Below are 62,917 nucleotides of genomic sequence, written 5' to 3'. Positions count from 1 at the left end.
GTCCATTCTTTTCTGGCCTGATGTGTTTCTGTTGAGAAATCATTTGATAATCTAATGGGAGATCCCTTGTATGTTACTTTCCGCCTCTCTCTTGCAGCCTGTAAGATTCTCTCTTTATCCTGAACATTTGCCATGGTAATTATGATGTGTCTTGGTGTGGGTCTTTTCAGGTTCACCTTGTTTGGGACTCTCTGGGCTTGTGTGACTTTTTTCTTCCCCACCTCAGGGAAGTTTTCTGATATTATTTCTTCGAATAGGTTTTCTAATCCATGTTCATCTTTCTGTTGTTCTGGCACCCCTATTATTCGTATGTTGCTTCGTTTCATGTTGTCCCAAAGTTCCCTTAGGCTCTCCTCCTGCCTTTTAATTTTTTTCTCCATTTGCAGTACAGTTTGAGTGTGTTTTGCTTCCTTGTCTTCTAATTCACTGATTCGGTCCTCCGCTTCTCCCAGTCTACTGTTGATACTTTCAATGGTGTTTTTTATTGCAGCTATGTCGCTCTTCATTTCTTCTTGGGACTTACTTAAGTTGTTGATTTTTTCACCTGTTTCTTCTAGCTTCTTGCATACGTAGTTGAGTTTTTCATCTGTTTCTTCTTGCTTCTTGAACATCCGGTGCATGTACTCTAGGAACCTTATTCTGAATTCTTTTTCCGTCATGTTGCATATCTCTGTCTCACTTAGCTGCTTTTCTGGCGAGTCCTCATTTTCTTTCCTTTGGGGGTTTCTTTGTCTACCCATGTTTGATCTCACTGACATTACTAGTTGTTGAATCGTTCAGTGGCTGGACCCTGGGTGGCAGTGGCTGCTCCCTGGGTGGCAGTGGCTCCTCGGTCTGTGGTTGCTCCTTGGGCGGTTGTGGTAGCAGCGGCTCCTCTGTTGATAGCAGGGCCTCTGATGGGTGCTGTTCACAGTTGTGGTGGCTCTTCTGGCTGGTGGGGGGAGGCTTCAGACGCAGCAACTGTTCCCCAGGCAGAGTGTGTGGTGATCAGGAGGCCGCTGTTGCTTGAATCTGTTGCGTTGATTTAGAGGCACAAAATACAACACAACAAGGCACAACGTACCAGGCACTGAACACTATTGTATTTACGATATTACTAACCCCAAATAAAGGTGGCCACCCGAGCTAAGAGAGTTGGGAGATAAGGGGGAAAGAAGAGAAAAAGGTAGAAGAGAAAAAAGAAAGAAAGAAAAAAAGGAGTGCAAAGATGAGATTGGAAAAGGGAGGGGGAAAAAGAGGAGGAGAAAAAAAAAAGAAGAAAGAAGAAAAAAAGTAAGAGAGAAAAGAAAGTGAAGTGTAAAAGGGGGAGAGACTATTTATGTGAGGAGAAAACTCCTATAGGTCCGCCACTAATACCAACAAATTGCAGCAACAGATTCCTGGAGATGAATACAAACTACAAACAACCAATAATATCAAGCGACGCAAGGGGACAGAGAAGCGCAGAAATAACCGGGGGGGGGGGGGGTAGAGGGAGGGGCAGGAAAATAAAAAGAATAAAGCAGTCTAACCTCACAAACACTCAAAAAAAAACAAAAAAAAACAAAAAACAAAAAAAATATACTCGTCAATCAGGCAAACAACGATAAAACAATAGAGAGAGAAAAGGAGAAGAAGAGAGAGGAAAAAAATGGATAGTGAAGGAAGATGAGGGAAAGGTGTATAAGGATTTAGAACAGGGGATTGGACATAGGATATTTAAGCAGGGTTAAATTTTGACAGAGGATAAAAAGAATAGGGAAGATCTAAAGCTGGAGTAGGGTAAGAGAAACAGGACAGCAAAAGGGAGAAAGTGGGGAAGATTGTTTAGCACAGAGGCAAATTGAGGTAGAGAAAAATGTTGCTAAAGGAACGATGAAAATAGAATGGAGAACATTAGTCCCAAAATAAAATAAAGACAAGATAAAATGACACTTTAAAAAATGGTAAAATGGTAGCGGTAATAATACTAGTTAAAAATAAAAATGTAGTAGCTGAAAGGGCAAAATCGGGTGATGGAGAAAAAAGAAAAATGAAAAAAAAAATGTTTTCTTAGTTAAAAGGAGAAAAAGTAATTTAAAAAAATAAAAATAAAAATGTGCAGTAATGCAGGTGCTTCAGATCTTCTACTCTTCTTATTGGCACGCCGGGAACTCAGGAGAATGTTGACTTTCCCTCTGATACACTGTTCCTCCTTGTTGTAAGCCACAGTCCTTATTGCCTTATCTGTATTTACAGAGGAGTCAGTTCGTGGCTCTGCCTCTGGGTGGCAGTGTGTCTGGGTTGACCTCCGAGGCTATAAGTTCTCTCCGACCAGGAGCTGCCTATTGTACCTGAACCAGCTCCGCCCAGAGGTGGTTCCCCCAGCGCCACTCCCAGTTCTGTTTCCCAGGCTCCCCAAAAACAATCTTCCCCTACAAGCTCTGCTAGTGACCCCAACTGGGCACTCACATGCACTGGGCTCAACAATCAAACCCACAGAAGTACGTGTCTAACTCATTTTGTGTCTTGTGCAGCACCTAAAGGAAATGGTTAACACTATTAATGTTCTCAACATTAGCAATGAGAAGGAACCATTAGTAAGGAACTCTAGTCTGGTCCTCATATACAGATCCTAAATTTAAAACCAAGAAGGCCTATCTCTGTCTGGAGTAACCAGTGCCACAAATAGGTGATTTTTTTACTCTTTATGAAATATAGGAGGAAGAGGTGAACTATGCTTAAAACATGGCCAAATACATGCACAGCCTAATTTATATTTAATAGAATATTCATAATTAATAGCCATTTTTGGTACCACACACATTTTATTCTAAACCTCTAAATATCTTGAAATAACATCAACGAGGAAAGTTTTCCTTCTTTCATTAGAGTGCATCCAGAGAGAACTGACTGAGATGATGAAGGCATGAAACCAAGCTTTAAGGGAATGCTCATTTAGCTAGAAGAAACTAAACCAAATGCCATATTTGAAGAACTATCATGCAAAAGAAAGAGGAAAAAATGTTTCTCTTTGTTATTTAATCTGGTGAAAATAGAGCTAATAAGTGAACCACAGCCTGGCCAGGGTTGCTCAGTAGTTGAGCATCGACCCATGAACCAGGGGTCAGGGTTCTATTTCCTGGGTCAGGGCTGGGTTTCAGGCTCGATCCCCAGCAGGGGGCGTGCAGGAGGCAGCTGAGCAATGATTCTCATCATTGATGTTTCTATCTCTCTCTCCCTCTCTCTTCCTTTCTCTGAAATTAATAACCACACAAAAAAAGTAAGTGAACCACATTACAGAGGCAGAGAAATGCAGGTGTGTGTGTGGTGATGGTGGTGGTGGTATGTGTATGAGAGAGAGAGAGTAAGAGAGACAGACAGAGACAGAGAGTGACTGGAACAGAGGCAGAAAGATAAAAAAGAGACTGAAGAGAGAGGAAAATAAAAAGAGAGAGAAGAGAGATTGAGAAAGATGGTCTTTTTTCAGACTTTCCATTAGTAAATTTTAAAAGTGACTCCTCCAGCTAGTGAGGGATCACAGTAGATGACATTTAAAGTCTCTTCCAGATTTCAAGATTCCATGTCTGGGTGTTGATTTTACTCAGAAGGGAGTGAATGATTGACAAACATAATGACTCAGCTCCAAATGGAATTTTATTATCAACTTTTTGTTGTCAAAGCTATTCAACCTCCAGCATCTTAAAAAACAAACAAACAAACAAACAAAAAACTATAGAAGCACACAGACAATAAGTCTCCTTAAGTGTCCGTCAATCGAACAGCAGCAGTATTCTCTTTTGCACCACAGATGCAAGTCTGATATTTTCCTTCAGCTGTCATTGCATATATGTTGACCAACACTCACACGAACTAATTTAAACCCAAATGACATGATCTGGATCTTGGGAATAGGTTCACATTACCTTCTGTGCTACACGTCAGGGCTTCCAGATCCCAGTGCCTGCATCTGTTATTGGCCCAACAGCCTGGTTTAGATATCTATTTTTTGTGTGCAGAGAAACCTCCTCTAGGGTTTGCATTGAGGGTGACTTCACCATCTTGAAGAATGAGATCTTTAGTACAACACAAATGATGGGTTACTCCTGGAAAATAAATCATGGCTTAGAGATTAGTAACCTCTTCAGTTTGGTATGGGCTATGAGTCTCCCTTATAGGTTAATCCTATGATCCCAGGGGTACCTACCCCCATTGGCAGTGATAACACATTTCCATAAGGAGACACTGGGCATGTCATGGGGCAATGAGTCATGTCCATGATCTGTCCACAAACTTTGTTTCTAGCCCATTTGCTTTGATGAGACTGACATTATTTTCTTCTTTGTTTAAAGATTTGGAGGTCAGAAACCGTTAGATGGTAAAATAGATTCTAAGTTTACAGACACCCAGAACCTATTTATCTATTGACTGCTATTCAGAGCAGAACAGGCACTTTGTAAGAAGACTGAAATTCCAACATTATAGAATATAATAAAGATGGGACATGACAGTCAACAACCCGTTAGCACTTCCAGATCTATCAGAGCCAATGGACCTACCTGTCATTCTCCAACGAACCAAGCCTTAATCTTTCTAAAATAAGCTCCTGTCAGTGCTTTAATCATCCATCAGCCACATTAGATTGTCTTCCCAGGGTCATTTTTCTCTAGGGGTATACATTCTAATGGGGAAGGCAGGACTCCTTCATCAGCAGGACCCAGTGGATTGTCATGTGTGGGTAATAGACACATACCATATATGAACATGGGTAGGTAACAAGTGTTTGATGCTTTTATCTCATGATTGTGTTGATGACTTAGAGCAGCAGTATTTTTCCCTCTTCATGTACTGAAAAAACATAGATAACCAGGTTGCAGTGAACTTTTAGGTTAACACAGAGCTAATAGACTGAGTAATGAGAATGTTGAAAACTACCTGAAAAGTTAGATGCTTATATCTCAGAAAAAACGGAGACAATATAACTCTGAAACATTAAATATTTTAGGTAATTAAGTCATAGAGGAAGAGATTATAGGATTGTATGAGAGTAGAACTGTATGAGAAGCTGGTTGTCTTTTATTAATTTATATTTTATTGGTTTTTTACAGAGAGGAAGGGAGAGGGATAGCGAGTTAGAAACATTGATGAGAGAGAAAGATCCATCAGCTGCCTACTCCATGCCCCCCACTGGGGATGTGCCCGCAACCAAGGTACATGCCCTTGACCGGAATTGAACCCGGGACCCTTCAGTCCGCAGGCCGACGCTCTATCCACTGAGCCAAACCGGTTTGGCATGTCTTTTATTAATTTAGAGCTGGAGGCCACCACTTAAAAAATGAACACTTCGAGCCCAAACTGGTGTGGCTCAGCGGATAGAGCGTTGGCCTGCAGACTGAAGCGGACTGAAGGGTCCCGGGTTCAATCCCTGTCAAGTGCATGTACCTGGGTTGTGGGCGCATCCCTAGTAGGGGGCGTGAATCGATGTTTCTCTCTCATCGATGTTTCTAACTCTCTCTCCCTCTCCCTTCCTCTCTGTGAAAAATCAATAAAATATGTTTTCAAAAAAATGAACACTTGGAGAGTAGGAAATCCTATGCCTTCCCAATCTTTTTAGATAACATCTATGGGAGAAGAAAATTATCCACAGCCCCGGTTGGTAAAATGCCATTTGGGTGATTCACTTGGGCTTAAACAGTTCCTTACTGTATTTAAGTTTATGTCAAAACTTGTAGTATTATTTAGAATTGTTCATTTAAATGGAATGATGAAATTATTGAAATGTTCAGTTGGTGTATGTTAAATATTTTACTTTCTATTTTAAATTATAAAATATTAAAATCACAGAGATAATGCACATAACAGACATTCATGGACCACTTCCACCCAGATTAAATAAATGCAGACATTTTACCACATTTTTTTCACATTTCTCATTTAAAGAAATAAAATATTATTCTCAAACCCCAGTAACCTCACAGGTTTCTTTCTCTCCAGAAGTTATCCTTATTTTCTAGACACGAATATCATTTTCATGTGTGTTTTTATACTTTTTTACATATGCAAATATCATAAATTTAAAATGTCTAATTTTAACCTTTGATTAATGTTATTACATTCTAATACTTTCCTGCAACTTACCTTTTCACTCATTAATGTTTAGACTTATACCTTTTGGTACCTGTGACTTCTCACCATTTATGTTAGTTGCTATCTAGTATTACAATTTACTTCTCCATTTCTCTAGGAAAGAATAGACACATACATGGGCTAAGGACCCACAGTGCGCATGTGCACTGGATCACTGGAGCACATGTCTATGAGCGGCATTGCCAGCCGCAGGGTATGTATGCATATCTTCCCCTTGACCAGATAGAGCTAAATGGCTCTCTAAATTCACAATCCCACTGAGCATGAACAAAAATATTACCTTCTTTTGCAAATTTATATCTTCTAGTTTTAAATTAGTATTTTTTGTAATTACTTGTGGAGTTGAGTATATTAGTTATTCTGATTTCCTTTTTAGGGAATTGTCTAATTTTTGCCCTTTTGAGGGGAAGCAGGGTGGGGAGATGATGTGTCCTTTTTGTATTTATATATAGAAGTTCTTTACATAGACTGGAAAAACCTATCCTTCATTTTCCAAGTGTGTTACCTGTAACTTTTTTCATTCACTGCTTTTCTTTTAAACTTTCATTAGTTGTCATTTGTCTAATAGAAGTTGTAAATTATAAATTGTAACATAGCTTTTACTTTATGATTTTTTCTTTTATTAATAAATCTTATTGATACTATAATACTAAAGTTACATTCTTCTATATTTCTCCCATAAGTTTTAAAGTTTTACACTTGATATTTTGGTTCATCATTTACTAGTTGTGTGACTCTGTGCAAGTCACTTTGACCTCTTCACTGAGTTTTTTTTAATTTGTGAAAAAGGATGGTAATATTACCTACCTCATGGTGTCACTATAAGGAGAAACAGAGTCAACATATATAAACACTTAAAACAGTACCTGGAACATAGGAAAGGCTACATAAGTGTTGGCTATTATTAATATTAGAAGAAATATTACAACAACAATAAAAGTACTTGTATGCTAAGGTCATTGTTGTGTTTAAAAGAAATACAGAAATATTGGATGATTATGGACTATTAGAAATATTTATAGTATGACATATATAAAAACACATAAATTAAGATAGTTGCAAATTTAAAGGTAAATTGAATAAATTAAACTTTGGAAAAACATTATAAAATTAGATTAAAATGAACAGATATAGACAAATGATACAAAAAAGTTTAAAGCAAATGGCTGGAAAGATAAACTACAAAAATGTTAACCTAAAGAATAATACTAACCTAAAGAAACTTGCCTACCAATAGTTATATCAAGCAAAATATAATTAAACCAAAATGTATTAGTAAGGAAAAAAAGGAATCCTATATAATAAAGAGGGAATATGCTAATTTGTGATGGTGTCGGAGTCACCACCATCAAAGGGTTGTGCACACACAGGAACTGGGGGTGGGGGTAGGGACTTCCGCCCCCAGCAGAGGCACTCCCAGGCCTGCCCAGCACTATGGTCCTGCCCAGCGCAGAGGTGAAGCTGCCTTTCAGACTATAACTTCAGCCATCAAAGATCAAACTCTACACCCCAAATGCTGTTTCTTGGATGGTCCAGGTGGCAGTGGAAAAACATATCTTTATAAAGTTTTTTTATATATATTTCTTTATTGATTTCAGAGAGGAAGGGAGAAGGAAGAGAGAGAAACATCAATGATGAGAGAGAATCATTGATCGGCTGCCTCCTGCACGCCCCCTACTGGGGATCGAGCCTGCAACCCAGGCATGTGCCCTTGGCCAGAATCAAACCCGGGACTCTTCAGTCCGCAGGCTGATGCTCTATCCACTGAGCCAAGCTGGCGAGGGCATAAAGTTTTAATACATTATATTAGAGGTCATGGTGGTACTGTTTTACCCACAGCATCAACAGGAATTGCTGCAAATTTACTTCTTGGTGGAAGAACTTATCATTCCCAATATAAATTACCAATTCCATTAAATGAAACTTCAATTTCTAGGCTCAATATAAAGAGTGAAGTTGCTAAAACTATTAAAAAGGGCAAACTTCTTATTCTTGATGAATGCACCATGGCATCCAGTCATGCTATAAAGGCCATAGACAGATTACTAAGAGAAATTATGAATTTGAATGTTGCATTTGGTGGGAAAGTTCTCCTTCTCGGAGGAAATGTCTCAGTATTGTACCACATGCTATACGATCGGCCATAGTTCAAAAGAATTTAAAGTACTGTAGTGTTTGGGGATGTTTCAGAAAGTTGTCTCTTAAAACAAATATGAGATCAGAGGATTCTGCTTATAGTGAATGTCTGGTAAAACTTGGAGATGGCAAACTTGATAGCAGTTTTCATTTAGGAATGGATTGAAATCCCCTGTGAAATGATTTGTAATGGATCTATTATTGAAGCTACCTTTGGAAATAGTATATCTATAGATAATATTAAAAGTATATCTGAACGTGCAATTCTTTGTCCAAAAAATGAGCACGTTCAAAAATTAAATGAAGAAATTTTGGATATGCTCGGAGATTTTCACACATATTTGAGTGATGATTCCATTGATTCAACAGATGATGCTGAAAAGGAAAATTTTCCCATCAAATTTCTTAATAGTATTACTCTTTCGGGAATGCCGTGTCATAAATTAAAATTGAAAGTGGTTGCAATCATTATGCTACTGAGAAATCTTAATAGTAAATGGGGTCTTGGTAATGGTACTAGATTTATTATAAAAAGATTATGACCTAACATTACTGAAGCTGAAGTATTAACAGGATCTGCAGAGGGAGAGGTTGTTCTGATTCCAAGAATTGATTTGTCCCCATCTGACACTGGCCTCCCATTTAAATTAATTCGACGACAGTTTCCCATGATGCCAGCATTTGCGATGACTATTAATAAATCACAAGGACAAACTCTAGACAGAGTAGGAATATTCCTACCTGAACCCGTTTTCACACATGGTCAGTTATATGTTGCTTTCCCTCCAGTTCGAAGAGCATGTGATGTTAAAGTTAAAGTTGTAAATACTTCATCACAAGGGAAATTAGTTAAGCACTCTGAAAGTGTTTTCACTCTTAATGTGGTGTACAGGGAGATATTAAAATAATTTTATTCACTTTATCAGTCATTGTTTGCATCACTGTTGTTTTTGTATCATGTTTTTGTTGTTTTTATATCATGCCTCTGTTGTTGTTATATCATTTTGTTACTGTTTATTTATTAATAAATTTATACATTATTATTATTTTTTAAATACATTTTATTGATTTATTACAGAGAGGAAGGGAGAGAGATAGAGAGTTAGAAACATCGATGAGAGAGAAACATCGATCAGCTGCCTCTTGCACACCCCCTACTGGGGATATGCTTGCAACCAAGGTACATGCCCTTGACTGGAATCGAACCTGGGACCCTTCAGTCTGCAGGCTGATGCTCTATCCACTGAGCCAAACCAGTTAGGGCTATATATTATTTTCATATACATTTTACTAATTTCCTTTCATCTCTGACACTTCTATTATAGAGAAAGGGCAAATAGCAATATTAAAATATTTCCTCTAATTAATTCCCTTTTAATGTACATGAATTTTGTGCACCGGGCCACTAGTACTATATAAAAAAGAAAGGAAAATCCACCAAAAAGATATCATAATCATGAACTCAACTCCTTAACCACTTAGCTTTAAAATATATACAACAAACCTTGAAAATATCATTAGGAGAAAACTAACAAAACTATAACAATAGTGTGAAATATTAACATGTTTCTATCAGAAACTGACAAAAAGCACAAAATCTCTAATAAGGCTTTTAGGAGGTTTAAACAGCAAATCAGCAAGACTACCTAATCCTCTGACTCTAGATAAGATAAATCTATACCTTCTAAATAGACAATGTTTATAGGTTTTGAGTATACAGTGTTTATAAAATTGGACCATGTTACAGTTTTAATATATTTCAGAAAATTGTAGTTACACAAATATATTTTCTGACCACAATATGAAGTATTTTTAAAAATATATAGGTTTAGAAACCCAAAAACATAGTCCTAAGTAACTTCAGTTTAAAGTGAAACAAAATATATTTAGAATTGAACCACCACAAAAGCATTACATAAAAAAAAAAGTGAGATCCACCTAAAGCAGTATGTAAAGGTAAATTTATAGTCTTAAATGCATTTTCTTTTAAAAAAAAATAGAAGAAACTTTGGAAATAAGTTAGCTAAACAGTCAACTCATAAACTAGGGTCAGAACATTATAAACCTGAATTATAAGGAAGAAAACAATAAGAAAAAAAAGCAGAAATTCATCAGTGAAAACAAAGGTAGAGAGAGGCAACAAACTAACCTTATCTCCCAAAACTTGTTCTAAATTAAGTGGAAGATTCCTTGTGAGAAGAATTTATTCCCCTAATTCATTTGACAAGTGTATCTTAATATGTGCTTTTCTCACTGTAGATAGTCAAGGAGCACCTGGAGTCTCCCCCATTGGTCAAGATGGCACAGGGGAAAGTTCTTACATGGAACATGCCAAAAGTTAAAAAGATGAATGGATAGGACTGAAGCACTCCCCAAACTAGCAAGATAATTGGATTTAAAAAAAAAAACCCTCCCTATCCTTGTAAGAACCTGGGGCTTGAGCAGAAGGGAGAGATGGTCTTTGAGATGGGAGTCCACCATTATCCCAGGTCACAGCACCTGAATAAACCTCTTTTCTTTTATACAAGCACCTGTCTCATGAGTTTTGCTTTTGTTGTGGTAGGCAGCTGAACCCATTGTTCAGTTACATTTTCTGTAATTTTTTACTTTTCTGACTTTACTGAGCCCTTGTTTGCACCCTCTTCACTCCCACAACCTTCCTGAAAAATTCCTGGTCTCTTCTGTAATCAAAGTTGCATTCAGTTCATACTGGCTCTTTTCCCTGTTTCAATTGTTATTACTAATCAATATCTGTCCTTATCACCTTAACCAGTGTCCAGAACCAATTCCTTTGCTTCTCCTTGGTGCCAAACCCAATCCAGATAAGCCCCCAGCACTTGCATCCTGTTCCCATCATTTCAAACAGTGGGCTGTGGTCTTGTCTCACCAGATGTGCTGACATATTGGAGCTCTTGCCCTCTTTGCCCAAAAGACACAGCTGCAGGACCTGTCTTGAGGTCCCCCATATCCAAATTTCACTTCACCTTATAAAGACTACCCTATGCATCATGTTTGGGAGTGACAGCTCTCTCCTAGATTTGTCAAAGATGAAATTTGTTTTCACATTCAAATCTCTGTGATTTTAATAATGACTTAGAAGAGGCTGGTAACACCATGCTTAATGTGCCATTTTAAAAGTAAAATTTAGGATTTATTTTTAAGATAAAATGTACTAATGGTACAGCATCAACATCAAATCTAAAAACTCAACAACCTTGGATTTATTGAAATCAAAATGTTGGCCAGTAATATCAAATCTTATAAGCATCAAATAGATCTAGCTCACCTCCTTCAGTTACCACTTGCAGATCAGGTGGTACCATATGTAACAGCCTGATTGTTTGAAATTTATTTTACAGAAAATATCATTAAGATTTGCAATAGGAGCACTTTTCTCAGGTGGGGTTACTTGCAGGATATTACTCTTTCAACTGTAACAGATTTAACATGGCTCATAGCAGAAAATGGATGGAACTAGAGAAAAGGCAGCTCTGTGACTCTCTCCCTAGTGTTAACCCTTACAGGGAGGAAGACAGAAGTTGTCAAAACATATTGAAGGGAAGCATGGCTTCTTTATTAATTTATTTTCTTGGATTATTCAAGGGGGTAAGAGCAGTGGTACCAACTGAGTATATTTTACTATAATAGCTGTAAGAGCACACAGGTCAGGAGAAAGACTGAGGAAAACCAAGAGACTCAAAAATTTATGCTATAAGTAAGCACCAGAACAACCTATTATTTAATTTAGTCACACCAAGACTAGTTGCTTCATTCAGTGTACCCAATTTCACATGTAAATTTTTTCTATTTATAATCTTACCAGTTCTTTTTTTATCCCTTCACTCATTTATTCATCAAACAATTTTTTGAGCTAAGCATAGAAGATTACTATCATTGAATAGAGCATAGGAGCATTTTCATTCAAATCAACTTCCCCTAACAGAGTATGCATCTCTAGACTTAAAAGCAGCCTTAAGCTTCCAACCAGCCTGTGATGAATGGCATAATAGACCTATGCTTCAGCAGAACATTTTATAAAATCAACAATGTGTCATTAATAGAACATCAAGAATAGAAATGATGCCCTGTGTCCCTTTTCCCCAACCAACACCTAGTGTCATCACATACTTAGTACATCCTCAATAAATATTCATTAAAAGAAAAGGTAAGTATATCTGTATATATTTACATACTTATAAATATGTCATAAGTAAACTAGTTTATCATGCTATATATCAACTATATTAATTTGAATAACAAATTATTATATAAGAAGTATTTCTATGGTAAATCATAGTTATAGTAGCATAAAAAGCAAATAATATATATCTAAGAGGCTAAGGGGGGTAATTCTTCATCCATATAGATGTCAGGGTGACATCCGCTTATTAAGAAAATAGTTATTTGTCATATTCAAGGAAACCAAATATATTTTTTTTTATTTTTCCAGAGATTGGACATTACATTTCCTTCAATAAATGCTTTGGATCTGTACAAATACTAATTACTTCAAAGTGCCAGAATTCCCTGGAAATCAATTTGACTAGTCCTGCCTGTTGGCAGGTGACAAAACATGTTTACTTGCTCAAATGCCCTAGTTACTAATATCAGCTGGCAATGGCTCTGCTAAAGCCACTGGCACAAAATTCCTAATTGAAAGAGTCCACCTAAAAACTGGTGGATATATTACTTTTCATATTGGACTTTATTCAGAATGTTTGGTACTGAAATATGGTTTTCTATAAGAGTTCATGGTTGGAAAACAAAACAAACAAAAATAAATAAAACAACCAAAAAAGGATAGAATAAACTACAGTAAGAAGAGGAATGGCTATTAAAGTAAATAAAGGAAAGTCTCAAAGAAATGAAATGAAGTTGGGTTTCATGAAAACTGTACTTAAAATCTGGGAACTCAGGAATCAATTCTCTCTCTCTCTCTCTCTCTCTCTCTCTCCTTCTCTCTCTTTCTCTCCTTTCCTCTCTTTCTCCTCTCCCTCCCTTCCCCTGCTCTATGTGTGTGTGTGAGGGGGTGGGTTAAGGGGGTGTTTCTGGCAGTGTGGTCTCACCTCTTCCTTGTTCCCTGCAGCTCTGCTATAACTTCATCTCTGCACACTGGCTTCTGCCAGCTCTTACAATGATTCCGTTTTACTACTATGGTTGTCTTTAATTTATGACTACAGCTCTGGTCTCTTAGTTCAAATTGTTGATATATAGAGATAATCAGATGGTCACTGGCTATCCATACTGACTGGCATTTTTGAGGTAAGAAACCCATCTCTGGTCCAACTGGTTAAAAGTACATAGTATAAAATATAGGCCCCGTTGCCAAAGCTGAGGTTGGAGTATTGTGACAGAGAAGGTGGTACGAGGGGTGGACAGTCTCAGCTAAGCTTACCACCTGCAATGATCAGAACTCTTAGAAGTCAAACTCCCTTCTACCACAACAGTTTGCATGTCTAAGAGAACAGAAACTATATTAATTCAGGCTTCCTGGTGCTTAAGGCAGATACTCTAGAGGCAAACTTCCTGAGTCTGAATCTTACTAATTCACTTATTAGCCTTATGAACTTGGGTAAATTGCTTAACCTCTCTGTGTCTCAGCGTCTTCACCTATAAATTAAGAAAATAATTGTACCCATGTTTCACTCTGACCAAGAGATCTTTCTAAATCACGGATCTGATCCTCTCAGACAAAAAAGTAAGTTCCACCACAAGGCAACTGCAGCCCTCTTCCCCTGGCTCCCTCCTAGTACCATGTCCTGCCCTAGTGTATGATTCTCAAGTGTTCATTCCATAGTATGTATAGCACGCCAACTAGGGCCTTCCACTGCTGGACATTTAGCAATGTCAGCAGGTGGCAGGCAGCTATAAGTCTGGTTTGGATTATATCAATGCAGAGTCCTGGCCTGCTTGAAATACATGCTCTAGTAAAAAGAGAAAGACAAAAGTCAAAAAAGAAAGGTATAATAAATCACATGAGGAAAAGTGCTATGAGGCCAAACAAAACAGGTCAAAGGAAGAGAGAGGCTGACAAGGGAGGGAGGCATTTGCTCTTTTATATTGTGTGGTCAGTGAAGCCTCCTGATAAGGTTAAATTTGAGCAAAGACCTGAAGCTGACAAGGTGGGGACAAGGGGAGTCCTGCAGAGGGAAAAATTAGGAAGGATGAAGGCAAGAGGGTGCCTGCTGGGTTTGAGGAGGAGAAAGGGGCTGAGCTGGGCTGGGCCTTGGGAAACAAATGGAAGAACAGGGAGATGAGGTGCCATTATCTGATCTCGGTTTTAACAAGTTTATGTTGCTGCTATGTTGAGAATAGCCCCGAGGGCACAACAGAGAGACCAGTTAGAGGTGAATGCCGTCATCCAGACCTGAGATGCTCTTTCATGACCCCTGGACACTTAGAGTCCAGGGGAGGCTCCATGTCTCATTTGTCCACATTTTTCTCCAGCTCCCAGCATACAGCCCTGCATGGAGTAGATATCCAGTTACTATTTGTTAAGTAAATGATGCTTCTGATAGCGGTAGAAGTGGGGTTCCTAGGATGCCACTAGAATAAGAATTTCCAGAGGCCCTCGTGGGAGGATGAGGTACTTTAGAAAATTTTATTTCTATGGACTCAAACCCCCAAGTTTCCAAGTTCCCATTTCCCCCTTTCCCGCCAAGGAGAAGTGTAGCTGAGCTCCAGCAGAGCTAGAATTAGAGCCAGGGTCCAGCTTTCACTCCATGGTGGAGCAGTGTCCGGTCCAGCATCGGGCCGGCTTAATTTGTGGTCCCAGTTGCAGTCAGTCCATCAGTCCATTGCATGTGGGGTCTGCATAGCCACATGGTTATGGAGGGAACAGAGGCTGGAACAAAGCCAAAGGAACCGGAGAGCCAGAACTAAGAGAGTGAACTCCTTTGTTTAGGGGCTTATGTATTTCCAAATTTTTGCAGGATGGCAGTGGCCCCACCCACCCTGGCCAATGATCTCTGGTCCCAGGTTTGACTGACAGGCATCTTCCCTACGACACCACCAGCTTCACTGTGCATGTGCCCATCTTCCCCTTTGTCCAGCCCCTGCCCTCAGTCATCTGCAGGGAACAGGCCAGCGCAAAGTTGCAGCTTCCTGGTGAAGCTGTGCACATGGCCGTGCTAATGTCTGGCCTCCCTTTTGCTCCTTTCCTATCATTAATAACTAGCTAATTACAACGGTATCATATCTATGACATTGCCAATATGGTTGTTCTACACAGAAGGCCCTTTCTGCCTAGTGGGCAGTTCAGCTTTTAATAGTGGCTCTGAAATCATTCCTTTAGCAGCCTAGTTAAGAGTCCCCAGGTAGACCCAAGAAACTAGTCCAGTGGTTCTCAAACTTCTGGCCCTTTAAATACAGTTCCTCATGTTGTGACCCAACTATAAAATTATTTTCATTGCTACTTCATAACTGTAATGTTGCTACTGTTATGAATCGTAATGTAAATATCTGATATGCAGGATGGTCTTAGGCGACCCCTGTGAAATGGTCGTTCGACCACCAAAGGGGTCGCTACCCACAGGTTGAGAACCACTGAACTAGTCTTTTCCAAAAACTTGCCAGGTGATTCTAATATGTAGCCAGAGTTGCATAAAACAAAACACAGAGAAGAAACAGGGACAACGGTTCTCGGAATATATCTGTCTTGGAGCTTTTCAGGTCAAGTTCAGAACTCTTTTCCTTGGAGAGAGGCAGGGTAACATTTTCAGAGTTATTTCAGTTAACTTTGCAAATAGCCTCTGCTTCTCTGCCAGAATGAGAATCTGTTGATGTCAGGTGACTGGCAAGGGGGCCAAGTCCATTGCCTCAAGTCTCCCAGGGATAAAGTGGTAATTAATTAGGAGTAAAAATGTGGGCTGGAAAAAAATGTTTTTGTGAATTGGAATTGGAGCAAGTGAATATATCTCTCCCTTGTTTCTGTTACCTTGAATCTGTGAGACCTCTGCCTTGGTATAATTTAAGTAGATATTTCTCTCTTCTTAAAATGCCAGGTATGATTCTGGAATGCCACAAATAAACATTTAAGTTTTAAGGTGTTGCTCAAAGACAGGTTTATAGACTGCCTGCTTCAATGCCACTGGGAAGTTCATACAATGAAGTTACCTGAGCCCTGTACCAGATAGGTGCATAAGAAACTCTGCAGTGGAGACAGACGTCTCTATTTTATTTAGTTTTTACTTGTGCATGTAGGATCAGGGAGTGTTTCAGAGACGTTCCCCTCTCAATACATTTCCCTTGTTTCTTTAGAGCACAGGAGGTATCAATGAATGGTCTGTGTTCCTCAAAACAATGAGAAAAGTTCATGTGAACATCCCTTTGCTATAACACTCTTGTGGAATGTGATGGTCCAGTGCAGGCAGAGGCCCGTGTGGGTGGCAGCCCAGACAGCGGACTTACAGTGATCAATATCTGAAATAAGGCTCCTCCTGCTCCAATAATTTGCCATTTTAATATTCTACAGCCTTTTGTTCCAGATAGTGTTACTGTTTCACAGAAGAGCAAAAATCTGTGCTACATGACTTGGTGTCATTTTGGATCAGTGAGTTTTGTTTGACTTAGGAAGACCTGCAGGTATTCCCAGGGAGGTTTCAGAAATCAATAAAGCTGCCCTGGCCACCGGTGTGGTTCAGTTGGTTGGAGTGTCATCCCATACACCAAAAGGTCGTAGGTTCAATTCCCAGTCAGGACACATACCCAGGTTTTGGGTTCAAACCCCAGTGGGAAGGCAACTGATTAATGTTTCACTCTCACATCAGTGTTTCTCTCTCTTTCTCCCTCTTCTTCTTTCTCTACAAATGAAAAAAATCAATTAAAAAATAAATAAAGACAAAAGGAAGGAGCAAGTAACATTACTTTAAGGACAACTTGATAGAGAGGAATATAGACAATAACCTAGTGAAGTAACTCAAGGTCACAAAACTAGTCCTCCCCTAATCAAGCCAATGTCAGAAATTGCACTGCAAAGATTCTCCTTTCACTGAGAAAGCCCCGACTACCCCACTCACAGGTCCTACTTTCAAAAGCAAGGAGAAGCTGCAGAAGCAATGAGAAGGGTTAGGGTCCACTGCCCATAACCCCCTAGCAGAGACCCAAGGAGGAAAGGAACCAGCCTTGTCTTTAAAACTATAAAAAGAGGTATTTCTTGTCATTCAAATCACACATGAATTCACATGGATCAGGTTTATAAGATTTTAGAATGTCATCCACAGGTAGAAGAATAAAGCTCATTGATAATGACTTACACAATGAGTGTGAGAACTGGAAAAAAGAACAGCTCATGTTCTGACATTGGTCACCTGAGGTCACCTCCAGAGGCTGGGATGATAGGCAACGATCCATAGACATGGCCAATGGTAAGCCCAAGTATCACATTTTACATGTATCAGATTCCAAGCCTTGAGTAGGCACTTACTGAATACTTGCTGATCTGACGGGTGTAGCAATTGGCAATGAGACAGAGCTCCCTTTTCAGTTAGCCAGCTGCTATTTTTCACAGACTGCTTGTCAGGATCTGTTCTGTGATAGACACAGCCTCACAATATCTTGTGCCAAGACTTGATTTGAAACCAAATGAAAAAGAACCAAACAGGTGGTAAATATCCAGGTGTTTCTGGGGTTACATTGATATTATCCTTGTTATCATCCGAGAGAAGGAAACTTGAGATCAAACAGTAAATGGTTCATAAAAAGGTCATTTGCTGGAACAAAAAGCAGGGGGAGTTAAAATTAATCCAATCTGAGTAATTTAAATAGACTTTAAAACATTACACACAGGTCTAAAGAGCATGTGGAGGTATACCGGTGGAACTTTTATTGGTAACGTAAATTATTTAATTAGTACAAATATTCCTTGAAGATGAAATGCATCAAAGGATAAACAGATGGCTGTCAAGTAAGTACATTCAATAAGTTGGCATGCTACTCCTTAATGTTAGCCACACAAACAAAATTCCTGTTTGCTTAATTAATTCAATTGTTTTTATCCACTATATAATAAATGACATTGATGACTGATTCAGAGTTGGTTCTGAAAATAGCCAATTCACATGCTGCTGCTTGCCTGTTATGGCACTGATGTTTATTGCTAAGCCATATTCTCTTACAGGTGAGTATAATCATCCTTTATTATGTAGATATCAAGTACCTGGACCCACAAATTCAGCAATAGCTTCATTCAAAACACAATATTACAAATGCATACACATGAGCTCAAATTGAAAATTAAAAGCCAACAATTTCATTAAGGGTCAAGGATTTAAACTATATTAGCAATTATCTAAAATGAAATTTTAAAAACATAATACGCCCTAAACCTGTGGCTCCTCTTTCATCAGTCCAGTCACCTGATCTCCAGTTCATTCCTCCCTCTCTTGCCTAGTAGCTACCAGTGAAAGCAGCAGGTCTCAGAACATCAGAAAGAAGAAAGCACACTGAGATAGCAAAGTGCATATGTGATCTGAACAGAGGAAAGGGATGCCTAAAAATAGGAAAGGCAAGGACTTCTGATCATAATAGTAATCAAAATGGATCATGGAACTTGGAAATGATGACACATAGCATCCCCAAAATATACAGACTACAGAGAGAAAAGATATTTTCCTATGGAATTAATTATCCAATTATGCAGAATATGAATTACTCTTTAAAGGAAAGTTTGGGAAGACTGAGACCCAAACTTATAGGATTTTCTTTTCCTGTTAGGGATTTGTAGACTAGAGGAGAATGGTGTCTTTCTAGTTCTGATTGTAGTATAGTCAAAAATAAATAATTATAAAATAAGGCATAAAAGTGAAAGAAATAAAATATTGTGATAAGCATAATAAAAATATTAAAAAGACAGAAAATAATGGTGATTATGTTTAGGGAGTTTAACATTTAAACAAGGATAGTGCCAATAGAAAATATGTGATAAATAAGTGAGGCTAAAAATGAAAGAAAACATTTGGAAATTGTTTAAGTTAAAGAAATAAACCAAGGGGGCTGCCACGACCCAAGCTGACAAGAGCTGTGGTCCCTGACTCAGGCTGACTGTGGTCCCCGCCCACAGTGAACCTCGACATTACCCGACCAGCCCCAGCTCCCTCAGGTGCAGGAGGAACCTCTTTCAGCAGAGATGGAGATGGCATCTGTGAATTTCAAACCTATACGGATGACTCCTGCAGGGCTGCTGAGGAGCTCATCAGCATCTACTATACCAACAAGTAGAGGTATCTGCGGTCCCACTTGTACACATGGGCCCAACATCATAGTGTGGAACAGAAGCGCTGTTTTAGGACAAGAATCCTTGAATGAGTTTTTTTTAATGTTGGCATCTAGTGAGTTCCAAATCAAGTGGTAGACTGCCAGCCTGTATATGATGAAGCCACACAAGCCAGACCACAGTCCTTATTGTGATCTTGGAACAGTGGAGTTTGAAGGCAACAAACAATGGGACTTCAACCATAACTTCCTCCTGGCTGCCCAGGCCTGGTCCAGCAACAAGGTGTGGAAGATAGCAAGCTACTGCTCTCAGTTCCAGGACTGGGCCAGCCTGTAGGGCAGGAAAGGCCTTTGCTTCAGGTCCAGCTCTGGAGGCAAACATGGATCTCAAATGTGGGGTAACAAGTTTCTGTTGTTGCAGGCTATACCGCCCAAGCTATACTCTGTATTTGCTCAAGTCCAAGGAGCCCCTTTCTGAGTGTATACTTGTTTGTCAGAGTTGCTCTTTTGAAATAGTAAAATTTTCTATTTTTCTACTTGCCCAATAGAGACCCTAGTTCTGGGAATTCTGACAAAACAACAATACAAATGTTAAAAGAAGAAAGAGAGAAAGAAAGAAAGAGAAAGAAAGAAGAAAGAAAGAAAGAAAGAAAGAAAGAAAGAAAGAGAAAGAAAGAGCAAAAACAATACTGACAATTACTTGACAATTTAAAATGAAAAATAAATCTAGGGAATTATCCTGATCTGCTTCCCTTCTTTATTGAGTAATTATACTTTAACAAACTTAGTTCATTATTATCATGGAATTATGGAATTTTGTGGCATAAATAAAATGAAAATTAGTAAGTCAATGTGTTCACCCCCTGGCAATGAGCAAGGAGACACCTGATTGGTGGTGTTGCTCTTATATCAATCAGGGGCAAAACAGACATGCAGTCCTTTATTCATCCTAGCTTTATGCCTCTGTTGGTAGCCAGAGCTGTTTCATGCCCGAGGCACATTATTAAAAAAAAGTCAACATGTTGACCCACTTCTTGGTTCATAGATGGTGGTCTTGTTTCTATAGGCTCACATGGTGAAAGGGGCAAGGGAATTGGGGGTGTCTCTTTTATAAGGGTACTAATCCTGATTATGAGGCCCCACCTCCAAGTACCATCACATTGGATATTAGATATCAACATTTGTATTTTGGGAGGAAACAAACATTCAGTTTAAAGCAATATCCATCAGCTTCCTATTTGTGGTATATATTTCTTAATGTTCTACCTTTACAAGGCTGGTGATATAAGAGTTTGCCATAGGGACAACATGAAGCATAAAAACATAAGCATCATAGGGGTACCAGAAGGAGAAGAGAGAGAGCAAGGGATTGAGAATGTAGTTGAAGAGATAATGACTGAAAACTTCCCTAACCTGGTAAAGGAAAAAGACACACAAGTCCAGGAAGTGCAGAGTGCCAAACAAGATGAACCCAAAGAGACCCGTGCCAAGACACATTATAATTAAAATGGCAAAGGTTAAAAATAGAGAGAATCTTAAAAGCAAGAGAAAAGCAATTAATTATCTCCAAGGGAACTTGCATAAGACTATTAGCTGATCTCTCAACAGCAACATTTCAGGCCAGAAGGAATTGGCATGAAATCTTCAAAGTGATAAGAAGCAAGGACCTACATCCAAGACCACTTTATTCAGCAATGCTATCATTAAAAATTGAAGGGAAAATAAAGAGCTTCCCAGACAAGAAAAAGCTAGAGGAGCTTGTTATCACCAAACCAGTATTACAAAAAACATTCAAGGGTCTGCTTGAAGAAGAAGAAGAAGACCAAAAAATGGAACAGAATTAAAAGAATAAAATGGCAATAAATATGACCTATCAATAATCACTTGAAATGTAAACAGATTAAATGCTCCAATCAAAAGATCTGAACAGAGGAAAGCTGAATGGATAAGAAAAAAAGACCCATATATATGCTATATATAAGAGACCCACAGCAGAACAAAAGATACACACAGACTAAAAGTAGAAGGATGGAAAAAGATATTTCATGCAAATGGAAAGGAACAAAAAGCTGGGGTAGCAATACTTATATCTGATAAAATAGAGTTCAAAACAAAGGCTATATTAAGAGACAAAGAAGGACACTATATTGTAAATATGTCTCTCTTCTCCGAGTCCAGCACGGCTAGAGAGTGTTTTGGTTCCTGAGTAGGGGTGGCTGGGGATTGAGAAAATGAAAGAAAGAAACAGACACAGAGGTGGAAGGAAAAAGCTGAGGCTGGGTGGGACCACTGTCCTCTGACCGGGACAGGGACAGAGACCCAGAGCAGATACAGCGTGTTTATTTTATACAGCAAAAAAACAGGAAGTTTTACTAAAAGTCAAGATAAAAGAGATTATGTGCATTCTTGGATGGGCCCGAGTCGTATTCATTCCTGGTGCCTGGCTGGATTTAAATAACAAAACCCAAACCCTGGCACCTGGGCTGAAGGTCAAGCTGACAACACTCCTGCCTTTTGGCAAAGTGTGTTTCCAGGACATGGCTTTGCCAAACACCACTGGATTCAGCTGACAATAATTAAAGAAATGCCCATGTGCCTTCCCAGGTGCTCTTTACACTATATAATGATAGAAGGAGCAATCCAACAAGATGATATAGCTCTTGTAAACATTTATGCACCCAACATAGGAGCACCTAAATATGTAAAACAAATTTTGATGGACATAAAGAGAGATATTGACAGTGATACAGTCATATTATATCTTAGTGCGTAGATAGTGGACATCAATGGATAGATATTTCAGACAGAATATCAGCAAGGGAATGGTGGCCTTAAACAACACACTAGCTCAGATGGATTTAATTAATATCTTCAGAGATTTTCACCCCAAAGCAGCAGAATATACATTCTTTTCAAGTGCACGTGGAACATTTTCTAGAATAGATCACATGTTAGGATGCAAAACAAGTCTCAATAAATTTAAAAAGATTGAAATTATATCAAGCATCTTCTCTGACCATCCTATCTAATAAAAGAGTAATATTTAAATTAACCATAACTCCACGACAAAGATGGCAGAGCCCACAGCCAATAAGGAGGAAATATGCAAATTGACACCACAAAAATGGCGGGCCGGGCCAGGAAGCTTGTGACTAGGCAAGTGGATGAGCAGCATGATGAGCACCATCAGCAGCCCATGCCAGCTGTCCACTGCTGCGACAGGGGCGCAGGGCCCTCGCTGGCCGGGGGCAGCAGCGAGGCAGGTGGTGACACAGGCACCAGCAGTATAGCCATGGTGGCCCCACTGTCGGGGAGAGGTGCAGCCAATGACAGGTTTCAGAGCTTCGAGGCGCCCAGGGTAACTGCCCCCACGCCCATGCCAAGCTGCGGAGGCTGGGGGCAGAGGGTGTGGTGGGGTTGGGCTGCATTTGGGGGACACCCCAGAGGTTGGGGAGGCTGGGTGCCCTCCCACAACCAGGCTCAGCAGCCAAAGGGAATGGCGAAGCATGGGCCTGACTCCTGGGCAGACGGATGGTCCCCCCAGCAGAGAAGGGCTACCCTGGCAAACCCCTAAGGAAAGGCCGGACAGAAAGGCTGCTTTCACATGTGGGTGGGCACCACCAGCATTTCCATCTTCACTCTCTTCATTATCATGAAAAGTCAGAAACCCTTCCCCACCACTGAGCCAGGAGAATGCCGTGTCTGCCTAAGCACCCATCTTACAAGTCTTCCTCCCACAGTGGCCAATGAGACAGGAGTTAGGAGCTCAGGCTCTGAAAGGAGGAATGAAAGGAGGGGTTTGCTTCCTAACCCTGTCCTGCGGGCTGGGGCATCCCAGCCAGGGACCTTCCGAGAGCTCAGCTTGCTCATCTGTGCAATGGAACCATCGCAGGGCTCCGGGGCTGGTGGTGAGGGCTACGTGATCCAGTGCCTGGCACAGTGTGACTCTCATACATGTTACACGTGGTTTTAATGGCTGACAGGCGGTGCTGTGACATAGGACATGCGCTTCTGAATTTTTTTTCTCCTGAGTTGCAGTCTGTTTGGCCCTCATGGCCACCTCCTTTGGGTTGTGTTAGTCCTTGCTTAACTCCACGGACAATGGGAAGAGAGAAATGGACCCTGAGCAGCAGAAAAACCACCTTCTGAAATGACCCCTTCTTGGCACATCCAGCATTATGCTCTGTCCTTTTTCTAAGATAAAAGTTCATGTTATAGTGGACTGGGGACATTATCTCGTGATGAGTAAGGGAGGCTGATACCAGGCCACAGCATGAAATGAAAGCTGCCTGCTCTCCCAGGAAACTCTCAAAAATAACCCTCTTCCCCAGCAAATGGCCACGGAGAAGGTGGATTGCAGTTGTGTACAGCATCACAAATCCTTTCTCAGATCCTCTGTTATCTAAACTGGTACCTGCCCACCACCTCTCAGGAGCTGGGAGGGGCTCACTCACCCATCGGCCCCTCCTCACAGCCCGGGAGGCACCAAGAGGCCACTGCCTGGTTCTCACAGCCTGAGTCAGCACTCCCCATGCTTCAGCTCCACCCAGAAAGGTGATACCTCCTAAGGATGGGATGGGGCAATTACAGAAACTCTAACCCATTGCGGAGAGAAAAGCAGTGACGGTTAGAGAGCTGTCCCCCTGCGACCTCCCCCAAAAGGCCCCATGTACAAACAATTTTAGTTTTAAGTATGGAGGGTGTCCACCCAAAATGTCTACACATGCTCTGAATAATTCTAAAGGCAGTGCTTATTAAAATATCTCATTTTCAGAATTGATCTATCAGCTGTTAAAGTGTGTGTACCCTGTATATACAGGGTATACAAATATATATATACATATATCTAAAACTAAAATCTTTTAAATATATACACATATGAATATGTATGTGTATATATGCATCTATACACATACTTTGAATAATTACATGGATGTATGTAGATACATATGTGTACATATACATGCAAATATCCTATATAATAAAAAGGTAATATGCAAATTGACCCTTACAGCAGAACGACTGGGAACGACCGGTCACTATGATGCACACTGACCATGCAGGAGCTGCCCCCTGGTGGTCAGTGTGCTACCACAGGGGGAGCTCTGCTCAGCCACAGCAGGGCTGATGGCTGCAAGTACAGCCACAGTGGCGGGAGCCTCTCCCGCCTCCTCAGCAGTGCTAAGGATGTCCAACTGCAGCTTAGGCCCTCTCCCCCTGAGGAGAGGGCCTAAGCTGGCAGGTGGCTATCCCCTGAGGGCTCCCATGCTGCCAGAGGGATGTTTGACTGCCAGCTTAAGCCCAATCCCCTGGGGAGCAGGCCTAAGTTGGCAGGTGGACACCCCTGAGGGCTCCCGGGCTGCCAGAGGGCACAGGCCTGGCTGAAGGACCCCCCTCACACACACAAGTGCTCAAATTTTCATGCACTGGGCCTCTAGTATATAATAAAATCTTTCAGCAAAATGGGAATAAAGTCCATATATGACAAACTCACTACCAACATCATACTCAATGGGCAAAAATGAAAAGTGTTTCCCTTGAGATAGGGACAAGACAGGGATATCTGCTTTTACCACTCTTATTCAATACTAGAGGCCCCATGCACAAAATTCGTGCAGGGGTGGGTCCGGCCAGCCTGGCCCCAGTTGGGGTGGATAGGGGCCAGGCCTGTCAGGAGGAGAAGATGGCTGGAGGTTGGCAGGCCAGCCCGCCCAGATCGGGCCTGATTGGGCCTGATCAGGGCCAGGCCAGCTGGGGGGAGGGTCCAAGGGCAATTGGCTGGCAGGCCCCACCCCCGATTGGGGTCAGGGGGCCTATTGGAGGTGGGGCCATCTGTGGGGAGGGGCTGTGGGTGGTGGGCTGGATGTCCCCATCCCTGAATGGCATAGAGGGGGCTGTTCGGGGGTCAGCAGCCTGGGGAGGAGCTGTGGGAGATTGGCCAGCCAGCCCTGCCCCTGAATGGGGTGGAGGGGGGCGATCAGGGGCATTGCTGGATGTGGGGGATGGGCCATGAACCAATCAGGGTGGTGGGGGCCCATGAGGGCCGGGGCCAGCCTGGGAAAGGGGCCGCATGCAGTTGGCCAGCTGGCCCTGCCCCTGATCTGGCTGTTCTCTGGCCACAAGTGGGTGTCATTCCAGTTGTTCCTGCATTCCGGTCACTGGCATTTTATATATATAGATTATTATAGTTATGTATAGAGATTATTATAGATAGTACTGGATAGATTATTATAGTTATGTATAGAGATTATTATAGATAGTACTGGAAATCCTAGCCACAGCAATCCAACTGGAAAGGAGGAAGTAAAACTGTCATTATTCACAGATGACATGATATTGTATATAGAAAATCCCCAAAACTCCACCATTTATTAGGTTTACTAGACCTAATAAATTCAGCAAGATACAAAATTAATATTCAGGAATCAGTGGTATTTTTACAAACCAATAATGAACCAAGAAGGAGAAACTAAGATCACAATCCCATTTACTATTGCAACAACAACAACAAAAATAAGGTACCTAGGAATAAATTTAACCAAGGAGGTAAAAGACCTCTCTACTCTGATAACTATAGGACATTAAAGAAAGAAATTGAGGAACATACAAATAAGTGGAAGCATATATCATGTTCATGGATTGGAAGAATTAACATCATTAAAATGTCCATACTACCTAAAGCAATCTATAGATTCAATGCAATTCCTATTAAAATACCAATGGTATATTTCACAGATCTAGAACAAATATTCCAAAAATTTTTAAGGAACCAAAAAAGACCCTGAATAGCATCAACAATCTTGAAAAAGAAGAACAAAGTTGGAGGGATCACAATACAAAATATCAAACTGTACTAGTAGGCCATTGTAATCAAAACAGCCTGGTACTGGCATAACAGGCATATAGATCAATAGAGCAGATAAAAAGAGCACAGAAATCAAACCACACCTATATGGTCAATTAATATTTGACAAAGAGGCAAGAACATACAATGGGTATGTCCTCTCTCTTCAATAAATGGTTATGGGAAAACTGAGCAGGTACATTTAAAAAATGAAACTAGACCACCAACTTATACCATACACAAGATCAAACTCAAAATGTATAAAAGACTTACATGTAAGTCACGAAACCATAAAAATCCTGGAAGGAAACATAGGCAGTAAAATCTCAGACATCTCTCGGGGAAACATTTTTGCTGATATGTCTCCTAGGGCAGGAGAAATAAAGGAAAAAATAAACAACTGGGACTACATCACACTAAAGAGTTTCTTCACAGCAAAAGAAAGCATCAACACAATGAAAAGGGATCCCACTGTATAGGAGAACATATTCACCAATTATACATCAGATAAGGGCTTAATTTCCAAAATATATAAAGAACTGGCCTTAACTGGTTTGGCTCAGTGGATAGAGCATCGGCCTCCAGACTGAAGGGTCCCAGGTTCGATTCTGGTCAAGGGCATGAACCTCGGTTGCGGGCACATCCCCAGCGGGAGGTGTGCAGGAGGCAGCTGATCGATGTTTCTCTCTCATCGATGTTTCGAACTCTCTATCCCTCTCCCTTCCTCTCTGTAAAAAATAAATAGAATACATTTTTTTAAAAAAGAACTGATACAACTCAACACCAGGAAGATAAACAACCCAAATAAAAAATGGACAAAGGAGCTGAATAGACACTTCTTCAAAGAGGACATACAGATGGCCAATAGACTTATGAAAAAATGCTCAAGGTCACTAATCATCAGAGAGATGATTGAACTACAATGAGGTATCACTTCACACCTGCTAGAATGGCTACCATTAATCAATCAACAAACGACAAGTGTTGGTGAGGTTATGGAGAAAAGGGAACCCTAGTACATTGCTGGTGGGAATGCAGACAGGTACAGCCACTGTGGAAAGCAGTATGGATTGTCTTCAAAAAAATTAAAAATGGAACTGCCTTTTGACCTAGTGATCCCACTTCTGGGAATATATCCTAAGATCCTGAAACACCAATTTGAAAGAATATATGCACCCCCGTGATCCTAGCAGTGTTATTTATAATAGCTGAGATCTGGAAACAGCCCAAGTGCACATCAGTAGGTGAGTGGATAAAAAAGCTGTTGTAGTTTATTTATGCAATGCCAATAGTACACTGCCATAAAAAAAGAAAGAAATCTTACCTTTTGAGACTGCATGGATGGACCTGGAGATTATTATACTAATTGAAATAAACCAGTCAGAGAAAAACAAATACCATATGATCTCACTTATATGTGGAATGAACAAAATAAACTGACAAACAAAATAGAAACAGAGATATGTATACATGGAACAGACTGACAGCTGTTGGGAGTGGGGGGTGGGACTGAATGAAAGAAGATGAAAGGATTAGCCAAAGAACATATATGCATAACCCATTGACCTAGTCAACAGTGTGGTGATAGGGGTGGAGGTGGGAGCTGTTTGGAGGTGGGCAAAGGGAGGGGAAATTGAGACATTTGTAATAGTGTCAACAATAAAAATAAAGAAAAAAATCACCAAAAAAATAAAATGATAAAAACCAAAAAATAAAACTGAAATAAAAAGTGTTTGCTATGGGAATTTCTCAAAATTGGAATTTTTCATGGAGCCAGAAATGACCACGCCCCTAGTGCAAAGGTGGCAACCCTTTGATTCTTTGAGATTCTTTTAGCAGATTTGCTGGGAATGTAAAAAGGATCCACATAGATAAACCAGTTACCAAAAAGCAAACAAACAAACAAAAAAGAGCAAACACACATGATAAACATTACTGTTAATCATCATAGAAATACAAGTTATAATTTTTCTGTTATCAAATTGATAGATAATTTTTTCAATGATAATTTGAAGTCTTGGTGAGCATTCAATAAAATACCACCCCCCATGACTGCTGGACAGAAGGAAATATCCTTTGACCTGGTAATTCCATTGATATTTTATTGTTCCAAGAAAATAATCACAGGTGTGTATTATAATTTATGAGCAATGATGTATATCATAGTTTTATTTTTGAACAAAAATAGAAATAACCTCAGTATTTAACAATGGAAGGTTAATTAAGTAAATTATGGTAAATTCATGTAATGGAACACTGCCACGATTCAAAAATATGCCTTTGTAATACTTAAGGAAATACCATCTGTATATTTTTAGATGAAAAGTGCAAGCAGTGTGTCTGATCCAAGACCTATTTTGTTTTTAAAAATAGACTCATGTGCATGCACACACATAAAAAAAACTAGTAAATTGGGAGGAAATATATCACAGTATTAATGGTGGTTATCTCTGATTGATGAGATTACAGGTAATGTTGGTACTTCTGATTACTTATAAATATTTTTTCAAAGTTTCTATAAAGGTCAGATATTCCTTTTATAATCAGAAAAAATAAGTATGATTTAAAATATTTTTCTTATCAGAAAGACAATCAATATTATTTCTTAAAAGAGCTGAAATAAGGAGCTATCCCTTCAATGTCTAAGTATGTAATCCCTTTGGTGATCTTTAGATTCCAGAGAAATGTCACCAGAGTTCTTCCCCCTTCGGCTCACAGAAAGTAGTAACTACACTAGTCAGGGGCACTATGCAAGCAAGAAGGGCCAGTGATTTGCAACTTTCATTGAACTGGGTGAGAAGTTTGCTTTTTGGTCCTTGAAACTTTATCAAATGTCAATGCCACTTAGAGATCTAAGTAAATAATGAATAAATGAATGAATAAATGTTTATCGCAGAATGCTAATGCACATTGCACATGAAAATAATTGAAGCCTGTGGCACCAGGAAGCTAAACAGAATTCTTTCTTTTATATGATCTGCTAGGATGCAGAACCAGGAGATGGGCTTTGAAATAATCAATTTGAATTAAGTCATAGGGGAAAAGAGTTCACTCATTTTATACTTATTTATTCTAATTCATTTGATTTTGAATTCATGATACTGTCTGCAGAAGGCTTTTGCTTACATCAGTGAGTCAGTTAGAGAAGGAAGAAGTGATAAAAATAAACTCAGAGCATATTATCGGCTACTTAAAGATCAGGTAGTCCTGCCTTCCTAGTTTCATTAAAACCAGCTATCTCTAAGGCCACCAATGCCAAATAGGTATAAACTATAGAATCACAGAACTAGAAAAGCTTCGCAGACTGTTTCACTCAATCATCATCTTTTATAGATGAAGGGACAGACTGCCGTAGAGGTGAAGAGCCTTGTGCAAGGGCACACAATAATTTAACAGCAATCAACATGAGAATTCTGATCTTCTGACTTTCCGGCCACCCTCCTTCCACTACAATACACTGTTTCTCAGTGAGAAATGTCTCATTTTTTCCTTTTCATTTATGTATCTAGTCACGGAATGTCTCCACTGACCATAGCAAATGAGCCTGGATGGCAGTTAGAGTAAATAACATGCTCTCTAAAAATGCCACCTTTCCGTGCAAAGTATTTTTATGTACTCTGATAGGCCATTTTCACTTTGAGCATTGTAAAACACCTTTTAGAGTTCATTCCCAATGTCTTAAAGATCATCATTTTTTCAGCATGACCTATGCCACCAAAATCCTGATATATTTTAAGTAATATTTTATAGAAAGGTAGTGACTTTTTCCAGCTAAAAGCCAAAGACTTTCTAGATAGCAAATGTTGGTTAAATGGGATTTTTATAGGCTGCTTTGAGAGATAATAAAATATATGCAAAGCTAAGACACATCCAGGTAGTAAATCGACCGTATCTCAAATAATCTAGAAATATTTTTATGGTGAGAGGGCAGTGATAATAATACAGTATGTCTAAGAATAGCTAGCATTTCTTGAACACATTCACTGTGCTAGCATTTGATACACATTGCTGCTTTCAGCCTGCATAATACCAGATGAAGTAGGTACAATTATTCCCCACACTTTATAGGTAAGGAAACTGAGGCCCGGAAAGGTTCAGTTGACCAGGTCAGAACCAGGACTTTAAGCCGAGACAGTTTGGCTCTGTAGTCCATGCTCTTAACAATGAGAAGAAATATGACTTATGAAGTGAGAGGAAAAAAGGAATAGCTGAGAATTTATAGAGTAAATTCCTAAATAGAGCTCCAGGTACAATCTTCCTTTTTACCTATAAGTCACAGTTAAATCTACTTAAAACAGATTCCCAAAATTTGGAATTTTAGCTTTTTCCTGGACATGTGAGACACACCTGTTTTGATGAGATTATTAGTACAGTCAATTCACTATGGGAAGGTCTATTTAATTTGAGGCCTTTTTGAGGGAACCACATAGGAAAGAATTAGGAGAACACACAGAAGAGTCTTCACTTTACTTCCAGGGTCTCATAATCCAGTGGAGAAGATGGGCACATATGCCTCTGCTGATGATAAGGACAGTATGATCCCTGTTATGAATCAATCGTATACAATGCTCAGAGTGCTGTCTCGGGAGCCCTATGTCATTATTTCTAATCGTCTACACTTTGAAGATGAAGAGAATGTGGTAAAGTCTCCACAAAGATATTACCTTGGTTCTTTGGAGCTGTGCTGGCTGAGCTCCTGAAATTTCATAATAGTAAATCTAAATATCACCATGTGTAATTGTGATGACTCCTTAGTAAATATAGCACATTTGTTTTTTCCTAAAGGGCATAAATTATAGCCATGTTTTTCCCATCCCCTCCTGTCCGTATTTCCTGGGAGGTTTATCACACGGGTGTGTTTCAGCCACAGCTGTGTAAATGTGGTTGTAACGATGTAGTTGTAACTCCCTGAGTTCCTGCTCAGCTTTCCCCAGGTGCAGACTGTTAGCACCAATAGAGAGGATTGTGATCTCCCGACCAAAGACAAGATCACAAAAGAAATGTGGACTTCTAGAAACTTCAGCTTGAAAAAAATCCCCATTTATTCAACAGAAATGTCTAGTATCTACCAAGTGCCAGCACTGGTAATGTGGTGCTGCAGCTGGTCTGCTGACTTTTCCGGAATTTTACACGCCAATAGCCAGTATATTGGTAACTAGGGAGTATTTAACCACAGAGAGGGCCAAACTCAGAGAATTGGTGTTTTCACATTTACCAGCACATTAGTGGTTCCTGTCCTCATAAGACTTATGCCAGAGGTCCTCAAACTTTTTAAACAGGGGGCCAGTTCACTGTCCCTCAGACATTCCACACATGTGCACTGCGGGCCCGGGACGAGTCGGCTGCTAAGCAGGACAGGCAGCTGCGGCAAAAACACCTGGCGGGCTGGATAAATGTTTTTGGCGGGCTGCATGTGGCCCACGGGCCGTAGTTTGAGGACCCCTGACTTATGCTTTAGTGGGGAATGAATTTATAGCATAACTATTACTTGATATAGCATAAAAACATACAATATCATGTTATTATAAGTACTAGAGGCCCGGTGCATGAAAATTTATGCACTGGAGGGGGGGTCCCTCAGCCTGGCCTGCCCCCTCTCACAGTCCGGGAGCCCTCAGAGGCAGGAGGCAACCTGGTGATCAGGGGAAGGCAATGCCCCCATCACACCTCTGATGTTGCCACTGCCGGCAGCGCAAGCCTCGGCCGGGCCTGGTTATCTGAGCCTCGGGCGGTTCTGGGTGGCTGGGCAGCCACCATCTGAGGCTTGCCTGTGCCTCGGGCTGGCTCTGGGTGGCTGAGGGGCTGAGGGGACTGGGTACTGCCATCTTGTGTCTTTGGGCGCTGCCATCTTTGAGGGTGTGACAGTCAATTAGCATATTCCCTCTTTATTAGATAGGATAGAATAATTAAAAATGCGGTGAGCCCTGGCCGATAGCTCAGTTGGTTAGAGCATTGTCCATATATGCCAAAATTGTAGGTTTGATCTCCAATCAGGCACATGCAAAAAGCAACCAATGAATGCATAAATAAATGGAATAACAAGTTGATGTTTCTCTCTCTCCAAAATAAAAATCCTAATAATAATAATAGGAAAGGGGAAGTACAGGACGCTGTGAGAGTGATGACAAGGGATCCAGCTTAGTCTAAGCCAGCAGCGGTTCTCAACCTGTGGGTCACGAACAATGAAAATACATCCTGCATATCAAATATTTATATTATGATTCATAACAGTAGCAAAATTACAGTTATGAAGTAACAACGAAAATAATTTTATGGTTGGGGGTCACCACAACATGAGGAACTGTATTAAAGGGTCGCGGCATTAGGAAGGTTGAGAACCACTGGCTAAGGGGTGTTCAGAAGTAAAATAAGCTTACATACTTTCTTTCTTTTTTTAAATATATTTTATTGATTTTTTACAGAGAGGAAGGGAGAGGAACAGAGAGCTAGAAACATCGATGAGAGAGAAACATCAATCAGCTGCCTCCTGCACACCCCCCACTGGGGATGCGCCTGCAACCAAGGCACATGCCCCCGACTAGAATCGAACCCAGGACCCTTCAGTCCGCAGGCCGACGCTCTATCCACTGAGCCAAACCGGTGCTGGCTTACATACTTTCTTAATATGTTCTCAGCACTGATTTTTATCCCACCTCTAAACACATTTTATATCTTTCCTGTGAAAATGATAATATACCACCTGTGTTATAGGCAGGGTACAATGTACAAAGACATCAATTTGAAGTGCAGCTCCCATACTTGCCAGGTGGTTTGGCTTTGGGAAATTCTCCTAACTTCGCTGAACTCAGTGTTTTCATTTGTAAAAACAGGATACTGATTACTAATGTGGGAAATAAAAGTGGGGACATCATTACAGATTCTATGGCAGGGGTGGGCAAACTTTTTGACTCGAGGGCCACAATGGGTTCTTAAACTGGACCGGAGGGCCGGAACAAAAGCATGGATGGAGTGTTTGTGTGAACTAATATAAATTCAAAGTAAACATCATTACATAAAAGGGTACGGTCTTTTTTTTTTTTTAGTTTTATTCATTTCAAACTGGCCGGATCCAGCCCGCGGGCCGTAGTTTGCCCATGGCTGTTCTATGGGCATAAAAGAACAGTAAAGGAATACTATGAATAACTCTATGCCCACAAATTTGATAACCCAGATGAAATGGACAAATTCCTCCAAAGACAATTTTCCAAAACTCACACAAGAAGCAATAGACAATCTTAATAGGGCTAATAACTAAACCTTCCAAAACAGAAATCATAGGGCTTAGATGGGTTCACAGATGAATTTTACCAACATTTAAGGAAGAAATTATGCCAACTCTCTTACAATCTCTTTCAGAGGAAGAAGCAGAGGTAATACTTCCTAACTCATTATTCAGGCCAGCATTACCCTAATACCAAAAACAGACAAAGACATTATGAGAAAAAACTACAGAGCGATATCTCTCATGAACGTAAATGCAAAAATCCTCAACACAATATTAGCAAATCAAATCCAACAATGTACTAGTATGAAAAGAATTATACACCATTACTGAGTGGGATAAATACCAGGTATATGAGGTGGGTTCAACACTGTAAAAAGCAAAGTTGGAGAACTGACACTACCAGACTTCAAGACTTACTTTAAAACTACAGTAATACAGTATGGTTGGTCAATGAACAGAATAGAGTGCCCAGGAACAGACCCACATAAATAGAGTCAATCAATCTTTGACAAAGGAAAAAAGGCAATACAATGGAACAAAAACAATAAATGGTGCTGGAAAAACTAAATATCCACATGAGAAAAAATAATAAACATAGACTTTGCACCCTTCACAAAAATTAACTCAAAATGGATCACACACCTAAATGTAAAGTGCAAAATTATAGAATTCATAAAAGATAACATAGAAGAAAACCTATATGGCCTTGGGTATGGTGATGACTTTTTAGATATAAAAACAAAGGCACAATGCATGAAAGACATAATTGATAAGCTGGACTTCATTAAAATAAAAACTTTTGTCCTGTAGAAGACAGTGTCAAAATAATGAAAAGACAAGCCACATACTGGGAGAAAATATTTGCCAAAGTTATATGTGAAGAGCTATTATCCAAAATATATAAAGAACTTTTATAACTCAATAATAAGAAAAAAAACCTGATTAAAAAATAAGCCAAAGACTTTAACAGACACTTCACCAAAGAAGATACACAGATAAAAATAAGCATATGAAAAGATGTTTCACATCATATGTCATCACAGAAATGCAAATTAAAGCAACATGAGATACCATTAAGCATCTCATAAAATGGCAAAAATCCAGAACACTGACCCCACCAAATGCTGGTGAGGATGTGGAGTGACAGAAAATCTCACTCATTGATGGGGGAATGCAAACTGCTACAGCTACTTTGGAAGGCAGTTTGGCAATTTCTTACAAAACTAAACATACTCTTGCCATATAATCCAGCAATTACTCTCCTGGGAACAGGAGTTGAAACTTATGCATTAAATGCTAGTGCAGTGATGTTTATAGAAGCTTTATTCATAATTGCCAAAACTTTGAAGCAATCAAGATGGCCTTCAGTAGGTGAATGGATTAATAATTTGTGGACCATAGGATCCAGACAATGGAATATTATTCAGTGCTAAAACTGAATGAGCTACCCAGCCATGAACAGACATGGAAAAACCTTATATACATATTATTAAGTGAAACAAACCAATCTGAAAAGACTACATATGGTATGATTCTGATTATGTAACATTCTAGAAAAGGCAAGACTATGGTGGCAGTAAAAAGATCAGTGGTTATAGGGAGATGAATAGGCAGAGTTCAGAGAATTTTGGGAGTAGTGAAACTGGTCTGAATGATTTATAATGATGGATATGTCATGATATATTTGTCCAAACCTATAGAATGTACAACACCAAGAGTGAACCCTATTGTAAACTGTGGACTTTGAGTGATTGCAATGTACCTATGTAAGTTGATCAATTGTAACCAATGTACCACACTGATGGGGGATGTTGATAATGGGGGAGGATATGTATGTGTGGGGGCAAGGGGTAAATGGGAAATCTCTGTACCTTTTGTTAATTTTTCTCCTAACCTAAAACTGCTCTAAAAACATAGTCTTTAAAAAACACCGCAAAAACAGGATAATACAAATTTAAGAGCTGCAAGGGATCTTGGCAATCGTGTGTGATACTTTCCAGTGTTGTGTTAAAGATTAGATGTATTAGATGTATATCAAGTGGTAAAATTGCACATAAGTCTCAGTAAATGGTGTCTAGTATTATCTTATCATTATTTTTATTTGTACAATTGTTTTTATTCAAGCTACTAGATTTTAAATTCGTTGAGTAATGGCACAGTTCAGGGTGTCCCTAAAAATGTATACATACTTTAACAGCTGATAGGTTAATTTTGAAAATGAAATGTATTTTAATAAGTGCTGCCTTTATAATTATTCAAAGTGTGTGTATACATTTTGGGACACCTTGTATTTTATTTCCAGCATATGCTGGAAGTTGACACATAATTAATGAAAGTTTGTTGAATTAGTTTATTCTTCATTGAATTAAATTGTTCCTACTGTATTTGCAGAGAAAGACTGGCTATTTCGGCTCATGTAGAATGTCACTGCTTTCCTGTGCCAGGTTCAAAGACACATTTATTTGAAACTAAAATAAAACAAAATATTGACAAGTAAAAACTGTATTTAATTTTTCAATTAAGTAAGCATAGCCCCAACTACTGCATCATAATTACTGAGACTATTGATGCTTTCTCAATGTGGTCCAAATTAATAATGATCTGTTGTTTCATTGGAGAAATGTTCAAAGGAAGAGGGCTGTGTTGGGCAATATAACATACAATCCTCCTAGGAATTCCTTTTCCCCATATCCCTTATTTTCATACTAAAGGCTTGGTGCATGAATTTGTGCACCAGTGGGGTCCCTCAGCCTGGCCTGTGGGATCAGGCTGAAACCGGCTCTCCAATATCCCTTGAGGGATCCTGGATTGCAAGAGGGCGCAGGCCAGGCCGAGGGACCCCACTGGTGCATGATCGGGGCTAGGGAAGGACGCGGGAGATTGGCCAGCTGGGGAGGGACTGCGGGAGGGCTGTGTCTGGCCCTTTTTGCTCAGTCCCAATGGGCCGGACCCCAGCAGCAAGTTAACCTACTGGTCGGAGCATCTGCCCCCTGATGGTCAGTGCACGTCATAGCGAGCGGTTGAGCGGCCTTAGCATATCATTAGCATATTATGCTTTGATTGGTTGAATGGACTACTGACACTTAGCATATTAGGCTTTTATTATATAGGATTCCAGATATTTTGTCTAAGCCATTTTTAAAGACTGTAGGAAATAGTTTTAGCATCATATAAATTTAAGAGCTGCAAGGGATCTTGGCAATCATGTCATTTTGCAGGTAGCTGAGATAAAAAAAAATAAATAAAGGACTGAAGCTCATATAGTTAGTGAGAAACGATTTTTGAAATGGAATCAAAACTCCTTTTTACTATTAAAAAAACTTTTTAAGAGAAACAAGAAAATATGATATGAAAACAGTCCCCTGGAACCATTATTAAACAACACCAAAACCAAAAAACTAACCCCTGCTAGTACTGAAATCTTAGAAGTGGTGAAATATGAAAAACTGAAAAATATGACAAATAAACAAGGAGAATGAATGAATCAACAAATAATATGTGAAATTACAGCAGCAAACTAGAAAAAGAGGAGAGGAAAAAAATTGTCTTTTTTTTTTTTTTTCCAGAACGCATGCGGACAACCCAATTTCCAAGCAATGGGCATTATGGCTTCTTTTAAACGGCCCTTTTTCTTCCCGAACAGTTCCATTCTAATCCTGCTGTCTTTCTTGTTTCTGAAAATCAAATGAAACGCTGAACACGTCTTGCGCTTAGATAAGCGGGTGTTCATCATCTTGCCTAGCAGAGCAAGGCTTCCACTTTCCCTTGCTTAACCCTCTTTTCTTTTAATCCTTTCCCATCTGAGCCTACTGATTTTATATTTCTAAGCAATTAATTTTTTGGCTGGGAGGCACAATCCACAGGTGTGGGTGACTGACAGGACCCTGATAGACTCCATCTGTTGGCAGCTGATAGTGGCTTCCTGGGGCTCTGGGGGCTGGCTTCACGCTCACAAAAGCCAGCAGCCTAATCTATTTGCTGGCAGGCGGAAGAAGGCCCGCAGCTCACATTGTTATTCAACAGGAACAATCGGTTACAGACTGCACGTTTAGGGGCACAGCGGGAGGCTTTGGGAAGGCGGCAATGTTTCCTCAGTGAGTCATAGCTCCTCCAATGCCCAGCACATTTTTCCCTCTTTGGGAAAAAAAGGACAGGACAGGATGGGGAGATGGGAATTTAGTGACAATTCTAGGGGAAAAACTTGTAATTCCTGACTACCCTTGGGGTCACACTTTATAAAAGAAATATGAGGACCCTAGCCGGTTTGGCTCAATGGACAGAGCGTCAGCCTGCAGACTGAAGGGTCCCTGGTTCGGCTGGATTCTGGTCAAGGGCACATGCCTGGGTTGCGGGCTCCATCCCTAATAGGGGGCCTGCAGGAGGTAGCTGATCAATGATTCTCTCTCATCATTGATGTTTCTATCTCTCTCTCCCTCTCCCTTCCTCTCTGAAATCAACAAAAAATATATTTAAAAAAAAGAAATATGAGGAACTGGGGTAGTTACAATCGTTATAATTTAGTTGTGATGTAAATAGATGAATACAAAAATGGTAGGGCTGGCATCAGAGCCTCTGGAGAGACTTGGTTGAACTGGTGGGTCCCTTTTAGGATGTAAATAGCAGATTTGGTGATCTAGTAGGAGAACTAAGCACAGGTGACACTCCATTATAACAGAAAGGTGAGTTTAGCATGCATTTAGGGTAGGTGGGGTGGAGATAAAATGAAAATCACTTTAATTGTAATATAGATGTTCCATAGGCTATGGGGGAACAGGGTAAAGGTTTTCAATTCAAAAAAGAGTTTTTAAGCATTTTCTTTAAATGATGTATAATTAGTAAATATTTAATATGCAGGCAAATGATTGAAGTGGCAATATTTGGGTGAGACATCTAAAGCCTTAAAAAGCAAGAATTGTTGCCTTTTTAAATCTCATTATTTTGTTCCTTCAGACACCATTTACGGACAATATAGCCTCATCTGGATGTACCACCCCAGCAAAAGAAGCAATGATAGTGAAGCAGTCAGTTCTACTCTGAGGCATGAAGTTGGATTTTTTTTTAAAAAGCATCCTTTAATTTATCAAATTAGATTTTCCCTCTTTCCTTCCATTCCCTCCCATCTCCTTTCTCTTTGGAACGAGGTAAATATAAGTCTTCTCACAAGATACAAGCACATCCAGGACCTTTTCGAATTCATGCTTGTGGTGAGTTTGTGCAATGAACACCTCACACCCCCTAAGTGTCACTCTGGACTCAGTGACACGCATCCAACCTCTTCCCTAGGTGCTTTTATCTACTTCCGAAGACAATCTATATGGAGATTTGAGAATCCCTAAAGAATTTAAATGCAAATCTACTAATAATAATATAAAATGAGTTGTTAAGCCCTTTCAAGGCTGATGGTTAGAAGATTAATATATTTGGAGAAGCCTTTCTACTTTAAAATTTAGGACTAACATCACCTATTGAAAAGAATCAGAGATGATACAAACAGAAAAGAATTAAATCTGCATCTAAACAGCACCAACACCTCTAGGCTTTAAATGACAAAAAAAATATTCAAGATTCAGTCAGGCACCACGTTCATGCTAGGTATATGGTGGGAGTAGGATGGTGGGAGGCAGGTATGTTGGGTGACATGGCACTAAATAACTAATTTACATTTACAATGGATTTTTTTTCATGATAGAATACCTTTTCAAGGGCATGGTAATTGACAAGATTCAGGTGTCTGGAAATATTGCTTTTAAAAACTTTTATGATTCAATTTGATTTTTGATTCCCAGTGTCCAATTTTGTTCTTGGCAGAATATAATCTAGCTATTTCTGAAAGATTTCTTCTCTCCAACCCCACAATTTCTCTGTCAACCCATCTATACATCTTATTTTGTTCTCTCTCTCTCTCTCTCTCTCTCTCTCTCTCTCTCTCTTTCTCTCTCTCTCTCTTTATTTTTCTCATGAACCCTAACAAAGAAACACACTTTAGAAGGGGTCCTGGTGGCTCACTGAACTCAAATTTTAGAGTCTAGCAGCCATTTCTGCACAGGGTCGTCTCACACAAACTGCAGTTCAGGGAGAAGCCTGCACTGAGCTGTCTGCCTGTGCACTGAGCTGGCTGCCTGCACTGTGTGTCTGCCATCTGATCCAGCCCCTATAAAGGAATTCCTGGAATTCAACCAATAGGGCAGAGGCTTTCTCCGGCCAACCTGAGTGGCTCTATTCTGACCAATCAGAATTGGTGCCTTTTGTACCAATCAAACTGTGAGGATTTAGAGTCCTCATTTGCATGACAGACCCATCAAGGACCAGGGGTGGGATTTCTGTCCATATAAGCTAGCTCCCCTCTGGCATGAGAGCACACTGTCCCTTTCCACTGAAGACTGTGTTTACATGGGAGATATCTGTAGGAGCAAAACAGCGCAGGCCAGAGCAGACTGGCATGGAGCAGAGCCAACAAAAGCATTGTGGAGCAGACCAGCACAGCACAAAGTAGACTGGCAAAGAGCAGAGCCGAGCTGTCTAGCCACAGAGGGCCTCACAGCTCCCCTGTTTTCACAGCCCTGCTATGTCACAATTGAGCTGTTCCACAGCTATGCTGTTCAGTGCTGTATCTTAATTGAGCTGTTTTGCCCTGGATGGAGTTTCCTTCTTCACCACACACACAACTGGGGATTCCTGTTGGCATTGAATTGGTGCCAACAACTGTCAGTTGACACTCTCCAGACTGTGAATTTATTTAAAACACAGATAAATGTGTCTTTCATTATTTTATTCCTATTACTGAACACATACTGAATGTTTAGTGAATGTTTGTTGAATGAGTAAATGAAAAATAAATCCCTCTGTAATAATCAGGGTAGGTATAACAGAAATTAATTTGTGGGCTTATAGAGGAACTCGTGTGTCCTATTGTACTTTTACCTTTGGTTTTCTTGGAAACCCTATTGGTATAAAAATGTATGCTATTTCCTCAGATTCTAGTGAGGAGTAAGGACAGGACTAAGTTACTAAGCAAAGGTGTTCTTCCATGAGCTTCCTGTAGCTGTTTTTTAATCTTAAAAAAAATATATAATTAAAGGCTAATATGCAAATCGACCGAACAGCGGAATAACCGGTCACTATGACATACATAACCACCAGGGGACAGACGCTCAAGGCTCCGTGGCAGTGTTAAGGATGTCCGACTGATGGCTAAGCCATCAGTGCATGAATCTCGTGCACTGGGCATCTAGTATATATATGAAATGCCTGAATCTACTTTGTTTTATCAAACAACGAGCCCACTAGCTTTGTTGTAAAAATCTTGCAATACCCAGGGGCAAAAATTCTGAGCATGAACAATGCATCTAAGATCTATCTAAGCATATATTTGCAGTGATCTGAGAGAGATCTGGCAAAGTCTGTAGGGGGCATAGAGCATTTTAAGAAGTTGTTTGGCTAAAAATATCTGCTGTTAATTTCTTGTACCACATTCCCACCTTCCTCCTCTTCAGTGTTTGCTTCAGGGCAAAAACCTAGCTAATGGAGCATTTTGTTACAGTGTTTCATTGAACTGATTCAATTGATTCCAATTCCTAAGGCAGTATTTAACCAGAGCCGGATATGTGCCTTTCCACATCTTAAATGAATGCTAAATTTATCATCCTTTGTGATGTAGCTTGCACATTTGCTCAATTTTGCTGTGAGAATAAATGGTTAAATGTCTTCCAGTTTGCTTTGCCACCCAGGGTTAGAAAGAAAACAAGTCATTTATCCTCAAAAGCTCCCAGGAGGTATGGGGGGGGGGGGGCGGGGATGTTGCTGCTTTTAAATAGATTTCTGTAGCAAAGTGCACAGTCATTTTAAAAACCAGTGACGTACTTTGAGAATTATATATTTCCTATCTGTCAGCCCCTACCATTAGATTTCATATGTCCTAGTTCACACTAGGATGCAAGCTGACTCAATGCTGCCCCCTGGTGTCATTTCAAGCATGAGCACAGAAGGGAAAAGGCAAAACAAAGGGCCATTCAGCCTAAAAAAGAAACCCATTATCAAAATTCACATTATATCTTGAATTATTCTTCCTATTGCTGTTTAAAAAGCATTGGTGCCAAAGACTATTGAAATAAACTCAACAAATCTCTTTGGAGAACCTGCTCCCTGCTATGTGTAGCAGACACAAAGAAATAGAACATGATCCAAACCTTTGAAGGCTTTTAAACAAGTTAGACAAGAATGGATTAAAGGTTAACTAAAAGACAAATAGAAGTCACCAGAATGTGTGAGATAAACTTTTAAAATAAAGGTAAAAAATCTAATCTGCGTAGCTGAAGTTTTAAAGTATAATATACAATACCATTTTTTTTTTCAGGCATTGTGCATTTATTATCTCATTCAGTGTGCACAATAACCCTGTGAAGAAGGTAATAGTGTAGCTTTTCATTTCTTCCCCTGGATGCAACTGGAGCTTTTCATTGAAAGCAAGGTCATTCCCTGACCTGAAATCCTTTGTTCCTGGGAGAGATTTGTACCTGAGATGCTTTTGGGCCAGAGGATGTTCCAGAAGGCAGCCATCACACTAAGAAAGCGAATTAGGGAAGAACTGACTTTTCAAATGAATCCAAGAGCACTGCTTGTTTTGTCAAGGGAGCTAGAGGTTTTTAGTCAGTAAGACTTGTGAGCCTGGATTTGAATACCAGATCAATTTCTGATATAGTCAGTTTCCTCTTCCTTCAAATGAGGTTATATTAATACCCATCCCTACTATGCATCAGATGTGTATAAGAAGTGTCTGGTTCATGCTGGGGCAGCTCATAATCTCAGTTTCCTTCTTCATCCCCATAGTAGACAAATACAGTAATACTCTTGGATCCAATGCATCAAGATTGCGAAGGTCAGAGAAAGATCTGATTTCAGAATCTCTCTGGGAAAATTTTACAACACATTCAGGCTACTGAGGATGCCGCAGTTTTATAGATTATGTAATACATACTTTCAAACACGAGTCTAGAATGTATTCATTTTCTTCTATAAATGTCTCTGATCTAATCCCTACACTCCTGGGAATGTAGCTGAGAAAAAAGCAGGTGACTATAAGAGATAAAAAAGAAAAATTACCAGGGCCTTTCGAGATCAGATTTATAGCTTACATCTCTAAGCCACTCATTACTGTATGTAAAATTGGGTCATATCTGGGGAAACTCATATCATTACTTTGTTAAAAAGAAAAGTATAGGCCCCAAATGGCAATGGCGTCACTTAAGCTAAATCCCAAGATATCAAACCTAGATTTACTACCTGAACTAATTTCTGTTTCAATCTCTCCCAGAAACATAATCTTAATCAACCAGTCGGAGTTTCCTGGGTCAACATCAATGAAGTAATCTGCCATGTGGGCCCTCCCCATCCCCCATAGAAAGAAGAGGCAATCAACAGGATAAAAATCCTTGCTGTTGCCTTGCCCTCACGAAATGTCCAGGTCTAAAAATAATTTTTAATTTTCTTTTGTTAATAGTGCCCTTGCCCTGCCCTCTTCCTATAAAAACCTTCGTTTTTGTATAACACCTCTGAATGCCTTCCTAGTTGCTAGATGGGATGCTGCCCGATTCATGAATTGCTTAGGGAAGCCAATTATATCTTCCACTTTACTTGGTTGAATTTTGTTCTTTCACTTTGTATTGCTTTGCTCAAATACAGTCTAAGATGCTGTTGACTTAGCAGGATGCGGTGGGCCACTGGGTCCTATTCTGCATCATGGCAAAGTCCTTCTCTTGGAAAGCATATTGTTAGTGCTATACGATGGTAGCACTTTTAAAATTACTGCTGCTATATGTGCAATTTCCCTGCTGACTTGAAACAGTTAATTTGCTTTTGTAAGAATTCCACTTAGGACTGAGCTGTGACTCAGGCTGTGCCTGCATGGGGAGATGGAAATGAACCTAAGCAGTTTAGTCATCTGCTTTTGACTGAATTCATGAGCTCTTTCTGTCTGAGTGAAACTTCCCTTCTGCTGAAAATTGCAGAAACCAATAGGCCCAATATCATTTCAATGTGATTTGTTTGAATTTCTACTTCCCCTTTAGACTAGTATATACTTGGAAAATAGCCCAATTAACAGTTTTCCACATTCTGGGAGAGTAGATACTTATGTCTCTTTATCAGAGGCATTGGATTTATAGGATTCACGCTTATTCATCAGTAAATAGTCTATTCAAAGAACACTTTTTAGCTTACATAAAATTTCTAAAAAAGAAGGAGAAGAAAAAGGAAAAAAGAAGAAGATAGAGGAGAAAGAAAAAAAAGGGAAATTTCTCTGACATTGTGCTCTGACCCCACAGGAAGACACAATATTGGTACTCCCTGTGTAATCTAGAATTGCCTGTGGAATCTAGGAAATTTCAATAGATTTCTGATGCATTTGCCTTACCCTTCTACTGTTTTTATCTCCCTCCAGTGTTCACTTCTCCTCTTACTCAGATTAGAGTCTATGGCTCATCAATTACTATAACTCTCCTGCGTGTATTACAAAGCCTCTTGCCCCTCATCCCTTTCACCATACTCACCTGGCAAATACTCTATGTGGATTCAACCCACTTCTCGATTGTACCTAAGGTGCTGAATACAATTGGAGAAAAACACAACTATACTGGCTATGTGGTTGTGAATTTATGAAACCAAACCTCGAGGGGTATTGCCCACTGATCCTGGATCTTGGCTGCTTCACTCACTACACTCTGAGAGGACTATTTATGCCCTCTCTCTTCCAAACCTCTTTCTTCTCACTCTCAGCTGATTCCTTCTTATTATTTGCCTGAGATGATGGAAGAGATCAGAAAAGAACTTTCACTTTTTCCTATCTATCTGCATCTGTGCCCATAATCCTGTCCTTCACCCTTGACAACTGATAACTGCCCTTAGCGCTCTCTAAAGTCAGTCCCTCCACTCAGGCATGGACTCCCATCTCCTCTCAAGAATGATGCTCTTACAAAGAAATAGAGCAAAGGCTCCCTTCTCAGCTCCCCTGCAAGCTACTGTCCCATTTCTTTGTTTCTTTTTATAGAGAAACTAGGGGCCTGGTGCACAAAATTCATGCACTGGGGGAGGGGGGTGGTCCCTCAGCCCAGCCTTCCCCCTCTCACATACTGGGAGCCCTCAGGGGATGTCCTTCTGATGGTTTAGGCCCGCTCCCTGCTCCCCTTGGAGAGTGGGCCTAAGCCGCAGTCTGGCCTCCCTTTGTGGGAGGCATCAGCCCCATCACAACGCTGCTGTAGCCACTGCCAGTCACCGCAGCCACCAAGGTTTTTTCATCAACACGGACTCCAGTAGCTTCACCATTAAAAATAACAACTTTCTTTAGGCATTTTCAAGATGTGTCTTTCATAGGCTATGACATTTTTAAATTTTTTTTTTATCCTCACAGGAGGATATGTTTTCATTGATTTTTAGAGAATGTGGAAGAGAAAGGGAAAGACAGAGAGAAACATCAAAGTGAGAGGAATACTTTGATTGGTTGCCTCCTGCATGAGCCCTGGCCTGGGCCCCAGCCAGGGAGGAGCCTGCAACCTAGGTACATGCCCTTGGTCAGAATTGAACCCAGACCCTGCCATTGGCAGGCTGAGGCATTATCCACTGAGCCAAACCTTCTAGGGCAGGATATGACATCTCTTAGCCCTCCAGCAGCAGACCTTCATTTTTTTCGCCAGGAGTGTGGTGAAAAACCCTAGATCACCTTTTTGGATTCTTATTACCCAAGTTACTAAGAATACTACCAGTGGCATACAGGGAGCTTAGCCAATGAGTGGTCAGAAAAGGTGTTTCCTCTGTAGTTCACACTGATGTCCGGCTCGGCCTCCCCGCCCAGGCCTGATGCCTCAGCCAGAGGCCTCGACCCCCATCACCCTCCAATCACCGGATTGGCCCCTTGCCCAGGCCTGACAGGCGTTAGGCCTGGGCAGGGGACCCCAGGCCCCTCCGATCACCAGCTCTGCCCCCTGCCCAAGCCTAACGCCTCTGGCTGAGGCTTTAGGCTTGGGCAGGGCCCCCCGCAGCTCCGATGGCCGGCTCCGCCCCTGCCGAGGAGCCCCCTGGCTCAGGCCCTTCCTACGCTGCTCAGGGCCCACACAGGGCCTACCTCAGAGTGACCTGGGTGCCAATGATGTTCCCAGGACCCAGGCCACTGGGTGCCTATGTATACAAATTAACTGCCATCTTTGTTGGTTTAATTTGCATACTCATCCGATTGGCTGGTGAGCGTAGCAGAGTGACACCAATTTGCATGTTTCTCTTTTATTAGAGTAGATTGCTTAAAAGATTTGTCTTTGCTTGATCTTGGTAATTCCTCACTTCCCAAGCTCTCTTGAATACAGCCTAATCACTTTCTCTCTCATCTCTCCAAGAAATTACTCTCATTTAGGTCTCAAGGACTTCTGTTGTAAAAAGCCATTGATTTCTTGGTCCCCTATTCTTCCCCTGCCTCTCTCCTCAGGAACTCAGTCCCATCCAGTGATATAGTGATTGCCCCCTCCTTCTGGAATCACTTTCTTCACGTGGCTTCTGAAACACAGAACTGTCTTGTTTACCTATTACTGCACTGATTGTTTCTTCACAGACATTTTCTGTGGAATCCTCCTTCTTTTCCCAAATTATAAACTTAGGAATGCAACAGGGTTCAGGCCTCAGGTTTCTTCTACATTCAGTCCACAGATATCCCAGTCCCATTGTCACTGGATGGGGACCGGGCCAGAGTGCGTCTGCCTCAGGCCGGCCAGCAGTGTGTGGGTTCTTGGCTTCATGTAGAAAAAATTTCACAAACGAGTTCACATGATTTTGAGAGTATGTTTATTAAAGATGGGGACAGTGAAACAAAGGAAGCATTGAGGGTAGAAGAAGCAGCAGGAGAGGGCCTAGGTGGTGCTCTGCTTTGGAGCCCTAGAAACATTGCAGGAAGGAAGTGAGCCAGGGCGGGCTGTTAACTCACTGAAAAGTAAAAGTCACAGGTGGGGGTGCTTTTAGCTCACTGGAAAGTCAGAGAAAAGAGGCATTGGAGACAGGTTCAGGGGATAAGGCCAGGATGAGCTGCTGCTGCCCAATGCTCCCCTGGTCACAGTCTCTTGGGAAACTTTAGAGCAGTGGTTCTCAACCTTCCTAATGCCGCAACCCTTTAATATAGTTCCTCATGTTGTGGTGACCCCCAACCATAAAATTATTTTCGTTGCTACTTTATAACTGTAATTTTGCTACTGTTACGAATCATAATGTAAATATCTGATATGCAGGATGTATTTTCATCGTTACAAATTGAACATAATTAAAGCATAGTGATCAATCACAAAAAACAATCTGTAATTATATATGTGTTTTCCATGGTCTTAGGCGACCCCTGTGAAAGGGTCGTTCGACCCCCAAAGGGTCACGACCCACAGGTTGAGAACCGCTGCCTTAGAATTGAGGAGAAAATAAAAGTGCATGCCTGAGCACAGGCATGAGCATGCTCTAGAGCAGCGGTTCTCAACCTGTGGGTCACGACCCCTTTGGCAGTCGAACGACCCTTTCACAGGGGTCGCCTAAGACCATCCTGCATATCAGATATTTACATTATGATTCATAACAGTAGCAACATTACAGTTATGAAGTAGCAACGGAAATAATTTTATGGGGTCACAACATGAGGAACTGTATTTAAAGGGCCAGAAGGTTGAGAACCACTGCTCTAGAGAGAGTCTGCACTGGTATCCTTTGTCTTGAGGATTTTATTTCTCTTCTGCTAGCAGAAATCTTGCGGGAGGGTTTTAGCAGAATATGCATCATCTTTCCATGTGTATTTTTAATATGCTGATGCATCCAAATGAGCAAATAGGGGAGTTTGTGATTACTCTCTGGTCAGTTTTAATGCTTTACTTTCATCTTGGGGCTGTCTGGCTCTAATCAGGTGTTTGTTATTTGTTCCCCTTACTTCATCTGTCCTTTGGTTTAGCTGGGATAAAGGGCACTAATTGGGTCTCTGCTCTCTATCTCCCCAACCAGGTGATTTAAGCTATTTATTCTCTGGTTAGGGAAGGGTGGTATAAACCATTTTCTCTCAAGTGTCCTTGGTTAGGGAAGATAAGATCTTGTGATTCACTAGCTGGCTTTAAGTTGCTCAAATTGTTTGGCCTTGTTTAATTATCTTGTCTCAGTTTCCCCATTGCATTTGTCCAAGAATTTTGCTAGCTTCTTACTATCCTGCCTCACCATTACTATGTATAGCATTTCTATGTAGGTGATTCCAAAATTTAAATCCCCAGCTCCGACCTGTCTCATAATCCCTTCTCACATATTGTGTTCTCTGCTCACTATCTCCTCCTATATGCCCAATAGGCATCTTTCAAAAGAAATTGCAATCCTCCCCTACCCCAAATCTGCTCTATTCCCTTGAGTGTCACCTGCCTCAGAAAGGTAACCCTCAATTAATCAGGTTCACTGTGGAGTCATCTTTGAATTCTCTCTCCACACGCCCAACAAATCCCACATCCAACCCATCAACAAACCCTGTTGGCTCCACCCTCAAAATATGTGGGAAAAACACCACTCCTTACCTTCTCTCCTGCTACCATCTCAGTCAAAGGCATAACCATCTCTCATGTGGACTATTCACAATAGCCCCCTCACTGGTTGCTCTGCTCCAGATTTGCCACCTATAGCCCAGCCTCAATATTGCTGGTAAAGTGATCCTTTAAACCAGGGGTCCTCAAACTACGGCCCGCGGGCCACATGCAAATACAAATATTGTATTTGTTCCCGTTTTGTTTTTTTACTTCAAAATAAGATATGTGCAGTGTGCATAGGAATTTGTTCATAGTTTTTTTTTTAAACTATAGTCCGGCCCTCCAATTGTCTGAGGGACAGTGAACTGGCCCCCTGTTTAAAAAGTTTGAGGACCCCTGCTTTAAACCATCATTTAATGTCATGCTTCCACTCTCAAATGCTCAATGCAATGCCGACTAATTCCTTCAGAGTGAAACCCCAAGTCCTTCCCATTGTCTAGAGGCCTCACCCTTCACACCATTGGCTCCTTTCCCCTTACACGTTCTGCTTCATCACACTGTCTCCCTCAGTTGTCTCCTTTAGTTCTACTAAAACTTTGCTATCTCAGGGCACTTGCACTTGCTGTTCCCTCTCACTGACACATATCCATCCCAAACATTTACATGGCTTGCACACTCACTTCATTCAGATGCCAAGATGCTAGTTCAAATGAAGTCTTTCTTGACTATCTTCTCTGAAGTAGCACCTCTGTCCTCTCTCTCCCTTTATCCTGCTTCATTTTCTTTGCTACACTGCTAACCACCTGATGTCCCTTGTACTTTGAGTCATTCATGAAATGCCAGCTCAGAAAATGGAAATAATGCAGAATAATGGCTGACCTGCTTTGGCACTATTAATCACTGAGGGAAAAATCAACACAAGAGCAAGAGAAAGTTATCTGTGAAGGATTTTCCTCTGAGAGATCTGGTCAGGTAACCCAACCCGCACCTTACTCAGGAAGTGTGTGCCTAACATCACATATAGATTGATTGCTTAGAATTCAAACACCTTTTCCACAAAAGTATTATTATGTGTGGTCCCAGGTGACAGAACAACTATTTATTTCATCTATTACAATGTTGGTTGAATTGATGTCAAAAATTAAAGGTTGACATGAAAAGAGAAGGAATGAGAGAGAAAGAGAGAGGTTATTCATATTTTCTTGAGTGCAAGACTAGCCTAAATAAAATTTGGCACGTGGAATTGGTTTTTCCCACCTCCATTTCTAAACCCTCCTCTGTTAAGCACCTTATTGTTGCTTCTATCCTGTCTTCCAAGGAACTCAGACTCCAAAATTATTTTCTACTCTCCCTCTTATCAAAATGATTATTTCTTTGGCACATTTGGTCTCCATTAAGCATTAGGAGGTTTGCACATTGAATTAACTAAATAACTTTACAGTAATAGTCTTTCAACATCCCCAAAATAGCCCATTACCCCTAAATGTGTTTCCAAGTTAATGGAATATCCGTTCCTCAAAGTAAAATGAGAAAGGAAGTTTTGTGGGCTCTATTTTGCCCATGCTATTTCTGCCTGTTTTAGTTTTGGATTTCAATTTTGAAATCTATCAATTTTCAGTCATCTTCACAACTTGGCCGCAGTATTAGGGAGTGAGGGAGGGGTCAGGGATAGAAGGGGAGACATAGCAGTACCTTCTCTGAAGGAATGAGTCCTTTCTAAGTTAGATGCTGCCTAAATCCCTTAGGCTCCATAGACCTCCATGTACTGACACAACTTTCCAACCTGAAATGCTAAGTGTTTAGGCTTCTCTTCAAATCCTTGCTACTGTCAGAAGGAGTGAAGGGAACACAGGGGAAAACTAGCTTACTTAGTGATTAATCGGGACTGGTCCCTATTTAATCACAGCTCTCAACTCAGACTTTATAATTTAAACTTCACTAATAGTCTTCTTGATTACAAATCAGCCACGTCTGCAGTCTATCTTTGAACGAAGAGCCTAGCTTATGTTTGGCATTAAGTAGGCAGCATTAGCCTCAGGTCTTCAATTTCTTGTGAGTCATTCAGTGGCTAAATCAAAGATGTATCAGAAAGCAAATTGGTTTCCCTAGACCTAGCCACTGATAGTAATGATGAACCAGACAGTTCCACTTTAACTTCTCTGGGATAATTCCCCAGTACCTTGATATGCTAATTTCCATAAATATATTGGGGCCCAAAGTACCCAAATCACTTGGGGTTTTACAATAGAAGAATGTGCTTGACATATAATACATTTTCTTGGAAATAAACATGTAGCAAAAAGGTAATTAATTCACGTGGCCTTCCTCAAAACACATTTTTGGTGCCTCTGCTGCCAACTGTTCACATTGTACTGATCCATGATCTTTCACAGAGTTGGAAGGGCAATTTGATATCAAAATTACAATTTCCCCAATTACATTTTCATTTTGAAGATATGCCTTAAGCTCTTCGTCTGAGAATAAGGTTACCCAGTTAAAAAGAAGTTGTATTTGTTTAAAGATTAATAGGAAGGCAAAGCACCAAATTCAGATTGGTTTCTTAGAAAAATATAAGTAGCATTTACCTATTCAGACAGTTCATGTAAAATTTAGATGTAAAGAATGTACTTGTGGTTCTGAAATAGGGTTATAACATCATAATATCTTTCTGAAAAATCTTAATGCTAATTTTCATAAAGTATAAATCTAATATGATTTGAAGTAACAGGAATTATTTAAAATTAATCATTTTTCATAATTCAATATCATGCTCATCCATAAAAATAACATTTGAATTTTCATTACTTTCTTGAGAGTTTGACTTTTATATCATTATCTCAATTCTCTGTCAGGATCAACTAAAAAAAACCCAAAAACTAAACTGAAAAAACTCCAAGATGAATGCTATTCTATAAAATACTAAAACCTCAGTTCATTATTTGTGAAGGAAATTAGATAACCCTACCTAACATGGTTCCTTTCATAATGAACAAGCTTTGAATAATTATTATTCATGATGATGAAAATAACTAAATCAGTATCACATCATTTTCAACAGTGCCAATGTTATTAAAATATAAATAGAGAGGAGAAAGAATTTAAGTTGTTCCTAAGGAGAAATATCAGGAAAAAGTACCATATGGAATTTAGTTAGAAGATTAAACACTGGGAAATAACTCATTTGATTTAGCGGAATTCACAAGAACACTCAACTGAACAAACCAATGGCTTTGTGTATTAATTTATACACTAGAGGCCCAGTGCACAAAATTCGTGCACAGGTAGGGTCCCTAGCTGCAGCCAGCTGCCACCCGGGGCCTCCCTTCCCTGGTTGCCGGCTGCTAGCCACCGGCCAGGGCCTTCCTTCATTCCGCGCTGCCCCTTGGTGGTCAGCACACATCATAGCAAGCAATCAAACTCCTGGTCAGTTGAACTCCCGAGGGGACACTTTGCATATTAGGCTTTTATATATATAGATACTTATTTAAAATGTCTCCCTTTGAAAATTTTTCTTCTATCTTTCACATTCTCCTAGCAGGACAACAAAATTCCTACAGTTTGTACTTATAAATTATATTGAATAGCAAAGTTCCCACTCTAGAAATGTATGGAAGAGTAAGGAGAACATTACATATGATCTCATTTTTGTAGATTTTTCCTTCCTCAAAATGAGGTTCATGATCCATCACCAATTGTCCAAGTAGTTTTCTCAAGGGAAACTTTTACGATGACTCCTTCTTATAACTCTCCAGCCTGCAATTTCTATATGTTATATTAGTTTCACCTCTTGATAACAATTGTATCTCAATTTCTGTGTTAGCTCCAGATTATAAACCCACTAAACTCCAGCAAAACCATAAAATTGTCAGTGGAGTTTTCCCACAGTTTCACATTTCAGTCAAATCAATTGTGTGGAAAATCAGGCAGGCTGTCAACTTTGCTAAAAGCTATGGTCCATGCTCTAAGCTTTTTTTAAAAAATTAAACTTTAAATTTTAGTTTTAGATTTATAGTAAAATTATGAAGGTAGTTGAGAGTTCCTGTGTACCTCACACTCAGTTCCCAGATGGTACTTTCTTCCTGATATTTCTCCTTACGAACAACTTAAATTCTTTCTCCTCTATATTTATATTATTAACATTTTATATTACTAGGGTACATTTGTCAGAATTAATGAGTCAATACTGACACATTATTGTTATCTAAGTTCCATCTTCTATTCAGATTTCCATAGTGTTGGCCTAATGTCCTTTTTCTGTTCTAGGGATCCCATCCAGAAAACCATGTTACATTTAGTCATCATGTTTCCTTAGACTTTTCTGCACTGAGACCATTTTTCAAACATTACTTGTTTTTGTTGACTTTGACAAAAGATGTTAAGCACCTTTTCATATGCTTATTCTGGCATCTTTATCTCTTCTTTGTTGAGGTGTTTGCTCATATCTTTTGGTCATTTTTTAAAATAAAAGCTTGATTACAATAGAATTCAAACATCATCCAACTCACCCTTTAAAAGTATACAGTTCAATCGTTTTCTAGTGTATTCAGAGTTATGCAAATACCATAACTCTCTAATTCCAAAATAGCCTCATTATCTCCCAAATTAACCCCACAACTATTAGCAGTCACTCCCTATTCTTAATTCCAGGACCTGGGAACCACCAATCTGCTTTGTGTCTATTCTGAACTTTCCATATAAATGGAATCTTACAACGTGTGGTTTTTTAAGTTTACTTTCTTTCACTTGGAATGATGTTTTCAAGGTTTATCACATGTAGCACATATGAGTACCTATGCTTTCTTATGGCCAAGTCATACTTTATTTTATGGATTTATTATATTTTGTTTATCCATGCGTCAATTTTGGACATTTTTTTTCTACTCTTACCTATTATACTAATGTTATTATAAATATTAATCTGCATGTTTCTGCATGGACATAGGGTTTCAATTCTCTTGGTAGAGACCTAGGAGTAGACTTGTTGGGTCATGTAGAAACTCTAGGAACTGCCAAATTGTTTCCCACATTTCCCAGTAATGTATGAGAGTTCCAATTTCTCCTCATTCTTGCCAAATCTTGTTATGTTCTTCTTCTTCTTTTAAATTATTAACATCCTCTTAAAGAATAAGAGGATGAAGAAGAAGAAAAATATTTAAAATGTGAACAGCAAAATGGCAATGAATACATATCTATCAACAATTGAATCTAAAAATCAAAATAAATGAATGAGGAATCTAATGAACAAAATAAGCTGATGAATAAAATAGAAGCAGAGGCATGGAAACATGGAACAGACTGATGAAGAGATTAACCAAAGAAGATATATACATATATACATTACCTATAGACACAGACAATAGGGTGGTGAAGGCCTGGGTGGAGCAGGAACCCGGTGAAAGGGGGCAATGGAAGGAAATAAGGAAAACATCTGTAATACTCTCAACAACAAAGATTAAAGAAAGTATAACCATCCTAGTAAATGTAAAGTGTTATTTCATGTGGTTTTGATTTGAATTTACAAAAGACTGAATGATATTGAGCATCTTTTCATGTGTTTATTAGCCATAGGTATATCTTTATTAGAGAAATGTCTATTCGAATTCTTTGCTCATTTTAAAATTTGTTAATTGGCTTTTTATTGTTGAGTTGTAAGAGTTCTTTATATATTCTGCATAAAAGTTCTGTATCAGATGTTTGACTTGCTATATATTCCCCCATTCTGTGGGTTGTCCTTTAAAGTCTTTTGATAGTGACTTTTGAAGCACAAAACTTTTAAAATTTGGATGAAGCCTAATTTATCTCTTTTTTTTTGTTACTTGTGCTTTTTGTGTCATACCTAAGAAACCATTGTCTAACCTGAAGTCATGATGATTGACCTTTACATTTTTTTCTAAGAGTTTTATAGTTTTACTCTTATGTATAGATCTATAATTCACTTTAAGAGAATTTTTACATACGGTGTTCAGTAGAGGTCAAACATCACTGTTGCATGTGGATATCCACTTGTCCAGTACCATGGGTTGAAAACGCTATCATTTTCTTGGCACCATAAAATGGTCATGTTGAGAGAAAACTAGAAGAATGTGGCTTCATAAAAGTTAAAACAAGTAGTTGTTTTAAAAAGAGGTGTCCCCCAAAAGAAAATTAAAAAGTAAACAAAAGAAAACAAAAATAAAAAGAGGTGTCCCATCCTGTCAAAAGCTTCAGATAGGTTGTGTGAGTTCAGGACCGAGCATTCTGCACTAGATTTCACAATAAGGGAGTTGTTGCAAACCTTGTGAGAAGAGTTAAATGTCCCCAGGGTTCAGAAACAAAGCAGGATATTTTATGCAAATTTAAGCCTGTGATTTCTGAAAACCTGACAAGAAAGCCTTAAAGCAATGAAAGTAATTATCAGAAATGATATGGTGTGACTGCCTAGAATATTAGTTTTGATTTCTGACCTTCCTCTGTAATGAAAACAACCCAAGTTTGTCCCTTTTTTCCGTTCAGGTATTTTCACATTTTACAAGAAATCTCTACTAATAAAGAATGTTATTTAAGAAGCCTTATGCATAATTACAGTTTATGACAGAGTATGATGTCACATCCTTAAAATATTTTAAGTGTACCTTTCTTTTATTCTGGAAATGTGAACATAAGGCCAATTCCAGGACACAGCTGTTTCTTCATTTGCTGTAACTCCCCTGGCAGGAGAGAATAGTCATTTCTCCCTGAACATGTAGGATGTTATTCCAGGACTAAGCGTTCTTGAGTTTTAAGACAATTACATACCATCTGGAGGCAGGACAGCAGGGTCCTCACTATTTTGATTGTGACATCTTGAAACAAAGTGAGGCAGGATGAGCTCTGCCCTGCTCCTTCCCTCTGAGCATCCTCAAAGCAAGTACTTTTTCTCCATAGCAGGAGTTTATTTATTTTTTTAAAATATATTTTTATTGATTTCAGAGAGGAAGGGTGAGGGAGAGAGAGAAACATCAATGATGAGAGAGAATCATCCATGGCTGCCACCTGAACACCCCACACTGGGGCGAACCATGACCTCCTGGTTCTTAGGTCGATGCTCAACCACTGAACCATGCTGGCCAGGCATATAGGTTAAAGCTTAATTTGGAGAAGTCTATATTTGTTATTTTTATAAGATCAAAAGCCCACAACGCCAAATGCATCTCTTTCTAGGTGACAATCCCAAATGTATGTATTAGTCTCCAAGAACTTTAGAATTATTTAATGTGCATATCTCCCCACTCCTCACCACTCTACCCCCCCATCCCCCCTCAGCCCAAGGAAGCTTAATAGGAGTCTTTAAAATGCCTAGGTACCTGCTTTCACTCTGTACTTGGCCCTGGGAAGCAGGTCTTTTAACCTGGGAAAAGACCCTAGTCTTCAGTTCAAAGAAATTTTGAGACAAAGCCTCAAGACAAAGAACAACTATAAGTCATCTCATCTTCTCTTTGATAATCTTGACTCTCTTTGAACTTTGTCTGCTTGTGTTAATAATAGTAATCCTTTGTATTATCAGTGCTAATATTTACTGACCATATACTATGTCTAAGGTTTGGTTCTAAGTGCTTTCTTTAGTAGTTTAACACAAAAACCAGATGAAGTATAATAAATTACCTTCTTTTTATAGATAAAGAAACTAAGACACAGAATGGTTAGGTAACTTGCCAGGAGGCTCAGAGTCAGTGACGATCCCTGGAAAGATGGGATCGCCCCCTAACTTCCTTGTGCATGACAGGGGAGCAATTATTTCCCCTCCTAGGAACACCAGGTCAGGAATCAACAGTTTCTGCAGGCACTGTAAGCCAAGTGAAGAAGACTGCTAGAGCGACCAGAACAGAAACTGCATGTCAGGGCCATTTTCCCGTGCAGGCCTCTCAGGTCTTTTACTTGTCTGCACCCTGGAGGCAGAAGCTCACAGTACAAGAGAGGCAGAGAAACCAAAAGGATTAAGTTTGGAAGGAAGAAAAGCAGGGAGGGAGGGAAGCAGGAAGGAAAGAAAAAAGGAAAGCAGGAAGGAAAGAAGGAAGATTTGCATCTTTCACTGAACTCTTGGCTGGTTGCAGCTTTTCTCTGCCTGACCCAGTAGAGTATTCCTGTTGCAACATTTGCTCCCTTTGTTTTAAATTGTAAACATTTTGTTCAAGAATTGGGGTGCTTAGGATTACTACTTTTGTTTTTAGCAAACACATAAAGAGGAAAACTCAAAACACATATTTTGAAAGGGAGAGGAAAGGTCAAATATGAATATAATTACTTAGCATTGTGGAAGGAGCAAAGCCTGTATTTTTGAGTAGAGACCCATCTAGTGGCCATGAATAAATGTATGTATCCCAGCAATCACCCAGGAATTTAAAGTAAAAACAAGTGAGATAAGAAGCAATGAGTGGAACTCCCATTTGACCCAGTGATCCCCCTTCTAGGAATATATCTCAAGAAACCAGAAACACCAGTCAGAAAGGGTATATGCACCCCTATGTTCATAGCAGCTCAATTTACAATAGCTAAGATTTGGAAACAGCCTAAGTGCCCATCAACAGATGAGTGGATTAGAAAACTGTGGTACTTCTACACAATGGAATACTATGCCACTATAAAAAAGAAGGAATTCTTACCATTTGCAACAGCATGGATGGAACTGGAGAGCATTATGCTAAGCGACATAAGCCAGTCAGAGAAAGATAAATATCACATGATCTCACTCATTTGTGGAATATAGAGAACAATATAAACTGATGAACGAAAACAGAACTAGAGTCACAGAAGCATCAATTAGACAGTCCAATCTATGAGGGAAAGCGGGGTGAGGGGGTAAAGGCATGTGCTGGGGGTTGGGGTTGGCTGGGGAGAGGTCAATAGAAGAAAAAGGAGACTTGTATAATACATTAAACAATAAAGAACTTATTTTATTTTTAAAGAAGCAATGAATAAAGAGCCCTTGGCAATTTCCATCTCAGTTCTCTCTTCATCCATTTTCTGGGACATATTTTTATAGCTATAGTTGTACAGTTTATCATTCAAAATGAAAAGTATGTGTTTTTTTTCAAATGCCACATTTAGAAATTATTATTCATTTTCTTTTGGTGTTTTTATAGAATATTTCTTTCCATGCTTTGTACTTTTAAAATTTATATATGCTTAAAAAAACTCTTGTAAGAAGCCCATTTTTTAAAATGTTATCAGCTTCATTGAGGTATAATTTACATACAATAACCTGCCTCCATTTCAAGCACACAACCCATGGATTTTGACAGATGTCTATACCCATAAGAATATGACCACAAAGTACAGATGCCCATGCCGCATTGTAGTCCATCTCTCTCCCACTCCTGGCCCCGCACAGCCACGATTGGCTTCTTGTCACTCCAGATTAGTTTGCATTTAACAGGGTTTAGTATAAAGAAAATAAATAGTGATGTGACCAGCTATTTCACTCAGAATAATTATTTTGAAATTCATTCCTCTTGTGTGTGAAATGGTAGTTTGTACCTTTATGTTGGTGAATAGTATTCATATCTATATATATATAAACAGGGAATATGCTAATTAGCCTAGCGTCATGACCGCTCAGGAGGAGCTGCGTGCACAGATGGGCGGAGGGGACTGTGTGCTGCCCCCACCCCAGTGGCAGCGGGGAGGCTGGGGGTGGGGGCGGGCGGGAGTGGAGACACAACACACAGGAGCGCCTGCCCCCTCCCCAGCAGACACAATGCGGCAGCTGGGGAGTGGCCACTGCGTGGCTCAGAGCATGCCCCCACCCCAGCCCACAAAAGGCGGCGGGGTGCCTCCTCAAGTGATTTCAATCGCACTGGGCCTCTAGTATATATATATAATTAATACATGTTAATTAATGTCTAGGTTGTGTTCTGTAGGAGCTATAATGGAAAAACTTGTTATGAACATTCATGAATAGATATTTGTGTAAGATATGTTTTTTATTGATTTTGAGTTAATTTGTAGGAGTTGATTGGCTGGATTCTATGATGAGAATATTTTTTAATTGATTTTAGAGAGAGAAACATCGATGAGAAGATGAGAAACATCCATCAGCTGCCTCCTGTATGTCCCCTACTGGGGATTAATCCTGCAACCTGGGTATGTGCTCTGATGGGTAATTGGACTGGAGACCTCCTTGCACATCTATACTAATAAAAGGGTAATATGCTAATTAAACCGGGTATCTTCTAGACATCCTCCCGGACATCCTTCCGGACAAAGCCACGGTGGTGGGGGCCAAGGCAGAGATGGTTAGGGGTGATCAGGGCAGCAGGGGAGAGCAGTTAGGGGCAATCAGACCAGTGGGGGAGAGCAGTTATAGGGCGATCAGGCCAGCAGACAGGTGAACAGTTAGGAGCCAGTGGTCCCAGATTGCGAGAGTGACGTCCAACTGCCAGTTTAGGCCTGATCCCACGGCAGTCGGACATCCCCCGAGGGTCCCAGATTGGAGATGGTGCAGGCCGGGCTGAGGGACGGCCCCCCCCCCCCATGCACAAATTTTGCCAGTGTTTTAAAATGGTAGCACCATGTTATACTCCCATTGACCAGCTTAAGGGTTCCAGTTGTTCCATATCCTCCAAGCTTGATAATGGTACATGATTCTAATTTTACTCTTTCAAATAGGTCCTCTCATTGTGGTTTACATTTTTCCCTAATCAACAATAATATTGAGCCCCTTTTCATGTGTTTATTTGTGAGTACATAGGCAAAAAGAAAAATTAACTAATGGTACCATTCACCCAATCTCCCATCTCCCATCTTTGGCACCAGGATGCCAGATATTCATGGATTTGGGTATTTTTCTTCTCAGAATGGATATTTTGACTCCTGAGGTAAATAGTCTCATTGCATAGATTTTAAACATTAGTATGGCCCTGACATCTAGATTTTGCAAGAGTAGTAAAACCATGTGAATATACCCAATTTATATTATCTCAATACAATTATTTTTAAAAAATCCTCTGTAATTCTATGGAAATAATATGATAGTTTTTAAGAAAGAATGAAAAATTCAGCATTGTTTATAACCACAGAGGTTGCAATTATTGATAAAACATTAAAAATTCAAAGTGTTCAGTAAATGACAATTGATGCCCTAGTTGGTTTGGCTCAGTGGATAGAGCATAAGCCCGTGGACTCAAAAGTCCTGGGTTCAACTCTGGTCAAGGGCAAATACATTGGTTGCAGGCCTGATCCCCAGTCCTGGTTGGGGCTGTGTGGGAGGCAAACAATTGACGTGTCTCTCGCATATCAACGTTTCTCTGTCTGTATCTCCTCCTCCCTTCCACTCTCTCTAAAAACCAATGGAAAAATATCCTCAGGTGAAGATTAACATAAAAAAATAAATAAAATACATTTAAAAAATTACAATAGAGTGTATAATGCCTTTACAACATGGAAAAACATGCAACTCTTAAGAATAATGATTATTCATATGGAAAGATTTTACAATGAATTCAGCCAGAAAAGCTAAGTTTTAGAACTATACTTAAATATAGTTTGTTATAAATTTGAATATATTAATGCATTTATACATAAATATGCAAATATTGCTATAAAGTTAATAGTGTTCTATTAGTCTGCTGCTTTTCATTCTCTCTTGCTCTCTTCTTTTTTTATCTTTTGAATTAATTTAGTCACTTTTGTTGTAGAATCAACCCTTTTTACTGAACATCTCTTGGTAGTTCAGGTGCTCCAATCATGTGGCCAGGCCTCGAAAGCTCTTCGTCTCCTCTGGGCTCCTTCAGTCCCAGGTGTGTCCTCCCCACATTATGGCAGCCAGTTAGCAGCAGAACAAGATTGTCTTTCCCCCCACAGATCAAAGAAAGCTTCACTTTTGGAAATGAACTACCTTGATCTAGTTTGGATCTTGTGCTCCTGGTGGCATCTGAGGACTAGAGAGGCCTGAGTCAGAGAGGTTGACCAAGAGTGGATGATAAGTGAGGATGGGAGGGCCTCCTAAGTAAAACTGAGCTGAAGTGGGCTGTCTGGAGGGCAGGCAAAACACACAGGTGGTCATCCTATATAATAAAAAGGTAATATGCAAATAGTGCAACAACCAGTCACTATGACATGCACTGACCACCAGGGGGAAGATGCTTAATGCAGGAGCTGCCTCCTGGTAGTCAGTGCACACTCCCACAGGGAAAGTGCTGCTCAGCCAGAAGCCAGGCTCACAGCTGGCAAGCACAGTGGTGGTAGCAGGAGCCTCTCCTGCCTCCATGGCAGTCGGACATCCCTTGTGGGCTCCTGGACTGTAAAAAGGCACAGGCCAGGCTGAGGGACCCCCTCCCCCACAGTGCATGAATGTCATGCACCAGGCCTCTAGTTACATTTATACAAGACCAGTGCTCTAACCCCTGAGCTATAGGGCCTAGTTACATTTATAATTTTAGATTTTTAAAAAGATGCCTGGATTGCTTGTGTCGAAATAAATAAAATGAGGCCTACCCATATTAAAATGCATATTCTATTTCTATTTTTACAGCTTTTCCAAAACACAGCTTATGTGTTATTCATCTTTATAATCCTGGTATAGAGCAGTTATTAACACATTGGAACTGTTCACTTTATTTTTGAATCAGTGTATTTTTAAAAGTCCTAACTATAATTGGCCACAAGATGTCCCTACAGCTCTAGGAGATGGTTTCTATATGTCCCTAGACAGGTTTTTTCATTTCAATGGACTGTCTTGGAGGATGCTAGCCAGGTGATGTTTAAGGAGATTTTTGTTTTAAATCTGGGTTTAAAATGTTATGCCCCTAAGAAATCAAATATTAAACAATAAAAAAGAAAGAGAAATCAAATATTAAATGTTCAGAAGAGTACACATCTTCAAACCAGAGCTAAAGGAACATTTCCAAATGCCAGCTACACGTTTGTCTTCTAAAAGCCCATACTAAACTCTGGTTTTCTTAAATCGTTGGACTCCTTGTGGCCACCTTGAATTCTTAAGTTATCAGAAAATGTTACTACTGTGATATGATGTTTGTAGGAATAATCCTCTCTGTAAAAGCTAATTAAAAATGAAGAAGAATTAGGCAGGTCATTGTGGCTCAGTGATTGAGCGTCATCCCAACACCAAGAGGTCGAGGGTTTGATTCCCATTCAGGACACATGCCTGGGTTGCAAGCTCAATCCCCAGTAGGAGGCATGCAGAAGGTAGCTGATCAATGTTCCCATCTCTCTCTCTCCCTCCCCTCTTTCTAAAATATCAGTAAAAACATATCTTTTAAGTGAAGAAGAATTAAAGTATGTCTTATCAATGTTTATTACAAGATACAAGAGGAATGCAAATGTATATTTTTTTATTTATAAATATGTGCTCTGGAGAATGATGAGTCTGGACCGGAATTAGGGGGTTTCTTAGTTTTATCAAACAAATCAAAATCATGGTTGTTCTGAGCTACCAGGGAGAATAGATTCTCTTCCTTACAGGTGCCTCGTGGACACCTGACTTAAGACTGCTGGTCTAAAATAGAACTTTGTTGCCACAAGGATTCCTTAAGTAGAACATGTCTTGAAAATAACTTTTAAACCTAATGCACACATGAGCTGAAGGGGAAAAACAGATATGTTAAAAGGACTAGGACAGTTCTATAGGCAAACAGATTTTATGCTCAGGTGAAGCAGGATCCATTTTATAATCAGGATTCTTTTTTAATGAACAAGTTTTCTTCTTTAAAATTGCTTTTGATTTAATGATTGATTAAAAGTGTCACTACAGAAAATGTAAGTATGTATCGATTAAGCCTGAGTGTCTCTTTTGAAATGGAAAAGGTAGGAGAATTAAACATTCTTAGTATTTTTAAAAATCCATTGCTGGGCCGTGTTATGGGTTGAGTTGTATCTTCCCAAATTCATATGCTCAAGTCCTGACCCCCAGTATCCCAGATGACTTTATTTGGAAGTAGAGTCATTACAGATATACTTAGTTAAGATGAGATCACACTGGGGTAGGGCCCCTACTCTAATATGACTGGTGTTCTTATAGAAAGGGGATATTTGGACACAGACAAGCACACAGGGAGAATGCTATGTGAAAAAGAGTTATGCAGCCACAAGTCAAGAAACCACCAGAATCTAGGAGCGAGGCCTGGAACAAAACCTGCCCCAGTGTCCTCAGAAGGAATTAACCCTGCCGACACTTTGACCTGACTTTTGACCTTCAGACTGTAAGACAATAGATTTCCATTTTTTAAAGTCATCTAGTTGTTATGGCAGCCTAGGTAAACTAATACAGGCAGTAATTGCCTAAAGGGAGTGATTAATGTTAATAAAAATGTAAACAGTATATCAATTGATTCTTTTGCTAATTCTTTTTCTTGATATTAAGTTTCATTTGGTATTTAGCTATTATGCAATCATGATTTTAATTTAATATTTACCCAGGAAACATATATTAAATAATTTTCTCTAGAGTCATAAGTAGATTTGAGTCCAACCCCACTAAATAATAGAATTTTAGAAGCATGCAGGATATCTTCTCATTATAGATGAGGAAATTAAGGTAGAGAGGTTTAGAAACAAAGCTAATATACCCTATGGGCGAGTTTTCTGTCCCCAGGGAGGGGAGGTGGGGAACTTGTACATCTCTTCAATTTTGGTTGATTGTTTTTCTCATAATAGAAGGTTAAAAGAGAGAGAGTGTCCTAGTCATCGAGGGAAACAGGCGTACTCCGGGTACTCTTGAAATGACAAGCAGAATATATGAAAGAAGACCTAAAAACCTTGAAACTAAACTTTCACTAGTGAATCATCCAGATGCATATGGGAGCTCCTTGCTATCTAGTCTCCCTATATGGTGTCTTTGCCCCTAGTTAAGGGAAAACTAAACTCTATTTTGTCTCATTATAGCTCATCTCTTGAGCCTTCTCTTCCACAAATACTAGT

At 39.8% G+C, this 62,917-nt stretch overlaps 2 pseudogenes; both read left to right on the top strand.

Moving 5' to 3' along the window:
• The first annotated feature begins 17,596 nt into the window (after window positions 1–17,596).
• Window positions 17,597–19,789, top strand: LOC102441667 (annotated as a pseudogene).
• Window positions 19,790–20,310: 521 nt separating this feature from the next.
• LOC111823096 lies at window positions 20,311–20,455 on the top strand (annotated as a pseudogene).
• Window positions 20,456–62,917: the final 42,462 nt, after the last annotated feature.

This window comes from Myotis lucifugus, unplaced genomic scaffold (assembly GCF_000147115.1).
Source record: "Myotis lucifugus unplaced genomic scaffold, Myoluc2.0 scaffold_390, whole genome shotgun sequence".
NCBI classification, from domain to species: Eukaryota; Metazoa; Chordata; class Mammalia; order Chiroptera; family Vespertilionidae; genus Myotis; species Myotis lucifugus.
This window is presented reverse-complemented; position numbering and strand designations above follow the sequence as displayed.